Source organism: Cupressus sempervirens, chromosome 3, assembly GCF_028749045.1.
Source record: "Cupressus sempervirens isolate cs-2001-9-10 chromosome 3, ASM2874904v1, whole genome shotgun sequence".
Classification (NCBI taxonomy): Eukaryota; Viridiplantae; Streptophyta; class Pinopsida; order Cupressales; family Cupressaceae; genus Cupressus; species Cupressus sempervirens.
Window position 1 is genome coordinate 482,784,497 of NC_143120.1, and position 72,089 is coordinate 482,856,585.

Sequence of the window (72,089 nt, forward strand, 5' to 3'; positions counted from 1 at the left end):
TTGGGGGGGTTGGGGGGGCCAAATGAGCTTCCACCTTCACATGGTTGGCCCTGATTAGCAGAGAATATTAAACTATTCTCGAAACTAAGTGAAGCTCAATCTTAACCTATTTTACAATCCTAATAGAAAAAAAATATGGAATGTGTGACATTGGAGAGATTTCTTTTATAACAAATCTATTTCTAAAATTCAACTTTGGTTATGACCATTGTCAACAAATTGTAACGCTCTTACCCCTATAACTAGTTTTACTACTTTTTTTATCTTTTGGGAAAGACCGGATGATTCTTGTAGCTGTCAAAAGAATCATTCGATCTCTCCCAAAATATAAAAATAACAGAAAAACTAGTTATAGGGGTAAGAGAAATGTAGTCTCCTGATAATATTCATAACCAAAATTGAATTTTTGAAATATATTTGTTAGGAAAGCACTCTCTCCAACTTCGCACTTTCCATATTTTTTTCTATTACATTTTTGTCGCAACTTCGACACCTAGTCGTTAGTTCCACAGTGTTGTTTCCACATATTCATCTCTATTATGATGGATAGGTTCAACAACTAGTCGTCGAATCCACAAAATTTCCATTGCTTGGATGTCACACATGCAACGAGGTCTCTGATAGTGTCTTGCCTTGTTTGGCTTCAATTTACGACACCTTGAGGCATCGTAATTGCAACAAACGGCCTTGTCATCGCAACTTTTGACAAAAAAGTCTAACACCCATCTGACAGGAACCAATTCCTATTGGGGTCGCTTGGGCGATGGGTGTCCATCGCAATTGTGATGTCTTGTCATCACAATTCAGGCCCAAATGTAATAGTGGTAGAAGAAGAAGAAGAAGAAGAAGAAGAAAGGAGACAAGCTAGCCCCCCTTAATGTAGAATGCCCATTAATGCTAGCTGCTCTAGGATGGGTGTAGAGGTTGGTCCATGAATGTTGAACAACGTTCCTCCCTTATGAGGAAACAATGTCATAGTTGTATATGAGATACCTCCCCAATGTGTAGGAAGAAACCTCAAGATGAGTGGTGTCTCTTGAAACTCAACTATCCACATGTCTCTAAAAATAATTTAATTTAATGATGACTAAAATATAGTCAAATTTAAAATTATTTTTAATTATACTTGAACATTTTTACAACATATAAGATAGATAAAGATAATTTTAATTTAATTTTGTTTAAAGAGAAAATTTGTTGGCAAGTGCTAACACAATGGTGGGAACTTCTAAGACACATAATAATAATAATAAATCTTAGCTTTGACCTCTTACTCATAAAGAAAAAGAAATTGTATCTGCAACCATGAATGCTGCTAGTGGTGGTTATGAATCTACTATAGAAGAATCAACATCTCATCTACTTCTGCATAATCACCATAATCAACTGATGCTTCCTCTGCCACTGAGACTGATGTTGAGTCAGTTTCTCCTATGTAAATTGATTATGATATATATTTTTCCCATTCTTCATATAAGTTCAAATAAATGATTTGCATAAAAGAAAAAAAAATCCAGTGAATTAAACATAATTTATAAGTGTTCATACTAAATGCAATTTATTTTGCACTTATAATCATTGAAAAGGAGAATATAAGATTTTATATATATATATATATATATATATATATATATATATATATATATATATATATATATATATATATATATATATCAATCGCAACTATAATATATTAATCATAACATAATATTACAAGTTTTCAAAATACTACAAATAAATTCAATCTACTAATAGATCCCTAATGCCTTATATGGTACTATCCCCAAATAAGTGTCAGTATGTACCGCCTAAACCAACCTCAAGGAAAAAAGCATGAAAGTCTAACAAAATGCATGCCTGTTTATAACAAAATATGTTGAACTGTATAGGTTGAGTGGAGTTTCATATCATGAATGAGTGGTGTCATATTAGATATATGACATAATAACTAACTCCTAGTTATGTGAAGATGTGAAGGGTGATTAAAGGGTAATGGCTAAAACTTAAACTAAAACATAATCTTACAAGGAAATTTCCTTAAGATTTATGTTTTAGTTCAGGCTCTAGACATTGTGAAGATGCAACATCATTAAGCATAAGATTCTCAACACCCACACAATAGTTGGTTAGGTTGTTAGTTAAGCCATTATCCTCAGGATAAACATGATTGATCCACAAATCCCTTCAGCTTCCAATTGGGAATATTTCACGTTCTAACTGCATTAATGATAATGGTTGTCCCCTTCAATTTCCACCTTCTAAATGCATAATTGTTTGTAGAATAAGGGCCCTTCAATTAGGCCATTAAATTCTGCAAAAAATATTCATGGCTTTTTCTAGGCAAATTGATTCTAGCCTCCCCTAGCAATCTTGGATTCCCTCTTGAAGTTCCTATTAAATTCTAGGATCTTTGCAAATATAATAATAGTGTTGTTTTAACTGATATTTTCTAAATGCATATCTAAAACTCTTATAGATATAAGAGTAAGAAACATTTCTCGTGAAGAGACATGTCTTTATGATTAATCATTATTAGTTAATATATATTAACAATATAAATCACAATACAATATATGATTTGTGTGTGTGCATGTGTGAGTGAACATTGCATCTTAAGATTAAATCAATCTAAATGTAGCTATAATTTTAACACTCTCTCTTAGCTAGGGAGGATATGTTATGTAACATAATATGCTCTCAAATATATGGAGATAGATCATCTCAAAAAAATCCATCAACTCATACATATATTTACATATGGAATTTGCTTCAATTCACTATGAGGCTAAATTTCACAACACTCCCTCTTTAACAAAGAAAAAATTAAAGCAATTTGATTACAAGATTTGAACACCACCTTAAGTGTGGTCTATGATAGATTTAAGTGATGGTGCCTAGCAAGATCCAGCTTGAAGAACCATAACAACTTTCATGGTGTCTGGCATAATTCGGCCTGAAGAACCATGATAAGTTGGTTATCAAGGTGTCTGGCAAAATCCAACCTGAAGGACCATGATAACACTCGCTCCAACACATTTTGGTGTTAGGAGATAGGTCTACTATTGATAATATTTTCACCTTTCAATAGTTATGTTATGTTCATTGTCATAATTCCTAGCACTTTGGGACAACTTAATGTAGTCTGTTATGATAATAGGTCCATCTATTGATAAGATTGTCACCTTTCAATAGCTCCCCTCTAAATGTATAAATCAATGAAATCGTCACCTTTCGTGACATAATAACAATAGCATCATGTAGTAACTCACATGATATCCACTATGAAACAAGTCAGAGGGTGGACCCACCATAGTTTCTACTAGAGGGTGGAACAAGGGTTTTCACCTTAGACTTCTCTATCATAGAGGAGAGCGCATTGCAAAGAATTTCTCTTTGAACTAATCCTCATAGAGAAGATATCATCCACAAAGGATTGCATCTCAAAATTTCTCCCTCTAAACGTCAATCCTAGGATGTCAGGTCCTCTAGTTACTTCATCAGAAACTCTCTTCCCCAAGGATGCTTGTTGAACTCACTAAGAATCGGATATCTAATTTTCTGGTGATAAGTCATCACTTCCTCATGATATACATAGGAGTGGGCCCATAAAAATCATGTAGTTACACAAATGTATTTCTAGACTCCCTCTGAGTATCAATCTTCTAAGCTCCCATGTTGCTTTAGAAGAAGTGTCATATTGCCTCTTAATGTAAAACAATCTTAAAATCTCATTTTATCCATCTTGATCATCAAGGTCTTTGGGGCTACTATCATTAGATTGAGTCTGCACAATATTTAGTGGCATATGTAAAGTACCAACCTTCTTTTCCCATAAGAATATCCTCAACCATAAAGGAAAAGATCAAAGCAAATAACCCTTATAGTATGTATAGAAAAGTAAGAGAGAGACTACAAAGAGTAGATAAATGTAAAAGATAAAATTACTTATCTGCACATGATGATTTAAAAATTGTCCTTTTAGATTATTTGAGAATGAAACATCTCCCCTCTAAATAAGGTTCAAGTGGGAATGGAACATTGACTATTATTTCCCCTGACAATGTAAAATTTCCACTCATTCTTATATTGTTGAAAAATATTGTATTAAATATGACAAGTCCTTTCTAAGTTCCAACTTTCTCTTTTCATCCATTGAAGGCCCAAACATTTATTTTAGCTTAACACTAGAATTGAACATGTCCTTCCATTTTCACAAACTTGTCCACAATATACCAATATCTTGGTTGAGTATGATCGTGCCACATGAATGAATCTATTACCCATATGTTGAGTTTCTTTCATCAAAGAGAGACTCGCAGATGGTTCAAATGAATTCTTAAAGGCTTCATTAATGTCTCACAACAACTCAATTTTCCTTTGTTCATGCAAAGGTATTTGTTTGATCTTTTCGTTAAACCTTTATTACACACATCTTACAATCTGTGTTGCAAATTTATATCATTATTGAATCCATCACAATGTGGTTTACTCCCTTTGAATCAATGGGACCAAGATCGCTGAAGGTTTACATAATCATATTCTCTATCTGCTCCTTCAAGGTTGCTTCAAATGAAATGTCAGGTCCCTCTGAATCTCAATCTCCCTCTTCCTCCAATAATATTTTTGAAGGAAGAAGATCAAGGAAAACAATACTTTATAATTCAAATAGGAATTTTAGTAATTTAACTCATGTCTGTTACTAATAGTAGCATAAATATATTTTTCATGATTCACATTATAATATTAGATCCTTAAAATACATTATAGATTAAATGTATACTTTAAATATATAATATATATTTGATCTTCTATTTACATATTTCAATATATATCCCTCAAACATATTATTTCCTTATCAAATATTTAACTATGATTAAGAAATTCCTATGCAAATAGGGAGGAACCCGTATTTAGTAATCTATTCTTTATCAATAATCAATTCTGATCAATTCCCAATCTATATTTTCTTAAGTATCATATTCACATAGGAGTTTTAAAGAGATGTAAAAATACTTTCCTCCAACTTCCTTTTGACTTCTTCAGCTTGTATGTATGAAAAAATGTGGAGTGTCTAGTGTGGAATATTATGCCATGCAACATTCCCTTATTTAATATGTGAATTCGATCCCACTAGTAGAACATCAATGTAACAAAATATATTTGGATTTCATAGACCACCATAACACTGCCATCCAACTTAATCACTGTCTTCTCTTATTCAATCTTCTTGTTATCATATTTGATCTTCATATCTTGATAAAGATGTCTCTTAGCCAACATCGAGAATATATTTGTCTTCTATATATATATCCAATTCGATCAAAGCAATTGGATCATTATCTACTTGATGATCAATCAACTTCATAATCACCATGTTCTTTTTCATTGGACGTATATGACTGGTTTGTTTAATCAAAGTAATATTATCCATCTGTTATTACCAGCCTTTTAATTTTCTTCACAATTTGATCTTTATAGTAATATGTATTGGAATCTGACATGTTGCTTATAGACTTAATATTGTTTCTTGTCTCTGTTAGAAATCCCATATTTCATCAATGTAGTCATGTGGGTGAACTTTTAAACCCTATATCCTTGACTGTATGTTTCATCAGTGGGTGCCTCTTTTGAAGTAGCTTTAGATTTTATTGAAACATATTTCGTGTGTGTTAGATTTCAACACACAATATCACCTTTTAACAAGTCTATTCTATAAACATCCTATTAGTTCACATGTGGAAGTGATTCTTAATGATATTAACTGATTTGTTCATGTGTAACCATAAGTTTATGGTGTTGTATTTAGACAATCTCTCAGTGACTCTTGTAAGATACACTAGTTTTTGTATGACCAATAAGGCAATTTCATTTGGAAATAATGTTATCTCCACTATTGATATGGATCGGTAAGAGATAAGTTGTTCCTCCTTCCTTGACTTGGAAAACTTAGAGGATATCTTATGCCCTATTTTGATTCTCCAAGATATTATAAGGAATCTCGAGATCCTCTTTTTTAGTAGAATCAGATGTCCTCTGTTCTTACTCTTATCTATTGGAAATTGATAAAGGAATTGCCTACTCTGATTCTAATATTTCTTCTAACAATAGATAGGCTATAAATCGAAGTCTATGGTTCTGTGCAAAGGTTATATTCTAAAACATATTAATCTTGGTGTTTCTTCCCCTGTCTGTGTTCCTTTCTTCCCAACTTGTCGCCGGAGAATATTGTTTGTTTGGGGTTCTTGTGCTGTGTTGCTACTCTTATAATATAATGTTTACGTGCTAGCATAAGTTTATCTTTTCTAGCATACGTAATCTTAATACTTCCTCTCCTCTAATTCTCCCTTATCACAAGCCTCTCTGTTGAACTATACATTAACTCCTTGTCTTGTTCAAATGCCCGTCTATGTATCGATATTTGCTCGTAATATATTCCATAGTGCCTGAAATTTGTATTTGTATAATATTTCAACTCCTTGATGTTGACCATAAAGGTACACGAAAATGATCTAATGCAAAGAGAGGATGTTGTGCAAATTGGACTGAGATTACTATTTCTGATTTATGTGATACACAATTTCTCCATTCTCACAATAATCATCTTCCTCAAATTGATGTCGAGTAATCCTGTGTTTCTCTGAAGACTAGCTATATATTATTTTTCATGAACTATGTTGAGGAGTGCCCCACACACACACACACACACACATATCCTTGTTATTTATAGTAGGTTCTTATGTAATGTTGAGTCATAGAGTTCCATTTCATTTCCTTGCTCGAGGTCACTTTGTGTAATCTCCATATTTACTACAACACAGCCTAAGAATTCATATTCAAAAAAGAGTCGTGATAACATTTAAGGAACAAATTCCTTATTGATGTGTTGTTCTTCAAAGATTTTGTTTTACATTTGCAGTTGGCTCTGATACCATGTTAAATTCTATGATCTCTACAAATGTAACAATATTATTGTTTTACTTGATATTTTCTAAATGCAAATCCCAAACTCTTATAAATATAAGAGTAGGAGACATGTCTCATGAGCTTTATGATTAATCATTATTAGTTAATATATATTAACAATATAAATGTGTGTGTGTGTGTGTGTGTGTGTGTGTGTGTGTGTGTGTGTGAACATTGCATCTTAAGATTAAATCAATCCGACTGTTGCTATAATCTTAATAGTTCCATCCATCAAAGTGGAACTTTTATCGACCTTTCTAGTTCTTCCTCAAAAAATTAACAAACACCATAAATTTTTAATCTTTTATGACATACTTCATATTTCATATATATATATATATATATATATATATATATATATATATATATATATATATATCATTGCATGTTAAGATTAAATCAATCTGATTGTTACTATAATCTTAACAATTCCATCCATCAAAGTGAAACTTTTATCAACCTTTCTAGTTCTTCCTCAAAAGATTAACAGATTCCGTAATTTTTTTTTATCTTTTATGACATACTTTATAATTCATCTATTAATCACTTCCACTATGATAGGATTGAGAAGCCTCTCAATATCTAACTCTTTGGCTTTGAGTGGTCCCCTGTTCCTTTCCTTCCAGAGTTCCTTGATCAGGATTGAGGGGCTACTAATCCAAAGGGTTCTAAATAGACTTGTTTTTTAAGCGTTCGCCAACCAATAAACAATTGAAGAATATTCGAGGGTAGTGGAGTTCCCCAACCTAGCATGCTGATGAGCCAATTTCAACAACATTGAGCATACGAGAAAATATTAAATGGTGGAAAATTAAATTCTTTTGTAGCTTTCTTTAAAGAAGAGTATTAAATGCTTGAAATGATAGACAGTGAATATAGGTTGCATTATGGACTGAGGAGTAGAAAATGTGTTAACCCTAATGCAAGGCATTATAGAGCTATTAGTTTTTGAATTTTGTTGTTATCTGCTGAGGAATTTGTATGCGATTAAGTTTATGTGACTCCATGGTCCAGTAGATTAGGCACTAGTCTAGATGCTTGAAACAACATAATCGCAGGAGCAAAGTCTTAAATTGAACCAAGTATTCTATTTGTGTTCTAGTAGTTTAGTATTTGCCCCCAACAATGAGTTAATGATAATCGCCAAGAGATTAATAAAATGGAAGTATATTTGATGCCCTTAGTGTAATTTCAGTGGGATAATCTGCCTTGTTTCCAAATGCATCGCTAAGGAGTGTTGAATCTTTAAAACTAGAAGGTAAACTGCCTAAGTTTGGCAGATCGTAGAGTGCAGAAGGCTTTAATAGCCTTTTCTTGTTAACCACTAGGTCTAGAACAGCAGTTGGAGACACTATCGGTAGGTATGTTACCTAGAGTGCCATCTCAGCATCATACTCTAAGCATGATGCTGGATAAAGTTGGGGTGAGCTTCCCTGGGTATATTATTTCTTCTAGTTAAGAAAGCAGTTCCAAAAGTCAGACTGGAATGTTCATTAACTAGTGTTTCTAAGGTAGTCATGGCCTCCTTGAAAGGAAGGGCAAGAGTGCTTGCACCCAGCCCACTTATGTTCTCTCAAAATGTTGGCTTGATTGTGAGCAAAGTCAGGGGATATGCCTAATTTTATTTATGAAGTTCGAATTCCAAGTGAATATTTATTCTTTTTGAACTTCATTGAATTTTATGATAATTAGTAATTATGATTATTTTGTTATTTTGTTTGACTGTTTAGCAATGTCAAATTATTTTAACTATGAGTTAAATTTAATGTCAGGACAATTCAGTGTTGATTTTTTTCCAAATTTCTATCCTTGTGGAATTTCATGGAATTTTATGATCGATGATTTCGAAGTCGAATTTGAATTCGAACCTTATGACATAAGTTGTGAGGTAGATTCAATAAAGCAGGTTGATCAAGCATTAGGACATGAATCTTGTGGCATGTGTGATGTCCCCAGAGTGGGCCCCTAACGAAAGGTGACGTAGGTCTGTTCGTGCGGTTTGTCGCTAGCACGTGTCCAGGGTCCTCACCAACAAGGTTGTCCTGGGGTTGCCCCCTCAACGCGGGGAGGTGTCGTTTACTAATAGTCCGAGCTTTTGGTGCAACGGTTACTAACTTGGTATCAGAGCGGTTTCCTGCCAGCTTGATAGAGTTACCCGGCCACCGTTTAATTTAGTTTACAAAGGAACCAGCATAACTAAGAATATGGCTGAGAGACATTCTCCTAGCCCATCCAAAAGTGTGCGAGATGATGAGACTTTACAGCAATAGGAGAGGCTTCTACAGTCAATAGAGGCAAGTACACAGGCAATGATGGTTATGATGCAACATTTGATTGGGGAAAATAGGAGAAATAATCATGATCAGGATGATAGAAGCATAGCAGGATCACAACATAGGACATGGTCTGGAATAGCTGATAGACCCACACGTCCTACATTTAGAGAAGAAACTCCAGCACGCACACATGATGCTATGGTAACAGATATTGTAGATGAACTCCGACAACCGAGGAATGAGTGGGATTCATTACCAGAATATGTACAAGATGGATGGACATTTGACAGGTACCTGAACTATAGAGCTGCCAGGCAGAAGCAAGTAGATAAACACAGTGAGTTGCAATAGGTCACCAACAAGTTGGTATTACCCACATTTGATGCCAGTGGAAAAATGACTGCTCGTGCTTGGATTCATAAGGTGGATACTTTCCTATCTCTAAAGACTATGACAGAAATTGAAGCACTCAAGTATGTCACTTTACACTTAGATGGGGCAGCACATGATTGGTGGACACGTGGCATGATCACATTGCAACACAATCAGGTAACCACTTATCAGGAGTTTGTGGATAGATTGATAGAAAGGTTTGATAAAAAAAATCCTGAAGTTTATTTCCGGGAGTTAGCCCAGTTGAGACAATCAGGAGGCTTCGAACAATTTATCAATGACTTCCAGAAGCTTGTAGTGATGGTGCCTGACATTTCAAAAAGGAGGCTAGTCATTTTATTCACAAAGGGATTAACTGAACCACTAAAGGTGTGGGTAAAGGCCTTTGATCCTCCTACATTATAGGAAGCCATGAAGAAAGCCCATAGTATGGAACTTGTAGCTCCAGCAAACTGGTTTAGTTCAAAGGGTTCTTCATCATTTAGAGATAACAAAGGGGAATTCAGCAAGGGCAAAGAGAAGGTTAGTGACTCAAAAGACAAGCTAGCTGCACCTTGGGATAAGGAAACACTTAATGACTTGCGTAGGAAGAAGTTATGCTTCTTTTGCAAAGGTCCCTATGAGTTTGGTCATGATTGTCCTATGAAGCCTAAGGGGAAGGCTAACCGGGTGATGTGGGCTTATTATGAAGGTTCAGATTCAGACATCTCAGAGCACCATGATGAGGACCCTGATGAGGTAGAGGGTGAACAAGAAGTAGATAGTGCTGAGAAAAAAGAGGCTCCAGAGATACATTTACAGGAGGCACGTCTGTCTAGTATTCAAAGAGAGGGATCTTTCAGATTTCGAGGAGTCTTGGCAGGACAAAAGATTATTACTCTGTTGGATACAGGTGCCACGCATAATTTCATTGATGCACGATTTGTGGAGAGGCGTGGACTCATTACTGAGGAGTTCGAGGGACTAAGAATTAAGGTAGCTGATGGGTATACTCTTCGTTGTGATAAGATGGTGCAAGATCTACCTTTGTGCCTAAACAACTATGAGTTTAAGGCAGACTGTCATGTGGTCAACATGGGTGAAATGGACATAGTACTTGGGATGCAATGGCTACATTCTTTGAAGGAGGTTACCCTGAGATTGGAGGATATGGAGATACAATTCGTGGTGGATGGCAGGACTCATGTGCTGAAGGCTATCCGTAGTGGCGATGTTAGGACTATCTCATTTAGGCAGTTGGAGAGATTAGCCAGGCATAATAATATAGAATGGGCAGCAATATGTGCCTTGATGCCTACCCAGGGGGAGCAACATAAGACTGAATATCATCCAGATATTCAAAAATTGAGAATCAAGTATGGGAAGGTATTCAGTGAGATTCCACCAGGCAGGCCACCAGATAGAGGTATTGAGCACATTATCGAGTTGGAGGAAGGTGCTAAGCCTATCATGATCACACCATACCGGCACCCAAAACGACTCAAAGATGAGATTCAGATGACCATCAACGAGTTGCTAGCAATGGGACACATCAGACCAAGTAAGTCACCTTTTGCATCTTCTATTGTTTTGGTAAAAAAGAAGGATGGAACTCTACGAATGTGTATTGATTATAGGATGTTGAATAAGAGAACTATAAAGAATAAGTATCCCATCCCATGCATCGATGAGTTGATAGATGAATTGCATGGGGCTTGTTATTTCACAAAAATTGATTTGAGATCAGGCTATCACCAAATCAGAGTTCGAGAGCAAGATATTGAAAAAACTGCTTTTAGATGTCATTACGGTCATTTTGAGTTTGTAGTCATGCCTTTTGGTTTGACTAATGCACCTGCCACTTTTCAGTCCACTATGAACAAGGTCTTCCACCATCAGTTGAGGAAATTTGTGCTAGTGTTCTTTGATGATATTTTGATCTATAACAGGACATGGTAGGAACATTTAGAGCACTTGGAGACAGTATTAAGCATTTTACAGAGCGAGTCCTTGTATGCCAAGGAGTCCAAACGTGATTTGGGGATGACAGAATTGTTGTATCTCAGACACATCATTAGTGTGGAAGGAGTGCGAATGGATCCTGAAAAGATCCGTGCTATTGTTGATTGGCCACCACCAAAGAACCTTACACAGTTAAGAGGGTTCCTTGGTCTATGTGGATTCTATCACAGGTTTGTTAGTGGCTACTCACGACATGCAGTGCCCATGACAGATTTGCTGAAAAAAGGGGCATTTGTGTGGACTCGAGAGGCACAGGAGTGTTTTATGCAGTTCAAGGAAATAATGACTACATGCTCAATATTAGCATTGCCTGATTTCACGAAGCCATTTGAGCTTCAATGTGATGCTTCTGGAGAGGGAGTTGGCGTTGTACTCATGCAGGACAAGCATCCTATAGCTTATGAGAGTAGGAAACTCAAAGGGGCTGAGAGATCATTCAGCATATATGATAAGGAGATGCTGGCCATCATGCATGCCTTGGCCAAATTCAAATAGTATCTTGTGGGCAGCAAATTTTGTATTAAAACTGACCATAATAGTTTGAAGCACTTTTTGGGATAGCGGGACCTGAATGATCGTCAGCAAAAGTGGGTGAGTAAGTTACAAGCATATGATTTTGATATCACATATGTTAAGGGGACACAGAATATTGTTGCAGATGCTTTATCCCGTAAGCCACACCTCACTTCTATGATTCAGATATCAGAGGATTAGCGACACTTGATTGTAGCAAAATATGCCAAAGACACGTGGGCCTCTTCTATAGTGGAGGGGACAACAATCGACACCAAATACACTCTCATAGATGATTTGATCATTTACAAGAACATGATTTACTTAGTCCCAGGATCGAAAGTGAAGCAGTTGATTTTGAGAGCATTCCATAATTCACCTACAGCAGGCCATCTTGGGTATTTCAAGACTTACAAGTTAGTACGGGAACGATTCACTTGGAAGGGTCTTAAGGCTGATATTTTGCAGTATGTGCGTGAGTTTCATGTTTGCTAGCAGAACAAACAAGAGCACACTTATCCAGCAGGGCTCTTACAGCCACTTCCTATTCCTAACAGGAAGTGGGAGTGCATCTCTATGGATTTTATTACAGGCTTGCCTAGGGCCCAGGGGCGTGATTGTATCTATGTGGTGGTGGATAGGCTGACAAAATATGCTCACTTCTTCCCTATCGCTACTACATACTCAACAACTCAAGTGGCAGGGGTCTTCTTCAGGGAGATTTTTAGATTACACGGGTTACCTCGGAGCATTGTGAGTGACAGAGACAGTCGCTTCATGAATCATTTTTGGCAGGAGATATTTTGGTTGTCTGGTACTAAGCTTACACCTAGTACCAGTTATCACCCACAGACTGATGGTCAAACAGAGATTGTAAACAAATGGGTGGAAAGGTATTTGAGGAATTATGTGGCAGATCAACAGCGAGCTTGGGTCAGATGGATATATCTCTGTGAGTATTGTTACAATACTACATATCATATGACTATACAAATGACACCCTTCATGGCACTTTACGGTTATGAGGCACCTAGTTTCTTAGATTTTTTGTTGGGAGACAGTCGAGTACCCAGTGCAGGTGAACTATTACAGGAAAGTAAGGATATAGTTGCTACTCTCAAAAACAACATTGCTAGAGCTCAGAACCAGCAAAAACAGTATGCAAACAAGAAGAGGACTGAGCGTAGTTTTGAGGTAAATGATATGGTTTACCTCATGTTGCAGCCATATAAGCAGTCCACTCTCAAGAAGAGTGGTACAGAGAAACTCAAGCCACGCTATTATGGACCATTTAAGATCATCAAACGAGTTGGTGAGGTGTCTTATGAGTTGGAACTTCCCACAGATAGTCGAGTGCACAATGTGTTTCATGTATCACGCCTCAAAAAGGCGTTGGGTCAAAATGTGATGCCTTCTGCAGTATTACCTCCCTTGGATGATGAAGGGAAATTGATCTTAGTACCAGAATTCATTCTGGATAGTAGAGAGAAGCAGCTTCGCAGGAGAGTAATCAAAGAGTATCTAGTTAAGTGGAAAGATTTACCTATTGGAGATGCTACTTGGGAGGGAGAAGTGATTTTGCAGCATCCAACATTAAGATTTCTTGAGGCCAAGCAATTTTAGGAGGGGCGGACCTATAATGTCCCATTTTTTTGGAGGAATTAATTATAAAGTTATCAATTAAAAAATATTACAAGGTAACTTTATAAATTAAATAAAAAAAGCTTCTAGAGGTTGCTGGAAGAAGCAGAGAAAAAATTAAAAAGGGAGGCCGACCTATTAAGGAAAAAAGAATAAATAGGCATTGAGGGCTCATTGTCTATCATCGAAACTTATTATTGATTTTTTCTTATGTGAGTTGTGGAGCCTAGGGTTTCTACAAATAGTCATAATTGGCCATTGAGAACGAAAACTCTCAATTGGTACACAATTTTGAGGGTGTGAGAGATCACCTGAATTATTGCAGCTGTGGGAAGGATATTTCAATCCTTTCATTTGTGCTTAATTGCTGATTTGGAGTTTCAGTTGGAGTTGCACCTTCACCATATCATCTTCAATAGTCAGTCTCTAGTATTTGATCAATCTAGGTTCTTCTTTTCAATCTATAGTTGCAACAAGTTCTCAATTGTATACAGCCAGTTAGGGTTTCTCTATAATGTGCTATGTCATAATGTTTTGGTGCTGAAATTTGCCATATCATTTGTAAAAACATTTGGTTTTCATTGAATGAATACATTGGCACTATTATTTCTTTTATTTTAGCAATATATTTTAGCAGTGTGTTAAATCTAGGGTAAGTTTAGTGGCTTATTGGTACGGGTCATTAAAGTGGTATCAGAGCCGGAGGTCTCGAGGTCGAGACCCGCGGAGCGTGGTGGGCTGTAATGTCCCCAGAGTGGGCCCCTAACGGAAGGTGACATATGTCTGTCCGTGCGGTTTGTCGCTACCACGTGTCTAGGGTCCTCGCCAGCAAGGTTGTCCTGGGGTTGCCCCCTTAACTAGTTAGTAACCGTTGCACCAAAAGCTCGGACTGTTAGTAAACGGCACCTCCCCGCGTCAAGGGGGCAACCCCAGGACAGCCTTGCTGGCGAGGACCCTGGACACGTGGTAGCGACAAACCGCACGGACAGACCTACGTCACCTTCCGTTAAGGGCCCACTCTGGGGACATCACAGCCCACCACGCTCCGCAGGTCTCCACCTCGAGACCTCCGGCTCTGATACCAAGTTAGTAACCGTTGCACCAAAAGCCCGGACTGTTAGTAAACGGCACCTCCCCGCGTTAAGGGGGCAACCCCAGGACAGCCTTGCTGGCGAGGACCCTGGACACTTGGTAGCGACAAACCGCACGGACAGACCTACGTCACCTTCCGTTAGGGGCCCACTCTGGGGACATCACAGCATGTCTTTCTATTCTCTATGGATGGAGGATTTACTAGCAAGAAATAGGGGTTAAAAATTAGCCATTGTGGACCTACAATGCTGTGCTGACTATGCCAAATAATTTCCAGGTAAACTTAAAGTCAAAATCATAATGAAAAATACAATTTACTGAGTACATGATGTCTGTAATAGCAACCATAAATTACCATATTGATCGAAATTCTAGGATCATAAGAAAATGTGGATTCATGCAAAATTTGATTCGACTCCTAAGGACAAGGTTCTCTTGGTTTAACCACACAATCAAATAATGATCACTTAATGCTCCAAAAACTGCAACTCATCAAATAGTATTCTACATGCAAAGATTGGCCATGCCAAAAGATGTGATTTTGACAGTTGGGATATATAAACTGACAGTTCAACATGCGATTTCAATATTAACAATGAAGAGAGACTAACATTTCCCCAGAGATAATTCCTGCTTTGAATGGCATCTGTTATATTCTGAATCACCTCATGGAACTAATACAGCAGCACCCTCAAGCCTACCCTCTCTAAGAGCTGCAAGTGCTTCATTCGCTTCATCCAAGGAGAATACAGTAGTTTCCGTTTTGACATGAGCCTTAGGTGCAAGCTCAAGAAACTCAACTGCATCCTGTCTGGTCAAATTGGCAACTGATACAACCTGTCTCTCACCCCATAAAATGGAATATGGGAATGCAGGAATCTGAGACATGTGAATTCCACCAGCTACAACAATGCCGCCCTTCCTAACAGCTTTCAGAGCAGCTGGCACAAGGAGTCCCACTGGAGCAAACAAAATAGCTGCATCAAGTTCATAAGGTGGCATTGAATCAGAATCTCCAGCCCATGAAGCCCCTAATCTTAGTGCAAAATCTTGTGCTTGTTTATCCCCTGCTCTTGTAAATGCAAAAATTTCATGCCCTTCATAGATTGCAACCTAAGAAAACCCATAAAGGTATGGCGTTGTCTCATTACTTTATTCCATAGATCTTGTCAATAAAATCAGGCTGTCTGGAAATTCTACTTGAATTGAAAACTAAACGTTTAATTTTTTCTTATGCTCCAGAATGACATAAAGCATATAAAGTAACAAATAAAGATAAGCAAGAGTCTACAACACAACTATAAACTGTGAGTCTCTTATATGAGAGGTCTTGGGTTTAAGTCTACTCTAACTTAATATTAAATAATCTAGACTTTGGCCCATTGCCTGTAAAAAAAAAATTAAGTAATCTAAGACTTCGGCCCATTGCCTGTAAAAAAACAGATAAAAAAGTGAAACCTGTGTAATGATGTGAGCTGCTGCACCAAAACCATAAATGCCAATTCGCTTTTTCTTTTCAAGACCAGGTTTAAAACCTGTTTTTCTCAATGATCGATAACCAATAAGGCCAGCACATAGAAGGGGAGCAGCTTCAACATCAGAATAGACTTCCGGTAATGGAAAACAGTAAGCTGCATGTGCAACAGTATACTCTGCATACCCTCCATCAATCTGATAGCCTGCAAAATAGGAAAAGAATTAGTACATTGTGTTTCAACTCATTGCATGCACATGGTGGATTCTTCTGCTATTAGTAGGCACAACCTCATTCTCTACTAAGTCCAAATTTCCAAGAAATTTGTTGATGATAAAATCAACTTCACCTTCTTCCATTTCTACTCTGGCCTCACCTTGGCTCTGATATCAGTTGTAAATATAAAATGAGCAAAGAAATAGAATCAAAGAATTGCAAAGAAGATGAAATATACAAATACAGGTATTTATCATGGTTCGGCAAATCTTGCCTACAGTAGAGAATCACTTGTATTAACCAATAACAATTACATAGACTGCACAAATCATTTATAAAAATCTCTTCAAATATGAAGAGACGAGGGCAAATAAAAGGTCATGTGACCATTGAGCTTCATACCCCAACATGCAAACAGAGCTTCACAGTTGAGGTCAAACTGAATAACTTTCATTCTTGACTTGAGGAACCAAACTAAGTAACCTTTGAACCAAAAATCAAATGCCCTGTATGGTTATGTGCCAAAGTTTTCAAATTTAAAGTTCTTCATGACAATGTTTCAAAGCTTTTCTTCTATCTAACATAGTTAAGTTACTGTACCTGTGAAACCTGGATCATCACACAAATTTTCTGCTCCCTCTAAGCAATACATGCATTTACCACATGTTCGACCAAGCCACGGAATGCCCACTCTTTTCCCAATGCTGAAGAGATTAGAGTCTACACCTTCCCCCACCTTGTCAACTAGCCCAACAATTTCATGACCAGGAATGATTGGCAACTTGGGCTTATCCAAATCTCCATCAACCTGCCTAGTTCAAAAAGTTTGACATCAGAACACCACATCCATAGTTCACACTATCCTCTAGCTAGTTTAGAAAGATTGCACTATTCTGTAACTTGATCGGAAAGGTTCAACGTGAATACAGAAACAAATGTGAATTCCTACAGAGTGAAATCTTGGCAGGAATACTACCATAAGTGTGTTTTAGTCCTTGTTATACAAGAACACAATTTGCAGATACTAACATCAAATTTGAAAATTCACTGAGATTCAAAAGTCCAAACCTGAAAAGACCTCATTATGGTTTCTTGTTTCTTAACTTTAAATGAATGAGATAAGTTATCAAATTCATCTGATGCCAATTTATACTGTTGCCTGTCTCTGGAATTGTTCTATACAATAAGGAATTGGATGAGCTAACAGTAACTACTATAAAACAAATGTACAAAATTAAACAATTTAGGCTCATATCGGTTCTTGTTTATGTGTTCAAATTCATCTGATGCCAAAGCCTTTGTTGCTTTTGCCTCTGGAATAGTTATATTAAAAAAGGAACCGGATGGGCTAATAGAATCTCCTCTAATACAAATGTAAAAATTTAAAATATTTAGGCTCATATGGAAGACGAAAAAACATTTGATTTATTGATTGTTCCTTAAAGAGGGCTTCCCCTAGCCTTTTTGAGAAATTATCTTTGTTACATATCCCATATGAACATATTGATGTTCCAAAGTTAAAGCACATACACCTTTAATGATGATGGGTAGAAACAATCTGAAAAGGTAAACAACTTTCAATAGAGAAATTTTAGATGGAATGACCTCTTGTGTTGTAGGCTTGGTGTGGATAAGGGGAAAAAGTGCAATTTTTGCTAGAAGCAGCCTGCAAGAAAGATTAGGGATGAAGTTGATCTGCATATGTTAAGAAAGCCCTTTCACTTTGATTCTATGTGAGATGTTTGCTAGTTGCAGCCAGAAATGCAATTGACTCTGGAAATATCATGTCTATTATTGATTCTACACAGGTTTATATTGTTTCAGTTTCTTCAAATTTTTGGCCTATAATCATTCTTAGCAAATGGACCAATGGTTGAACTGTGTCATGCTTCAAGCCAACACATTTTGCCAATGCTTTAACTATGTAACGCTCAGAGCCAATACATTTTCCATCTTTTCAGAATATAGTAAACTTCAAAAAACGTGCACATAATTGAATACAAACAAAAATACTGCAGCTATAGTTGCAGCTTACTTTTAAAATTTCAACTCTAGCAGCAGAAAAACAATTTTGAAAATTTTAGGTCACTCAACAACGGAGAATAGAGTTAGGTTCAGGCTTACCTGGATCAAGGAATAGACGCTTCAAGTTTTAACCACAAAACAGACGGTAATCGATAATTCAATGCCAAATGTTCAATGATAAATCAAAGTGGTGCAGATTTATGGCAACAATCTAGAACATGTAGAGGTGTAGGAATAGCAAGATAACACCATTTGGACACTAATCAAAGTTGTAATCCTGAGAAATTGGTAGCAATGTAGTTTTGACTGTCTGAGGAACGAAAGATAAGAGAGTTGTTCTGTTTTGTGTTTAGTTTTTATGGTTGGGACAAATAATAATATAATTTTCTCTTTCTATCGTGTTGTTACAAAACTAACATTTTTTATTGAAAAATCCATGAACCAGCCCAGCAATGGGACCCAATGTGTACCCCATCTGGGTTCAGGACTATGGGCAACAGAACTTTGTAGAGGAATGGAAATCAGTTTGCATTAAATTCTGTTATATGATATGATCCATTGTGTTTCTGGGATGGGTACAGTGGGAGAACATGGGACATTTTTGGGGGCAGCAGTCTGTGGGCTAGTTTTTGTCATATATGTGTGAAGCAAATGAAGTTGTTAGATGTAATTTGTTGATAGTATGGTTGTAGTTGCAGTCTATTGGTTAACTATTGGTTGAAGTTGTGGTCTATCAGTTAAGTATTGGTATATGTCATGTAAAAGTTGCCCACAAGTAGTTGAAGCATTTATTACAAAGTTTGACTTTCTAAAGCTTCTAGATGTTGGTGCACAATTGAGGCTTTCATATTAGTTTTAGGTAGCTTGGACAGCTGTTTGTCCATATGTGATTAATTGGCAAATAATTGTTAGAGTTACAAAAAATAATTATTTGTTAATTAATTAACTCCTTCTAGAAGCCACTAGTAACCTATTGGTTAGGTTGTTTTAATCGAGAAGCAGCTAGAAATGTTTTGGTTAGGAAGCAGCTAGAAACTTCTTTGTTGAGTTGTCTTGATCAAGAAGCAACTAGAAACCTCTTGGTTAAGTAGTATAAAAGGGGGTCAAGGGAGGCATTTGGAAAATAGAATAGAACAGAGAATAAGCAGAGTTGTAGAAGCATTTGCAATGTTAGCAAATGAGTTTGCAATGATAGCAAAAAATCTTGCAGTATTAGCAAGGGCACAGTGATAGCGTTGAGGATAACGGCGAGGGAATCTCAGCAAGTGAAATCAGGAGGTTGTCTGAATTCTGCAAGTGAGAGGCAAAGAATTTTGTATCTCTTAATTTGTTGAAGTTAATATAATTCCTCATCTGTAGAACTGGTTTTCCCTTAGGGGTTTTTATAGGGATGATTTGTCCAAATATATTGTGTTCTCTATATTCTAAATTTCTTTCCATATATTATTGGTGAAGTTGCAGTTGTGTTATTTTTCGATATTAGCTGTAAATTTATTTTCGGCAGTTTAATAATCGTTTACGGTAGGAGATTAATAATCAATGACTATAATAGTGTTAATTTTCACAAATTTTCACATGGTATCAGAGCATTGTTGAGGGTAGAAGAGTTTTGCCCTAAGAAAGAAATTGTGATCTCTTTAGAATTATTATTGCTTGAGATGGCTTCAGCTGGTTTGAGAGATCAGGAGAGATTGGATGGTGCCTTGAATTTTGGTATCTGGAAGGCCAGAATTTCTTTATTGTTAGAAGAGAATGGTATCAAAGATTATGCTACCACTGGTATAGGTGTACTTACAGATGCTATATAGCTTGCAACATATAAGAAGAACGATGCCAAGGCAAGGAGGATTATCCTTGATGGTGTCAAGGATCATATTGTTCCACATATCATGGAACTAGATAGAAGAAGATGTGAGATGCCATTCTAAATCTGTACCAGAATGCTACCACCAAAAGGAAGATGATTCTCAGAGAGAAGCTAAAGAATACCCGGATGAACCAAGGAGAAGACGTTACAAGTTACCTCACCAAGCTTAGACTTGTCAAGGATGAGTTAGCAGTTGTTGGAGAGGGTCTCAGTGAATGACGAGCTAGTGAGAATAGCCCTAAATGGGTTTACTAAACAATGGAGTGTTTTTGTTCAAGTTGTTAGTGGACGAGTTACCTTACCAAGTTGGAATCGACTATGGACTGATTTCACTTGGGAGGAGTTTACAATAAGTCTTGTCAATGGGGCCAAAAAGAGTCAAAAAAGTGAGGTGGAACAGGAAAACGTTGCTCTAGCGGGGAAAGGGAAAACAAAGAAAGGATCTAGCTCACAAAGTGAGAAGAAGAAGAAGGACCTTTCTAAGGTCAGTGCTTTAGTTGTCACGGGTATGGTCAGTGTGTCAGTCATTGCCCAGAAAGGAAGAAGGCAAAGAAGCAGGTGGCAGCTTTAGCAAGTGCAAAAGAACTCTCCAATAGACTAGAAGATGAGTTTGCACTTATAGATTGTATGGTGAGCTCAAACCTCATAGACTATCTGGTATATAGATAGTGGGGCATCATTTCATATGACAAGAGTTAGAGAGTACTTCTCCAGTTATAAGGAGGAGAACACCAATATCCAGATTTATATGGGAAACTTGTCCAAACTCAACCCGGTTGTGAAAGGGACAGTTCAGTTTTAGAGGGAGAATGAAAAGATAATTCTAGTTCATGATGTGTTGCATGTGCCAAGCTTAGGTATGAATTTGATTTCCGTATTTGTTCTTTAGGATAGGGGGTATAATGTACTCTTTAGAGGGAGACATGTGTTGATTAAGCACAAGGATTGGAAATCACCCATAACTATTGGAGTTCGGAGTGGTCGCCTTTACAGGTTGCAGTTTGATACTCCTAAGGCACTCATGAGCATCACTAATCCTAGAGATCTTGGAGAGCTATGGCATAGGAGGATGGGCCATACTCATCATGGAGCACTCAAATTGCTTCGTGAGATGGTGACAGGTGTTCTAGAGGTGAGCATAGAGCATGATGATGTATGTAAGGGATGCGTGTTGGGGAAGTTTGTAAAAGCATCTTTTCCAAGGAGTGACACCAAATTTGAAGGTATTCTTGATTTAGTACATTCAGATGTACGTGAACCGATGTCAACAAAGTCTCTCAAAGGATATGAGTACTATGTTACTTTTATTGATGATTTCTCCAAAAAGACCCAGATATACTTCTTGAAGACCAAGGATGAGGTTTTCAGTCGGTTCCAAGAGTTCAAGGCTCTAGTGGAGAACTTGATAGGAAGGAAGATAAAGGTTCTTCAGTCAGACAATGGAAGCGAATACAAAGGAAATAACTTCTAGGATACCTGTACCAGGGAAGGAATCAAGAGAGAGTGGATTGTTCCTTACAATCCACAACACAATGGAGTTGTTGAGAGGAATAACCATTCTATATCGGAGGCGGAAAGAGCCATGCTAAATGACCAAGATATGCCCCGCTACTTATGGGCAGAGGCGTGTAGTACAGTAGTCTACATTCAAAATAGGGTTCCACACAAGGTACTAGGGAGGATGACAGCAAAGGAAGCTTTCACAGGTAAGAAGCCTAATGTTAGCCATTTCAGAATATTTGGAAGTTTGGCATATTATCATATTTTAGGTGATACACGTACCAAGTTAGATCAGATTGCAAAGAGGGGGTACTTTGTTGGGTCCAGTGAAACCTCAAAGGCATATAGGATTTTTATTCTCGGGACCAGAAGAATTATTGTCAAACGTGATGTCAAGTTCATGGAGGACAAGGCATTTAGAAGGTCCAAAGATTGTCAGCAAATGATCAGAGTGAGCAGCCAAAAAAAGCTTCAGGGCCTAGTCAAGGGTAGCAAAGCACAAGTACAGTTACTAGTACAAGTGTAGGCTCAAGTGGTGAAGTTTCACAGAGCATGGAGCAACAAGTGCAACAGGAAGTGCATCTAGAAGACTTAGAGGTTGATATTTCATCCTCTACAGTTGGCAGCAGGAACTGCAAGGTTCAAGAGATACAAAGGGATACTCAGGAGTTTGCGGGAGCTCCTAAGAAGAGTACTAGACAGCAGAGACAACCAGCCAAGTTCAATGACTGTGGCATTAGTTAGTTGGTAGATAGTGAACCTTCCAGCTATCAGGAGGCTATAGAGCATCAAGTATGGAAGGATGGTATGGTTGAGGAGTAACTCAATAATGCAGAATGATGTGTGGGAGGTAATTCCTAGACCAACAGATAGAGCAATAGTTGGATCACGTTGGATCTAATAAGATAAAGCATGGTGCAAATGGTAGCATCGAGGAATACAAGGCAAGGTTTGTGGCCAAGGGGTTCTCTCAAAAGGAGGGAATAGACTACAAGGAGACATTTGCTCCAGTGGCCAAGTATACTTCTATACAAGCTGTGATCTCGTTTGCAGCACAAATGGGATGGCAAATCCATCAAATAGATGTCAAGACAGCATTCCTTAATGGTGAGTTAAAGGAGGAAGTATACATAGAGCAACCAGAAGGCTTTGTAGCACATAGCAAAGAGACCAACGTGTGCAGATTGATCAAATATGTTCGAGGTAAAGGTATCAAGTGGATGGGCTATACTGATGCAGATTGGGCAGGAAGTACAACAGACAAAAGGAGCACTTCAGGGTGTTGTTTTAGTTTGGGATCAAGAGTTGTATCTTGGTTCAGCAAGAAGCAAAATTCTATGGCTTTGAGTTCAGCAGAAGCAGAATACATAGCAACTGGCATAGCAACATGTGAAGCTATATGGCTTCGGAAGTTGTTAGTAGCCTTGTTTGGTCAGAAGGTTGAAACTATTGTGATACACTGCAACAATCAAAGTTGCATCAAGTTGTTTTAGAATCCAATGTTTCATGATAGGTCTAAAGTTAAACATATAGACATCAGATACCACTTCATCAGAGATTGTGTACAACGGGGGGTTGTTCAACTACAATACATACCTACAAAGGAGTAGGTAGCAAACATTCTAACTAAGACATTGGGGAAGGTAAAATTCATCTCCTTCAGAGATAAGTTAGGCGTCATGCAAAACAGCTTCCTCGCTAAGAGGGAGTGTTAGTTTTAGGTAGCTTGGACATTTGTTCGTCCATATGTGATTAATTGGCAAATAATTGTTTACGAAATATAATTATTTATTAATTAATTGACTCCTTCTAGAAGCCACTAGTAACCTATTGGTTAGGTTGTTTTAATCGAGAAGCAACTAGAAACTTCTTGGTTAGGAAGCAACTAGAAACCTTTGGGTTAAGTAGTATAAAAAGGGGTCAAGAGAGGCATTTGGAGAATAGAACAAAACAGAGAACAACAAGAGTTGTAGAAGCATTTGTAGTGTTAGCAAATGAGTTTGCAGTGATAGCAAATAGTCTTGCAGTGTTAGCAAGGGCACAGTGATAGCGTTGGGGATAACAACGGGGGAATATCAACAGGAGAAATTAGGAGGTTGTCTGATTTCTACTAGTGAAAGGCAAGGAATTTTTTATCTCTTGATTTGTTGAAGTTAATATAATTCCTCATCTGTAGAATTGGTTTTCTCTTAGGGGTTTTTTCAGGGACGATTTGTCAAAAAATATTGTGTTCTCTGTGTTCTGAATTTCTTTCCGTATTTTATTGGTGAAGTTGCAGTTGTGTTATTTTGCGATATTCACTGTAAATTTATTTTCAGCAGTTTAATAATCGTTTACAATAGGAGATTAATAATCAGTGACTGCAATAGTGTTAATTTTCACATTTCAAAGTGGTCTTTGGCGTCCTGATTCTAGTACTCTTCTATTTTATACATTTATATATCATTTGTAAGTAAAGTAACACAGTGTAACGAGAGATTGCTGTAGAGTGTTGCTTGTGATTGATTAATAAAATATAACTAGTTTTTGAGTTTGTTTTGTTCATTCTGTAGATGGTTGCTGCTTATTCCTTATTGTTGCTATATATTATTGGTATGCTCTGTTTTTATCCCCTTTTCTCTGTTTCTTGCTCTGCTATTTTTCTAACAGTTTTCACAGATGGTTATTATCTACATATATAGAGAGAGGGAGCACTACAATTTAATAAACAACAATATAACATGCCAATGATTTCTGTAGAAGGCTGCAATTACATTTTAAACTTCTTACACAATACCAAACTGTATCACTGTGACAAATGCACCTTTAATCTCTTTTACAACTGACAGTAATAGTTGACTCTATGTTATGAAGCACTCTGTTTTTATTGGTATTGGAGTGAAACCAAAATGACGGAGACAAAATAGAAGGAAAGAATACAAGGCAGTGTTTCACTAGATATGCATCCCTAAACTAATTTTAGTATTTTATTCTTTCCGTCATCCTCGTTCTATCTGCAGTTTGCCACTTTGAGGTTTGATTTTCTCTTTGACTGGCTATCAACTCAGCACTTCAAAATTTGAAGGCATTCACTGTTAATAGTGCTCCCTTGGCTTCTTGATTAACCCATTCTCAATCCGATTTCAGTAGCAATTGCACATATTTTTAGTTTCAGAAGAAGGTTCATGGGTCTGAGAATTTCCCAACCACTAAGATCCACTAAGATAGGGTCTAAACTATGTTTGACGCGTACATCACATGTAATAGTTAGCTGTAACATTCTTTTGTTTACTTTCTATACAACTTAGGGAGTTCGTTTGTGCTTTTTTTCAATATGTTTTGACAAAAAATAACAGTTCTTATATTAGCAACCTGTGACTATAAATTTTTCTTTGGAGTCTGAGTCTTTAACAATAAAATTGAGTAATAGTGAGGACAAAAAGATGGATGGTGAAGAAGTGTAAAGGAAGTTGAAGAGATTGGTGGGAGTTTCTATTCTAAACCCAAGTGTTGTTGGAAAATCAACAAACCATTTTGCATGTCCTTCATCCACTTTTCAGAAGATTAGAAAAGGCCTTTTCAACTCCTACATCATTTCAGTAATAAAAAGGTTGAAAAAGAGAGGGCAGCAAGCAATAGTTGTGTCGCATTAGTAAAACTATTTTTTTATTGAATAAAATATACTATACAGTTACATCTGAGAGAATAGATTACAAACAAACATATCTACTGAAGAAGAAGTAAGCTCTAGTAAGGTTTAACATCATTTGTCTAGTGGGATTGGAAATGTGGTTAAATTTAGTCTAAATGTAACCGTTGAAATGGCAATGTTGGTTTGGGGAAAGCTAGCAACAAACTACTTCTAATAGACGGTCATCCACACCACATTGCTATCTACTAGCAAGTATTCCACTATATCAGTTAGAGATGGCTATCTATTAGCAAGTATTCCACTATATCAGCTAGAGATGGAGGCTAGAGATGGAGGGAAGAGAAATGTTATTTCTATTGTAAGTAGAAAAAATACAATTTTGGAGTTGATGAATTTGCAACCATATGAGCAAATTGGTGATTCAATGATCAAAATATTTTATGCTTATGTCATCCCATTTCATATGGCAATGTCTCTTTATTTCATTGTCACAATTCATACCTTCTTAAAGGTATTGACTGTTCTAGAAAATGTAAGGATAATAGTCCTCTTGTATTTTCTAGGTAGGTTGTGTTTCAATTTTTGCATCAACACAATAAAGACAAGATTATCTCTAATAAATTTTAATAAATTTTCATATACTTAATTCAGAGCGCACATACTTCAATTTTATCATACAAAAAGCACACCGTAACTCAGAATTCCTTCTAAAAATGGTTTGGACCGAGTTAGATCCCCAATGATCTCAATTGAACCCTAAATGGCTTTAATTAAACATACCAAGTAAAAATAAATGTTTAGCAACATTGAAAAATCGAAATTGTTATCTTCTGCAGAACACTTGAGCTTAAGTTTATCATAATCTAAGATCTAATTGTTTATGGTTGGCAAGAAAAGCGAAATAAATAAAAATTGTCAGTCTTCTACTTGTTTATTTAAGTATCACTAATTTTTTGGGCAACAGTGAGCAAAAGATTGTGTGATTTAGAGCAAAGGCTAACCACGTGTAAATCGGTGCGGCAAACAGCACAAGCTTTAACGCGAACGCGAATGTGAGCAGGCGGAGGTTGTGGGATGCGCATTTGTACTCTCTTCAATGGCGTTCTCGAAGCTTCCATCACCATTGCGCGCATGCTTGCTTCGCCTTCGCCTTCCTTTCCCTCTTCCATCCTCCTCTGCTTGTATTGCCCTGCAATTTTACCTTTCGTTTTAGCCCACTTTGAGTGCACACGGTAGTTAAATGTGGATGAACAAATGAATAGTTTCAATGCCTCTGTCATCTCAGGGATCAACAATGGCAGTCTCTACATAGCTAATAGTTTTGTCGTTCGTCTGAGCTTTTTTTAATAATAGATAAAAGTGTTAATTCAATTGGTTGACCACTAGTACAAGTGATTCACTTACAATTAAAATCTTATAGATGTGTTGGGATTAGGTAAGGAATTTTAAAATTTTCTCATGCGTTTTATTTTAATTCTAATTCGTGTATAGCAAGGAGAGGGCTGACTTTATTAAAAATATATTGAGAGCACATCGATAACGAGCAGTGTTAAAAGATTAGTAAGAACATAACTTAGGATTTACTTTTGTCAAAGACAAAGGTTTGAATGTGACTAAGCCACCAACCATAGACAACATTGTCAAAGATCTTTTTGGAACAAGCCCCACAAAAGCTGCAAGCTTTAACCAAAAACAACAACCAGGGACCAAAGTGAGCCCTTTAAAACTGACAGCAATCACTTGAACACATGGAGAAAAGAAACTAAGAGGGAGTGATACCATCATTACAACTATAATAGCCAACAACACTCAGGCATTCGCCCATAATAAGAAGCTCAAAAAAACCTTTGAAGAGGACAAGCCTACCAAAGATCTATTTGTTCATAACAACAACCCCCTGGCAATCATAATAAGCACCAACTGCAATCTCCCTTTTCACCTCAATAACAAAAGGGTCCACCTTAATAGGAACAACAAGCAAACAAAACAACACCAAGAAGAAGACCAACCTTCAACATGATCATAGTAGAGATCCCAGGAAATCTCCACAATAGTAGAGGGACTATTGACCATTCTCTAGAGCTTGGGAGAATTCGTCCAGAAAATGATTAGTACAATTGAAGAATCAACAACCTCTCAAATCACAACAATTGTCACCTACTCAATAGGGTACTTGTCCACCTCAATAGGAACTGTGAAAGGAGGATCCACCAAAACAACCCAAGACCACTCTCTGGAAGTAGACCAGAACATAACAAGCAACCAAACTGAAACTACAAGAAATCCATAGCAATAAAAACTAGGCCACAACTCCATACCTACACAGCCATCATAGGGACTGAGAAGCACACATGAGAGAGAGGGACCCTCATAAAAAACCATTGATTTGCACATCAAAGCAAAAGCTTTGCTATTTAAAGAAGAATCCACCCAAACAAGAGTTGCATCCTCCTCAGAAACACATCTTTACCAATGCTCATAGAAACCTTAGTTCCCCTTCTTTTGCATCTGGACGGCTTAAACATCACACACTAAGGCTTGATTCCTAAAGTAAAAGTGTTAAATGGTCAAAGTTTGACTTATTTTTCCAAGCTTAATTTCTTCCTTAGTGTGTGATGTTTAAGGCTAGTCTTTTGCATCTACCTTTGTTCATGCAATCCAGTGAAATAGTTTTAGAATGCAAATAGTCAAAGTAGACCCAACCAACACTACAGAGACACTTCCAACACAAAGTTATTGGAAGCACCAGAGCACGACACCGCCAAGCCTATGAGCAAGCAGGATTTCAAATTGGCAAATATGTACACAGCAAAGTCAACATCCATAACAAGGAAAACATGATCCAGAGGAACAAAATTCCCAAAACAAGTAGGGCTATGAAAAAATAGAGACCAAAGGGTAAGAAGCCTCATTCCAAATTTTCCAAAGTTGATACCAAACACAACACAAAGTCAAGCAACCGCAAACCGCCTTTGGTCACTTGGATCATCATCATCATCAGCGTTTTCACCTTCCTCCTGCGCAAGATTCAAATTTCCTTGCCCACTCCTCTTTCTGCTCACGTTGTTTGTCATTTTTTGCTTCATATCCCATATACAAAAGTATTGTTGGATTGCATCATCACATTCATTTGTTAGTTGTTACCTCTTGATAAATAACTTAGTCATCAAAGACACCAAAGAAAATTGACAAGATCTTTTTTTTTTATTGGTAAATTTACAAGATTTTTAATTCACGTATGTTATTCTAAAAATGATATAAAATTTATATATATATATATATATATATATATATATATATATATATATATATATATATATTTTAAATAACTAAAAATAAGTTTTTCAAAATTTATTATATTCTATTTTAACAAAATTCTAAGTTAATATATACGAATCATCAAAATAGAAACATATCTATGAAAAAATACAAAACATATATATATCTGTGTGTGTGTATTTACATACACGTATGTATACATATATGTATGTACATATATATACATACATGTATATATGTATATACATGTATGTATGTACATATATGTATATATATATACATCTATGTACATACATGTATACGTATATATATACATATATGTATGTACATACATGTATGTATATATCTGTATATGTATATATGTATGTATGTATATATATGTATATGTATGTATGTATGTATGTATGTATGTATGTGTATATGTATATGTATATATGCATGCATGCATTTATGTGTGTGTGTGTGTGTGTGTGTGTGTGTGTGTGTGTGTGTGTGTGTATACATTTATACATATATATCTATATCTATATGTATATGTATGTATATGTGTGTATGTATATAGATATTTATATCTATATATACATACATATACATATACATGCATTGATATACATATGTATGTATATGTATACATAGATATACATATACAGACATATACATATACACACATATGTATATCAATGTATACACATACATACATACATATATACATATATATATATATATATCTATGCATATATGCATACATATGTGTATATATACATTTATACACACACACACACACACACACACACATATATATATGTATGTATGTATGTATGTATATGTGTGTATGTATATAGATATTTATATCTATATATACATACATATACATATACATGCATTGATATACATATGTATGTATATGTATACACAGATATACATATACAGACATATACATATACACACATATGTATATCAATGTATATACATACATACATACATACATATCTATATATACATGTATTTGTATGTGTATATAGATACACATACATACACATACACATACATATAAATATACATATACATATATGTGTGTATATGTATATATGCATGCACCCACATATACATATACATATACATAAACACACACACATAAAAAAATTCTAACAATGATTGATAGTTCAGTCATAAATTTATTTGTCATATTGACAGTTCTCTAAAAAATTAGTCTACCAAATCATATGGTCTTACAACTTTTTAGTCATTCATTTATGGTTCAAAAGTGCAAAAATGGTCAATACAACCATCAAATTCTAGGCTTGGTTAGGACAAAGTTAGATTAGTGTGAACCATACTAATCCATTTACTTCTCTCATTCAAGATGATCTAACAATACAAGGACTGTTTAATTAAATAGTATTATTTTTCCTTTAATAACTTCCCTTGGATAGATTATTCTATTATGATTTCAAGTTGGGTTAAACTACTTAGCAGAATATGCTCTTTTTTCCACCTAATTACTTTATTCTCATGCCACATATCACATGCTGATTTTTCTATTGTATGCTTTATTTTAAGTTTTTGTGAGTGTTAGGATATTCGTGTAAATCCAACACAAAGTTATTGGAAGCACCAGAGCACGACACCACCAAACCTATGAGCAAGCAGGATTTCAAATTGGCAAATATGTACACAGCAAAGTCAACATCCATAACAAGGAAAACACGATCCAGAGGAACAAAATTCCCAAAACAAGTAGGGCTATGAAAAAATAGAGACCAAAGGGAAAGAAACCTCATTCCAAATTTTCCAAAACTGTTACCAAACATAGCACGAAGTCAAGCAACTGCAAACTGCCTTTGGTCACTTGGATCATCATCATCATCAGCATTTTCACCTTCCTCTTGCACAAGATTCAAATTTCCTTGCCCATTCCTCTTCTTGCTCACATTGTTTGTCATTTTTTGCTACATATCTCATATACAAAAGTATTGTTGGATTGCATCATTACATTCATTTGTTAGTTGTTACCTCTTGATAAATAACTTAGTCATCAAAGACACCAAAGAAAATTGACAAGATGTTTTTTTTTATTGGTAAATTTACAAGATTTTAATTCATGTATGTTATTCTAAAAATAAAATAAAATAAATATAATTATGTAATAAATATTTTAAATATATATATCTAATATTTTAAATAACTAAAAATAAGTTTTCAAAATTCATTATATTCTATTTCAACAAGATTCTAAGTATATATATATGAATCATCAAAATAGAAACATATCTATTAAAAAATACAAAACATATATGTGTGTGTGTGTGTGTGTGTTTACACACACACACACATGTATGTATACATGTATATATGTATATACATGTATTTATGTACATATATATACATACATGCATATGTATATATATGTATGTACATACATGTATGTGTATATGTATATGTATGTATGTATGCATGTATATACATACATACATACATACATACATACATACATACATACATATATATATATATATATATATATGTATGTATGTATGTATGTATGTATGTATGTATGTATATAGATACACATACATACACATACACATACATATATATGCATGTATATGTATACATATATATACATGCACACACATATACATATATATAAACACATGCACATAAAGTTTTTTCTAACAATAATTGACGGTTTAGTCATAAATTTATTTGTCATATTGACAATTCTCTAAAAAATTAGTCTACCAAATCATATGGTCTTACAACTTTTTAGTCTATCATATACGGTTCAAAAGTGCAAAAATAGTCAATGCAGCCATCAAATTCTAGGCTTGGTTAGGACAAAGTTAGATTAGTGTGAACCATACTAATCCATTTACTTCTCTCATTTAAGATGATCTAACGATACAATAATTGTTTAATTAAATAGTATTATTTTTCCTTTAATAACTTCCCTTGGATAGATTATTCTATTATGATTTCAATTTGGGTTAAACTACTTGGTAGAATATGCTTTTTTTTTTTACCTAATTACTTTATTCTCATGCCACATGTCACATGCTGATTTTTCTATTGTACGCTTTATTTTAAGTTTTGTGTGTGTGTTAGGATATTTGTCCAAATTAATATCTCACTCGCTTAACCAATTGGTGTTCTACTTTAACCAAGTTTTTTTAAGAAGCTAATTCCCTCTCTACAACTATTTTGAATCATGATAACTACTTATCTTTGCAACCTTTTTAAAATAATGCAACAATTAAGTTATTATTGATGTCTCTAATAAGAGATTTTGTATTAAGAATTTTTGTGATTAGATGATTTAAGGTAATTTCTAAATGATCTCCAACTAAAATTTGATATGCTACTATGCCTAAAACATTGTATACACAAATGACATTGTGGTATAAATATAAAGATTAGTGAGGGATGTTGAAAAATTGAGCAAGAATAGAGAAGCTAGAGGTAGAGAAAGAAAGAAAGTGGAATAAAATGGCAAAATATAATGGTGTGTAGAGATAAAGAGAGAACAAAAGAATGAAGATGTAGGGTCGTGGTGTGCCAAAAAGTGACGATATGAAAAAGATGTAATTTTTAAACCTCCAAAAGCATTTCAGAATTTGTTCTAACTTTTTTTCCACCCATCCTAATACCAAACCAAGAAAGTAATACCTTTCTGTATTGGGTGTTTAGTGGTAAAATGGAAGCACTTTAATAAGATGTAGGCCTCCACTTTACAAGGTCATTAAGCCATTCAAATATGTGTGTGAGAGAAAGAGGGGAATTTCTCAATATGATTCCTCTTCTAATTCAAATTAGATTAGCTAGGACCCAAAGGAAAAATGGTACTAATATTAAATTTGACTTACAAGAAGGATTACAATATAAGGAAATGTACTCTCTTAGAACCTTGATAGGATAATATAAATGTAGATCCTATGTGAGAATAATTAACCCAAATAAGATGAAAATCTAAGATAAATATATGGAAAGAAATAAAATATAAATGACTCACCTTGAATGGCATAGAGGAAGATGTATTTTTGCTCCAAAACTCGCAGATCTGTACTATATTAGAATATTCACCTACGAATCTCGGAATGAAACAATGAAAGGAATAGAACCCATAAATCTCCCCAAAATCTAAGAGTGGAGGACTAGGTCAACTTGGGAAGACGTCTTACAACTATGTTGACATAGTCTGATGATTTGCAACTGACAACTCCATAAATCTTGTGAATTGTAGGTTCTAGATTTGTAATCCTTTTTGCTCCCAACTTGCAAATCAACATAGAAAATAAAGGTTTATGATTGGGGTTTGATGAGGGTTTTCCTTGTTCAAGCCCTAGGTTAAGGAACAAACCATAATTAGGAAATGTAAATAATAAGGGAAATGCTTGCATGTAGTAGATCTAAATAATATCAAGTGAAAGATACAATTATCTTCAAAGATGCAATTGACACTGATATGTGATCAAGTATGTAAGTGTAATAGCCTTGATACAAAGAAACCATAAGGAAACCAAGGAAGCCAAAAAATCATGTATGGAAATGTATGTGACATTTCATGGATGAATAATACAATAACTTGAGTGGATTGGAATTATGGATCTTCTCCTAAGAGCCAAACTCCACTACCATGTTGAAGAAGAAGCTTGATACCAGAAGGAGATGCTTAGACTTGAATGCTTGAAGATGATTTCTTGAAGAAGAACACCTTGAACACTTTCTTTCTTGTGGGATAACTTGAGAATGCATAACATGAGATGTGAAATGGAGTCCCCAAGCCTCTTTTTACACTAGTTTTTTGGTGGGAATACAACTCAAGTCGACTGGGTCACCATCACAAACTAATTAAGCCCCTGAGGCCTTTCAAGCTCCGCACTCCAAAACTATTAGGCATGAGGTTGACCCAGGAGGACTAGGTTGACCTAGGTTGACCTAGGCCAGACTAGGTTGACTTGAACCAACTTGGTCCAGGAGGTCCAGTCCCATGCCATAGAAAGTGCTTAGGTGAAACTAGAAGATGGTGATCTGAACATGAGATATGGTCAAAAGGGTATCAATGCAACCCCTTGAAGACCATGTTAGAAAGGAAGAGATGAAAAAGAGGAGTGAAATGGAAGAGGAGAGGAGAAAAAGAGACCAAAACCACACTAAGGAGGGCTAAAAAGTCTCAAAATGAAGTGCGTCCATTTTAAGATAGTACATTTAGCCCCCACTTTAGCAGGAGTATGAGGCAAGTCATACTCTTAGTAAAGGAAGGAGAGAAAAGAGACAATGTCACATCAAGGTAGAACATCACTAAGCTTAAGGACATAAGCTTTCAAACCTAGGATCCTAACTCCATTCTCATGCATAAGAGCACACAAACAAAGTAAAAAGAAAGCCAAAAAGACACAAAAGGAGTTAGTACTAAAGCCCAAATCAACTAGTGAAAGAGACCTTAACTAAGAAAATGTCTTGTTCATTAATATCATATTTAGAAGGCTATTACAAAACATAAGAGATCATATAGGAAAGGAAAGAGCACCACAAAGGACTATGTCCCTCATGATTATGTCCCACCAACATGAAAGCATAAGGAGAAAATGATCATCTTGCCCATTAAGGTTTGCATTCCTTACTCTAAATCATAATGAAGGAGGGTTGAATGGTCTAATAGGTTTGTGTGGATGATAGTCAATCCTAAAAAACAAAAATACAGGTCAAATGGTCTAGCCACTGTGTGTACCCCATAGTCAATTTTGTGTGCCCATTAGTAGCTTATGCATATATGTGTATGTGTGTATGTGTCAACTTGTAGATCAATTTCCTGGTATCACCATAGAGTGTAAATGTGTGCGCATTACCCTAGGAGAGATTTAGAAAAAACAAAAACAAAAAAGATGTGTTCCTTCATGATGGATAGATTATACCTATAGAGGATTTAGCAAATGTCATGCATTACCCATATGTATGAGTTTTAGCATATGTGCTTGTGTGTGTAAAAGAGACATAGAGCCACCATGCATAGATTTAAAGATGATGTAGAAATTATACCAAGCACTTAAAGTTGAATTACTCCAATGCATACTCAAAATCCATATTTGTGCTTCATGAAAACTATATACAAAGAGGGTGTATATATGCCCCCCTCCTTAGGATGACTAAATAGCCATAGACATTGTGAGGAAAAGAATCAAGGATAGCTACATATATCAACAAGGAGATACCCTTTATGTGTATGCCATAAAATTAGCAAAGAGCTTGAACTCTTATAAGCTAAGGAAATAGGTAAATGATGAAGAATATGTTGAAAATGATAAGAGACCCTTGAAAGGAAGATATCTTTTATACAAGACATCTACCTTCAAGAGGAGTGTTGTGAACAAAGATGGAACTTCCAAGAAGAACAAAGATGCACCTATTTAGCCCTCAGTGTATAGGTAAAATAGGGATCCTTGGAAGAAGGATGAAAAGCTTTAGAGTACATAGTAAGAGAAAATGCTTATAATAAACCTAGTTTTTCAAATAAAGAAGAGGTGATGATCAAGGAAATGCACCTCTTGTAGAAGAGAGAGTCATGATTAAGACGTTATTTCTTATAAGAAAATAATGTCACATAATAAACAAATGTCATTGTATTAAGGAAAGTCAATTCTTAGACAAAGAGAGAGATAAATAATGTACAAAAAACCTTACCCCCCAAGATTGAGGCAACATAAGATAAACATATGGTAGGATTATATAAAAAATCTTGAAAGATTTAAAGATGAATGGTAAGAAACAACTAATAGTTGTGCACAAAATGTAAAAATGTCATATCCAATAAGAAGTATTACATAATAATGCAATACCATAGATGATTGAAGAAAGAAACATCATAGGATACCTAACTCTAAACAACATAAAATGTTAGAAAATATATCAGTGATGAAGCAAACTATAGAAGATTATTAAATAAGAAACATTACTACCCAAGGTATAAAAATATATTTGCTAGGAAATATACACACGATCTAGCATGTAACAAAGCTTTTCATAGCCAAAGATAAGAATGTATTATAAAATATCACAATCTAAAGAGAAGTGAAGGAGAAATATGAAAGGATGCCACATTATTCCCACTTAGTTATCATGAAATGAATAACGAAGGGGTAATAAACCCTTGAGTTAAAAGAAAAAGAAAAATTCAATATATGTCATAAATGAGAGATTCTATCATAATAAAGATGTACTCACAAGAATAAGATTGCAATTGGGATGTTAGTCTACATGTAGCACCTCTCATGTTTGCATTTTGTACCTTGTTATATTTTGATTCGAGAGATACTTGTACTCATGTTATTATTTCCTGCATTTGAGATGACCTAAGGGCCGAATGTTATACCCTGATTTTAGTATCATAGATGCTATACTACTATGCTGTACAATTGATCATATTTGCATGTTGATGCCATTTTGAGATGATAGTATGTTTTGTGATGATATATGGTTATCTTGTTGCACTTTTATGTTACATTGGGATGCATGTCACATTCATCCTCCCAAGTTTGTTTTCAGTTGAGTGTGATTTCTATTTGTGTTCTTATCTAGCCCTTTTGTTAGATCTTCATGATGGTGGTGTGCCACACAGGAGCACGTGTTTTTGAATTTTTTGAGTGTCTTGTGAGGCTTGAACTCCCATTTGTATTTTGGTGGAGTTATGCTCATTTGGGGTTGGGTTGGAAATATGCATGCCTATGGGCACTCATTGTGTGATGAGTATGGGTATGTAGGGTAAGGTTGGTAGAGGGGCTTCTCTCACAACTATGGTGTCCTAGTCCAAGTTGGCATTAAGGAGTTTCTAATAATTGGTAACTTAATTAATTGCTAGAAAATTAAATAAGATAAGAAATGTAAAGTTGGCTTTCTAAGGGTGGTGTTGAGGGGCATGGTCTGTGATTCTTAGTCCTTGCAGTTTAGTAGGGAACACAACATGTTAGCCTCCCAAGGGAGTATCGAGGGGAATGGTTTGTTAGCATGTTCACCAAATCTCCACTAGAGTCCCTACATAGTTACCCATAGAGTGTTTGACCAAGACCTATTGTACTTGCATTGTTGCATGATCTTGGTTTTAGTCATCATTATTGTCTGGCATGAATGTTAGCCATGGATGGTTTTTTTATGTGTGTTTGTGGTTAGATCATTATCTCCATCAAAACAATGGGAGTGGACCTACAACTTCTATGTGGTTGTGAGGTGTAGCTACCTTCACCATTGTTGGGGACCAATGTACAAAGATGATCTATTAACCCAGTGTGATCATTGCTTGTTGTTTCACTTGGTACTTCGGGTTTTGGGGTATGTTATCTTGTAATTTATGATTTCATTAGAATGCCTAGATATCATGTTTAGATAATGTTAGTTTATTTGATGCATTCTAGTATTATAATGTTTAGCATATGATTTGATGATGAGTTTGATTAGTTGGAATATCTAATGCTTACTTTTTAGCATGTTAGATTTCCTTATTCTTATGATGTAGTATGTTTTAGTAGTGATGTCCTCATAAGAAAACTCTGATGATCTGGTTGGTAGTTTGGGATGTTATGCATGGGTATGGCTAGGACTTTCAAGGTCTCATGATGTTATTATGGTTGGAAGGAATCGTACATGCATTTTTTTATTATGTACACTGTGATGTTGCTTTCAATATGTCCTTTTACTACTATGTTTCAAATGGTAAGATATAGTTTCTGTCTTGCAGTCATGGTATTTGAGTGTCTAATCCTTGATTTGTGGATCTGGTACTCCCCAGTATGGAGGAAATTCATTTCTTATCTTTTTACCTTAAGGTTTTTTGGCTTGCTAATTTGTATCCTCATGTGAAATTGTGTTTTCTTGTGCGAGAGTGCAAAAGTTCGCCTAGTGTACTGGGTTTTCTTGTGCAGTTCTTAGTACTTCCTCATGCAAAACTCCACACTAGTTATAGGTGTTGGGCTATTGGGCCAAGTACTTTCTCACATTTTTTAGTGCATTTCCTTGCACAAAAGGTAGATTCTCATGTGGCGTATTGTACTTCCTTGTGCAAAAAATAGGGGACATCTCCACTAGTTTTTGGGGAACACATTTTGGTGTTTTAAGTACCCTTTGGGTTTTCTTAATTTTCCATGCTTTGATATATATGATATTCTTTGTCTTGTTGTCATCATTGGTCTTCATTTCTCTTTTTGAGTGTGCCAGTTTGGTAGTGGTGTTTGGATATTCATTGGTTGTCAGGATTGTGGTTAGTCTTTTGTTGTGATCTTTGTGATCCTTGTATGTTGAGTGTCATGTACATCCATACTTGTTTAAAAAAAATATATCTTGGCTTGTATTGGATCCGTGTTCCAAGAATCTCCAAGTGGGGCATTACACTACAAGTAATCACAATAAATGAATACAAGAAAACTTGTCATCATATAAGAGGAAAACAAATAAACCAAGGGAGAAAAATGAATCCAAGGAGATATATAGAAATAGGAAATAGAACCTTGCCCCCCAAGTGAGGAGACAAGGGGAATGACTATTATGTTACTTGCAAAGTAGGAAAATAAGCCTCCAAAAGATAAAGTGACAATATCACATAGCTCAGAGCAACATAATAGGGATGTGGATGATTCAAGTAAAATTATCATGAAAAAGAAACCATTCAACATTGCAATTCATATGAAACTTAACACAAGGAATGAATTGAAAAGAAGAATGAAGAATAAATAAAGAAGATCTCTTAGTTTTAATTAGATGGAAATGTAAAGTGAAGCACTCAATTTGCATATACTCATCAAATAAAAGTGTTGGATGTATAAAGTCAAAAATAGAAAATGTGGGTATGAAATCTAGGGTTTCCCAATCTTTAAGAGTTGAAAAACTACTCATAGTGTCAATGTAAGTAGGACCCTTAGGATTTTGTTATAGATTTGTGAAAATAAGACCATTAGAATCATATTTTTTAACACAACCTAGATTTAAGTAAGATATGTCATGAGAAGGAGAATCAAATGTGTGGTCTTCTATTTCTAAGGCTCTTATAGTATTAGGATAAACAAAACTGATAAAGCCCTCATGTATAGAAGTATATCAATTAAATGCGTAGAAAGAGGTTGATCTTTTAAATGTGTCTCATGAGGATGGGAATAATCCATGTCCTTTTCTAAGGGTTCATCCAAAATAGGAGAGTCATCCAAGGAGGGAGGAAAACACACATTAGAGGAGGAATTTTCATGAGGAAGAGAGTAGTCAATATTCCTTTTCAAGGGCTCATCTCAAATGGCAGCACTATCAAGGTTAGGAACATTATGAATCACTAAAGGTTGAACATCATCTTTATGAAGATGAGCCTCAATGGAAGAACATGTCAAAGCATCATCATATGCAAAAGATGGAATGTCATGAATATCATGAATGAATCTTGAAAAGAAATGTAACAACCCCATTGAAAGGAAATGCGACCTAAAAATGAACTAGATGCAATTTGTTATTTATTTTCAAAATACAAATATATGAAAATGCAAGCAATATGAAAATAATGTAAATGCAAAAGGAGATCCAAATACCACTAATGCAAACGATAGTAGATCTAGATACACCCATAAAATACCTAATGAAAAGAAGGAACTAAGGGAGATAAAAAAAGATCTAACTCCAAAATCCACAAGAACAGGGGAAAAATACTGTGCTTATGAAAAGAAGGTAAACGCCTAATGCAGGGAGATCTAACTCCAAAGATTAAAAAATGAGGAAAGAAGTCAGGTTCACCAAAAGGAGGTAAACACCCAAAAAAACCGTCTAACTCCAAAACTAAAGGGGCATAAGTCGGGTTTACCAAAATGTTTAGTGGTAAAATAGAAGAACTTTAATAAGATGTAGGCCTCCACTTTACAGGGTCAATAAGTCCTTAAAATATGTGTGAGGGAAAGGGATGAATTTCCAAGTATGGTTCCACTTATGATCCAAATTATATTAGCTAGGACCCAAAAGAAGAAGGGTACTAATACTAAATTCTGATTACAAGGAAATGTACTCTCTTAGAACCTTGATAGGATAATGTGAATGTGAGATTGAACTAATTGCCTAAATTATGTAAATCTAGATGTTATGTGAGGACAAATAACCCAATTAAGATGTAAATCTAGGTTAAAGATATGAAAGGAAATAAAATATAAATGACTTACCTTGAAATACATAGAGGAAGATGCATTTTTGCTCCAAAAATTTGAGATTTCAATTGTACTTGAATATATGTCTACGAATCTCACAATGAAATGATGAAAGGAACAAAGCCTAGAAATCTCTCTAGACTCTGATACTAAAGGACTAGGTCAATTTGGAAAGGCATATTACAACCAGGTTGATGCATTTTGATGATTTTCAATTGATGACTCCAAAAATCTTGCAAACTATAGGTTTTAGGTCTATGATCATTTTTACTCCCAACATGAAAATCAACATAGAAAACAAAGGTTTTTGGTTGGGGTTTGATGAGGGTTTACCTTGGTCAAGCCCTAAGTTAAGGAATTTTTACTTTTTATTTTTTAAAGAGGGGTAAACTCTTTGACCTGGAGCTATGAACCAGTGAGGCCACAAATGAGGGACCTCATCCCCATTGAAATTGAACCTTGATGGAAAGGATAACAACTTAACAACATAACCATCACAACATGCCACTATTGGCCCTAGGTTAAGGAATTAACCATAATTGATAAATTTAAATAATAAGGGAAATACTTACATGTTTTAGATCTAAAAATTATCAAGTGAAAGATACAATTACCTTTGAAGATGCTATATAAGTGTAATAGCCTTGACTAAAAGAAACCTTAAGGAAAGAAAAGAAGTGAAAAAATCATGTATAAAAATTTATGTGACATGTCATGGATGAATAATATAAGAACTTGAATGGATTGGAATGATGGATCTTCTCCTAAGAGCCAAACCCCACTACCACCTTGAAGGAAGAAGCTTGATGCCAAAAGGAGATGCTTAGACTTGAATTCTTGAAGATGTTTGCTTGAAGAAGAATGCCTTCAATACTTTCTTTCTTATGAGATAAATTGAGAATGCATGATATGATATGTGAAAATGAAGCTCCCAAGCCTTCTTTTATACTAGTTTTTGAGTGGGAGAAAAAATTAGGCCAACTAGGTAATGATCACAAACTAATTAAAACCCCTAAGGCCTTTCGGGCCCTGAGCTCCAAAACTATTGAGGACTAGGTCGACTTGGGAGGGCTAGGTTGACCTAGTCCTTATTAGGTCAACTTGATTCAACCTAGTCTTGAAGGTCCAATCCCAAGTGCCACAAAAAGTACTAGAAGCTTATGCAAGTGAAACTAGAAGATGGTGATATGAACATAAGGTATGGTCAATAGGGTATCAATACAACACCTAGACGACCATGTTGGAAAGAAAGAGATGAAAAAGAGGAGTGAAATGGAAGAGGAGAAGAGAAAAAGACACCAAAACCACACTAAAGAGGGCTAAAATGTCTCAAAATGAAGTGTGTCCATTTTAAGGTGGTACATCAGGTATTGATACCTATGGATATAATTTAAAATAAAATAAAATTGAACCTTATCTTTCATTTTAAATTTTCATCTTTGTTGATATTCGATTTGACTGTGTGATAATGACTAGATACAAAATCTCTTTCCCCCATCAAATTGCAAAATTTTACCAAAGGTAACTTTACTTTTATCATTTTTGGTTTCTTTTTTGTTAATTTTTTTTAAAAATTAGGTTTTATAATGTAAATATATGGTTTTTTTGAGTTATATTATAATTTGTGAATTAAAATTGTGTTTTTTATTCATTTTCCATCTAAGCAAGCATGGTTGACCCCAACAAACTTCAAAACATTGACCCACAAAACAATGTTCCTGAAAATAATCCTCAATCATTGCAAAATGATCCATAACCCCCTCAAAACCCTCCTTGAATTGAAGATTTGATTTTTTTAAAAAAATTACCAAATTGAGGGGTTTACAAAACTCATATTAGAATATACCTACAATGGATCCCATGCTATCCACACAAAACACTATTGTGGATAATAAATAGACACTTTTTGAGTAGTATAATGCTACTCTTCATTGGCGTGGGGAGATGCATGTGCCTAGTTTGATGACAAGTTGGATTATGATGGCATTGCTATTAGGATTAAACCATAGACATAAATAACAATTACATGCAAATATAACCAATAACAAAAAATAATAGATCAAACAAAACAGAACACAAGACACCAAGATTTAACATGGTTCACCCAATCCTTGGGCTACATCCACCAAACAACAAGTCTGATATTATTACGATCAAGTGATTATTACTTGATTACAATATATAACCCCTTATAGCTCAATACCACCACAATAAACAATTTTGCATCAAAACTATATAACAATCCCTAACCCTAAGCTCTTTTATACAAATACTTTTACTACTTTAGGGTTATAATTATGATGGGGACAATAATTACATGTCAGCCCAAAATCCTGATAAAATAGGGCTTAAATTTATTTATTTTTGGGGTGATGCCTCGAGCCCCAAATAATTTATGAGGTATGTACAATACTTTCTTGATCAGTCACCACAATCTAACAATCTCACACTTGGGGACTGATTAGGCTCCACACACTAAACAACAATCTCCCACTACATGTGCAATATCTAGCCTAGTACATACCATAACATACATCAAGCTTCCTACAACTGAAGCATAGGGTACCTTAGACATCTTATCCTCCTCTTCTTATGTCTTAGGAAACATCTCCTTAGTCAACTTCAAATGACCAGGTAAAGGTGTGCTGACAGCATTAGCATTCTCCATAGAGAAAGGTTGCAACACCTTCTCCACATAATCAGCTTGAGATATCATCAATGTTCTATTCTTCCTATCTTTGCAAACCTTCATACCAAGGATTTTTTTTGTTGCCCCCAAATCCTTCATAGCAAATGCATGTGCTAATTGGCATTTTAACCCCTTAATGTAATCCATGTTAGACCTAGCTACAAGCATATCATCAACATATAAACATAAAATAATGTAGCTGTCATCATCCAACCTCTTAAAATAAACACAATGATCTGAATGACACCTATTGTATCCATGCTCATGCATAAAACTATCAAATTTCAGATACCATTGCTAAGGTGCTTGCTTCAAGCCATATAATTTTTTCTTCAATTTGCACACTAAGTTCTTCTTACCTTTGATTACAAATCCTTATGGCCGAGCCATATATATCTCTTCATTCAAATCACCATGAAGGAAGGTTGTTTTAACATCAAGCTGCTCTAAATACAAATCTTTAGTAGCCACAAGACTTAAAACAATATAGATAGAAGTCATCTTAATAACAGAAGAAAATATCTCATCAAAATCAATGCCTTTTTTCTGTGCAAATCCTTTCACAAATAACCTAGCTTTAAATATTTTCTTATCTCCTTCCTCTTCTTTCAATTTATAAAACCACTTATTCTATAAAGCTCTTTGACCTACAGGCAACTTGCATAAATCCCATGTCTTGTTCTTCAACAAAGAGTCCATTTCATCTTTCATTGCAGGCTCCCACTGAATCTTAGTATCCACTTGCACAACTTCATCATAACATTCAGGTTCACCAGTATCAGTAAGTAAAATTGAATACAAAGAGGACAAGAATCTTTTTGGAGGTCTAATTTTCCTTGTTGACCATCTAACATTCATCGGTGTGTGTGGTATTTTTTGTTGCAGTTGTTGTACATCATGAGAAATGGCTAAAATATCAACTTATGGAGTATCATCCAACACTGCATAATCATCTTCTTTCTTCTCATGTTGCTACAATAGATCTTTATACAACACTTTCTAATTGAATATGACATCCTTGCTTTTAAAAATTTTATGATTTTTGAAATCCCAAAGCCTATAACGAAATTCATTAATGCCATGTCTAACAAATACACATTTCTTTGACTTAGCTTCCAGCTTAGTTCTATTTTTAAAATCTATGTGAGAAAATGCTTCACAGCTAAAGGTTTTGAGAAAAGAATAACTCACCTTCTTACCAGTCCATGCTTCCTCTAGAATGCCATAGCCCAAAGGAGTAGAGGGACCTCTATTAATCAAATATACAACAATATTGACAACCTCTGCCCACATGTATAAGGGCAACCCAACATGCAACCTCATGCTCCTTGCACGCTCCATTATAGTCCTATTCATGTGTTCAACCACTCCATTTTCCTATAGAGTCCTTGGAATAGTTTTCTATCTACAAATACCATTAGTGGAGCAATAATCTTCAAATTCACAACTATAATACTCAACACCATTATTGGATCTAAGACATTTTAATTTCTTACTAGTCTCATTTTCAACCAAGCATTTCCATTTCTTAAAAGTTTGAAATACATCAGATTTTTGTCTAAGGAAATAAACTCATACTTTTCTAGTTGCATCATCAATAAATGTAACATATTAATGAGATCCACCAAGGGAAGATACTTGAGCTGGTCCCCATACATATGTGTGCACAAGCTCTAATTTCTCCTTTTTTTTTTCCTTCCCAATCTTTACAAAACTCACTCTCTTTTGTTTTCCATACACTCAACTTTCATAGGAATCCATATTAACACATTTTAGACTTGGTAAAACTTGCTTTGAATGAAGTACTTTCATACCTTTCTCACTCATGTGCCCAAGTCTGTTGTGTCACAGTGCTATATTAGAATCTATAGCAACTATTTGTTCTCCCTGCTCAACTGCTTCAGTTGTTCCTGAACATTCATTTTTCTCTGAAACAATTAAAGTAGAAGGAACAATATGATCTATAAAAAAATATAAGGTGCCTAATTTCACACCTTTTTCTACTACAAGGGAACCTTTTGAAACCTTCCAATTTTTATTATTAAAAATAACTACACAACCCTCATCACTGAGTTGCCCTACTGAAATCAAATTCCTACTTAGCCTTGGAACATGTCTTACCTCATGTAGTAGCCAATGATTCCCATTCTACAACTTAATCTTAATTTTTCCCTTTCCAACAATTTGACAGGGTTCATTATCCCCCAAATAAACAAGCTCAAAATCCCCTTGGACATAATCAATGAAATAACCTCTATGAGGTGTAGCATGAAATGAAGCACTAGAATCTAAAACCCATGAATCATCAACAATTTCTAAAGACAAAAGTAAAGCATCCTCTTTGGATTCGTTACTTACCACATTTGCCTACTTGTCTCCATCTAATTTATCTCCTTCATTTTTCTTTTGATTCCAACAATCTTTCTTTTTATGAACTAGTTTCCCATAGTACCAGCAGTTGTTCAGTCCTCTCAATTGAGACCTCCTTCCCTTTGACTTTCCTCTTGATTTCCCATGATTTTTTGAATTACTTCCTCTCTTAGTCGCTCTGCCCCTGCTTTGTGCATTCAAAGCACTTCCTGATGTAGATCCACCTAAGGATTTCCTATGATTTTCCTCACTCAAAATAACACTAATCACATCATCATATTTTAGGGTATTATATCTAGGAACAAAATTACTCACAACCATTATCAAGCCATTCCAGCTTTCAGGCAAACAATAGAAAATCAAGAGAGCCCTAATTTCCTCCTCAAAATTGTTACCCATAGAAGATAACTAACTAGTAATAGTATTAAACTCATTTAAATGATCTGCAACAGATCCATCTTCTACCATTTTCATATTAAATAAACACTTCATGAGAAATACCTTGTTTGATGCGAAGGGCTTTTCATATAGTGTCACTAGGGTTTTCATCAACTCTTCTATTGTCTTCACTTTTGCAATATTAAATACCACCGATGGTGCCAGGCATAATCGAATGCTTCCAAGTGTCTTTCTGTCCAAAAGATCCCATTCATCATTTGACATAGATCCCTAATTCTTGGCTTTGCCTTCCAATGGCTTCCATAAATCCTTTTGATAAAGATAGTCTTCCATTTCCATCTTCCATAACTGGATGTTTTTCCCATTAAACTTGTCAACCCTCAGTTTACCCTCGACTGCCATCACTCCCACTCAATCATGAGACTCCCACTTAACTGTGAGACTTTCCTACAGAGGATAACTAAAATAACTTGGCTTTGATACCACTTGTTAGGATTAAACCACGAATAGAAATGATAATTACATACAAATATAACCAATTACAAAAAATAATAGATCAAATAGAAAAGAACACAAGACACCAAGATTTAACATGGTTCACCCAATCCCTGGGCTACGTCCACCAAACAACAAGTCGAATATTATTGCGATCCAGTGATTATACCTTGATTACAATTTATAAAGCCTTATAGCTCAATACCACTGCAAGAATCAATTTTGCATCACAACTATATAACAATCCCTAACCCTAAGCTCTTTTATACAAATATTTTTATCGCTTTAGGGTTATAATTAATAATTACATGTCAGCCCAAAATATCGATAAAATAGGGCCCAAAAAATTTATGTACAGTACTTTCTTGATCAGTCACCACAATCTAACAATTGTGACCCTTAACATAAGAAAATCCAACATAGGTATCCTATTTGTGAACTTGAAAACTAGTAAAAAAATAGATCCCAAAAAACTCAAATTGTCATTTAAATGGTGCATGAATGAGGCAATGCATGCAAACTTTTAGGATTGTTGGTCAATGGTTTTTGACAAACCATAACACAAAAATCTGGAGGTACCATTTTATTTCCTCAAAAAAATGTATGTTGAATTTGTGAAGGGGTAGAAATTAATGTACTGGAGTGAGACCAAACATGGTTGTAGAAGGAGGGTCTCCTCAGGATAGACCTTTTTTCCAACAAAAGAAAGGTGACACTTATGTCCCCTCCTCTAAATTCCCCCCTCCACTCTAGTGAATCATCCTAATGTTATTAAAAAAGGCTAGCTCTTAGACTATTACAACCATCCATAGATTGAGTAGCCTATTGATCTCTTAGACTAGGTCAGTGTTGTCTCCCCATGTTGATGATGTTGTTGCAAGTTCATAGGTAATAAGATCACATGTTTATGTTCCCCATACTTGCAATATGTGCAAGAATTTATGTCTGAGTCCCTTGGGTGATTTTGATTATCAATTTGTATTTGGGGATGAGGATACACCACATGTGCCTACAAAGACTATAGACCTTGATGTGAGAGAGGAGGAGGGCCATGTCGAGCCATGGACTTTTCTGTGTCATTAAGTGGATACAACTTTTTTGTTACCATGCATATGATTTAAAATAAATCTTTTTATTAAAGAGTAATTTTACAAATACACATTTACATAGATATATGTGACTCATTTATATTCAACTAATGATTGAGGAGGAGCTCAATTAGGTGGATGATACCACACTCTTGGTTATTTTATTTGGCCTTGAAACATCTGTGATATGTTATGCTTTATTTTCAATGTGTTTTTATTTGATACTACAATATACGTGGTTTATCATCTTTCTTTTCTCATGTGTTTCACCTATTAGTGGGGGGAAGTGGGGGCTAATCCATGCCACATCGACAAGGGAAAGGCATTTAGGTGTTTTAACATGATTAAATGTAGATGCGTACTTTTAACTTGCATATGCTAATGAAATGTTATTACATTCTTTATTGTACATAGCGTGGTCAATAATCATGACTCCAACCTAAACCCTGAGGAATTTCTATTCAAAGCCAGAGCCCCATTGTATGTATAGTTATCTCTTTTTTGGTCCTTTTTTTCATGAATTTATACAAAATTTATTTTCATGATAGTAACGACTATTTTTTGACTCTTGTAGGAAATGCCCACTACAATGGAGGTAGAACATTAGAGTTTGACATCTTTATTGATGCAACCAATGCTTCTTAAGGATGGATTAGCATAGCTAAGTTTTAATTTAACTTCTTGATTATGTTATACTAATAATGTTATAGCTTAATTCATAGATCCATCTCACAACCATACAAACATATACATGCCAAAGCTGGTGAGGTTCTTGCATTTCCTAGGACATGTGAGAGGACTCTTGACTGTCATAGGAAATTGTAGAGAGAGGTACATGATGAGATTTTGAAACTAAAAATCTTCATGAAATTATTGATCATTATGCATTTGAATAAATTTTTGTTAAATATATACAATCATATAAATTCAAAAGTCTACCTTTGGGTTTTTCTTTTTTGTTCATGTAGAAGTTTTCTATTATGATCATGTATAGAGTCGAAACATGTACAAAATGTCAAAATGTACAAATAAAACTTTTAATTACTGCAACTTATCCTTATGCATGCATTGACCATTCAATATATTAAACATATGCATATTATTGTCCTATGTCAAAATAACATTGCTGAAATGTAAACATGCAAAACCATAAAATCAATCACACATTTTGACACAAGGATTTTACATGGAAACTCAATTTGGGAAAAATCACCAATAACATACTACCAATTTTCACTCTTCTGAAGTGAGCTTTGTGAGGAGCCAACCCTATTAAAGGTTACAATGCACACTATTAAATGTGACCTAGATAAAGGATTTCAATCACCCTATTAGGAGTGAGCCTTGTTATAGGTCTTTAGAACATTCCATTAGAATGTCACCCTATTAAAGGATTTGTAAATGACTGTTAGCCCTTAATCAAAAGGATTTATTTAGACTAATATAATGATTAAAAAGTAGCAGTAGGACTTGATCTGATGAAAAACACAACTCACTTGTAGATTACAGATCTCTCGTTCAGCCCTCCATTTTGCTTGGTATTCATACCCTTCATCTTTGATTTCTTGTTCACTCTTCAAGCCTTTAATTCCTTAAGCCTTCTTTCTTAGTATGCTAATTGTAGATTCTTCTATTTGACCACCATATAAAGCAACACCCTAGACTTCTTGTCTTCCTTAGGTTCTTGCACATAAAGATTGTTGCTTTTGGCTTGTTATGTCCATAAATAATGAGTTTAGGTATTCTTTTTCTTAACCATAATTTTTTATTCTAGGGTTAGATAAGATTCAATAAATCTAGCCACTTTTTCATTTTAGTCCCTTCTAGAAGCTTCTTCTACAATCCTCTTTGATTTTACATCAAAATGATTTATCTTGGATTTTGTGCCACCATCTCATCATAGAAATTTTCCACATACTTCACACAATTCAAGAAATTAACTTTTTTTAGCTCAAATTCATTAAATCTTTGGTCTGTCACATTTTTTTAGCACTTAGCAATAACACTCTGTTTTCTCGACAAACACCATGTTCTAATGCTCATCCAACACTGGGTTTATTGGCATCCATTGGGTCTTTTACCAGTGCTTGACAAATACTATGTGTCTTCACTCAAGACCAACTATATTTCTCTATCTCGACTCATACTAACTTTCTTCACTCGACACATACTAAACTTTGTTGCTTGGGTTCAACTATTTTCTGCTCAGCTCGCACTAACTTTTCTTGACTTGCATTGTTTGCATGGTTAGGCTTGGCAGACACTTTTCTTTACTCAGCCTCCTTCTAGTCTTTTCTCAAGTATAATTTCATTATAGACTTAAGTATATAAATAATACACTATTTCATCAATGTCTTGCTTGGTCTTAGTGCTCCTTTTATACGCCAAATAACTCAAGTTTTCTCTAGGTTCTCTTGTTATCCTTTCTTTTCGAATCCTCTTCATCAATCAAAAAATGATAGCATTTAGACCAAAGTAAGAAATTGTCTCACCAACAAGTAGTAGGTTTGACATCAACAACAAAATAATGATTGTTCCATGATAGTTGCATCAATCTTTTTGACTTCAACAATCTCATTTTTGTTGGAATACATTTATAATAACTAAGAGGCGTGGGGGGGAGGAGGGGGGGGGGGGTTCTAGATGTATAAACAAAACTTTTCATAGCTTAGTAAACCCATAAAATATTTATCTTCATCATGCATGCAGCCCTAAGATTATGCAATCACTTAAAACTTGTAGGTTACTATCAAATCTACTTGCAACAGTATAAACATGAAACATAAAAAATTCATCAACACACTTGACACAATGATTTACGTGGAAACCTAATTTGGAAAAAATCACCAGTAACATGCTACTCTTTTTCACTCTTCTGAAGTGATGTCCTATGAAAGGCCAACCCTATTAAAGGTTACAATACACACTATTAAATGTGACCTTTTTAAAGGATTTCAATCACCCTGTTAGGAGTGAGATGGCCCTTGTTAGAGGACTTTAGACCATTCACTTGGAATGTCACCCGGTTAAAGGATTTGCAAATGACTGTTAGGTCAACCTTAATGCAAAGGATTTTAAATAGAGTGATACAATTGTTAGAGAGTCACAGTAAGGCTTGATCTGATAACAACTTACAACTTCATTTGTAGATTACAGATCACTCTTTTAGTCCTCCATTCTACTTGGCCTTCTTACTTTTCAACATTGACAACTTGTTCACCCTTCAAACATTCATATCCTTAAGCCTTGTTGCTCAACATGCCAATGCAGTCTCTTTTCTCAGGTCACTTGATGAAGCAAAAAACCTTTACTCCTTGTCTTCCTTAAGTTCTCACACTTAACCCTCTTTACTTCTGACCAATCATTCCTAGAAATAGGAAATTAAGATCTTTTCCCACTCATTTTCCATTGTCCAAATTAGGGTTAGGATGGAATAGGTAGGGTACAATGAATCTATTCGACATTCCATATCTCTTCTAGAGACTTCTACTTGAATCCTTTTTTTATCTCTCCTAAAAATGATTTACCTTGAACTTTGTGCCACTAGCTCATCAACCTTATCTTCCATATCGTTCACAAATTCCAAGAAAAAAACTTGTTAGCTTAGATCCATTGAATTTACAATCTTTTGATCAATGCAACCACTCAACATTATTTGGCTTCTAATGCTTGGCACACACTTTGTTGTTCAACATCATCTTTGAATTTACTCGGCATGAACTAAAGTTTACTAGTGCTCGACATCAACTAAACTTTACTCGACATCCACTGTTCTGCTCGGCATACACTAGAATGAACTTTTACTCGACTCCAAATGATTTTCTATTCAGCTTGTACTAACTTTGCTCAGCACCTACTCTTCACTTGGTCAAGCTTAGAAGACAACCTTTGTGTGATTTGTTCTTCTAAACTTTCTTAGTGTAACCAACCTTTGTAACCTTAAGTAGATTATCAACACATCATGTTACCACTATCTTAACTGATTCTTGTACTTATTTACATAATCATAACTCAACCTTTCCTTTAGGTTTTATTGTTACATCTTTTGATCAAATCCTCTTCATCAATCAACTAAGTAATAGTACTTAAATCATATAAGCAATTGTCTTACCAATAAGTAGCAAGTCTAACATTAGTGACAAAACAATGATTGGAACATATTGATCATAATTGTATGTTCTCAACAATCTCCCTCATTGATAATATTCTTCAATCTGATCTCAACAATCTCCCACTTTTATTATTTTCAATCTATTCTCAACAATCTTCGTCTTTGACATTGATGACAAACCAAACTAATCAACCAAATGGCAAACATCTTGTTCAACCAAACTGACTAGGTTAAAATAGTAAGACAATACCAAAAAGAAAAAGAAAAAAATTCCTTGTAATGAAATCTCTCCTTCTATCAACAACTTCCATCTTTTGAATAGGTTACAAAATTCTTTCTTATAACTCCCTTTGAATTTCTTCTTATATCTCCCTCTTACTAGGTAGATTAGGATTTCTCCCTCTTGTATAGATCCTGATCAACAATTTTCTTTCTTGATTAGTAATCTCTCCCTTACTTTGATTAGTAAATCTCTCCATCAGTAATTATATGGGCTTGATCATCAATGTTTTTGATTAGCAATCTCTCCCTTAGCAATTTTTTTCTTTTGATCATTCTCTTGATCAATAATCTCTCCCTCTTTGAAAATAATGCCAAAGATTTGTCATCTTAACATGCTAATATAAGATTTTTAGAGTCTTCAGTTTCTCCCTCTATCACCTTGCTTGCGACTGATTTGAAGTTTTAGCTCTTTGATTACTTTAGGTAGCTCCTAAAGTAAGATCCTTTGCATTAATTTTTAGTTTTGAAAAGCATCTTTGTTTGATGCAGGGAACTCCTTTTATTACTTAGATAGCTTTTGATAGGGGCATCATCCCTAGTTTACCACTTGGATACTCATAAGCATCCTTAGGTAATGCTTTTGTGAAGATGTTAGCAATTTTCTCTTTTGTGTTAACATATTCCATCTTCACTTCTTTATCTTGAACTAATTCTCTCAAGTAATGATACTTGATTGCAATGTGCTTAGTCTTTGTGTGCATCACATGATTCTTTGATATATTGATAGCACTTGCATTATCACAATAAAGTATCACTAGTTCTGTGATCTCTTTCTTCATACCTTTGAGTAGCTATTCGATCCATACAACATTTGTCCAATCTACAATAGTAGCAACATATTCAGCTTTAATAGTAGATTGTGAGGTGCAATTTTATTTCTTGCTAGTCCATGTAACTAGTCTCTTGCCTAAGAAAAATGGTCCTCTACTAGATATTTTTTTGTTATTAATGTTTCTAGCCCAATCAACATTAGTGTAGGATCTTAATTCAAATTTCTCATTTTTCTTATAGTATAGACCATACTCCTTTGTTCCTTTCAGGTATCTCACTATTCTCTTACCAACCATCAAATGATTCTCCCTAGAGTTTGCAAAGAATCTTGCAGCTATCCATATAGATAATGCAATGTCAAGTTTGCTATGTACCACATATTGTAATTTGCTAATCATAGACCTGTAGAATGTTTGATTCACTTCAGTTGAATCATCATTCTTTAACAACTTGAATCTTGTCACCATAGGTGTACTAACTAGTTTTGAATCCTCCAATCCAAAAGTTTTCAGTATTTCTTTTGACATATTTTGATTGAGTGATGCATATACCATATTTCATCTAATATACTTGCAAACCCACAAAGAAGTTTATCTCTCCAAACATAGACATTTCAAATTATTCCTTCATTTCATTTGCAAAAGCTTTACATAAGGCACTTTGACCTCTAGATATGATCTATCATCAACAAAAGTTTTAAATAAAAAGATACCTTTGCCTTTCTCTATCTTTATGTAAAAATTGTTGTTATCATCAATCCTTTCAAATCCAATCCTCACAAGATACCTTATGAAGTCTCTCATGCCATGATATTTAGTTTTGTGTAATTTGTGTACCATGTTCTTATTGTCAACATCAATAAAAATTTCTAGCTATTCTATGTAAACTTCTTCTAATATGCCATTCAAAAATGTAGATTTAACATCCATTTGATAAACTTTGAAACCTTTATATGTAGAATAAGAAAGTAAAGTTCTTACTCCTTCCAATCTAGCAATAGGGGAAATGTCTCTCCATAGTCAATTCATTCTTCTTGGGCATATCCTTTGCAAACTAATCTTGCCTTATTCCTTGTTACTTCACCATTTTCATCTAGCTTGTTTTTGAATACCCACTTGGTGCTAACCACATTTTTGTCTTCTAGTCTTGGAACTAGAGTCCATGTCTTGTTTTTCTTAATTTTGTCTACATCTTCTTCCATGGCCTTACTCTAGTCTTCATATTCTAATGCATCTTTTACTATTTTGGGTTCCTTCATGCTCAACAAACATGTATTGTTTCTCAATGTGTTTCTTGGCATTGGTTTGACATCTTTATCTCCAATAATTTGTGTAGTAGGATGATGTCTTTTGACATATTTAGACAATCTTATGTTAGCTCTTATTTCTTCATTTGATCTTTTAGTTTTAGAATCATTTTGTACATCTCTATCAGGTAACTCAACATCTCTACTAATCTCAAAATCTAAATGTGCTTCAACTTCATTTTGTAACATGACTTTTGAATGTAGCCGAGTTCCTAAATGTAACTCCACATTCATGGTCTGTGACTCGACAGTTATTGACACTTGTTGTTGGTTTGTAGCTTGATTTGCAACGTCTTCTTCAGCAGGGATACCTTCATAAGAGTATAAAAATAATTTGTATTATTTTGGTTCTTTGATAGGTTCAACCTTGTATACTTTTGTATATTCATCAAAGTTCACATTTTCACTTTCCACAACTTTGTTAGTGTTAGTATTTAAACACTTGTAAGCTTTACTTCTAGCAGAATATCCCAGGAATATGCTTTTTGTACTTTTTGCATCAAGTTTACCATTCGTAAAATCTTTAAGAATGTAACATTTGCTTCCAAATACGTTAAAGTATTTTACATTGGGTGAGTATCCATACCACAGTTCAAAAGGTGTTGAATGAGTACCTTTCTTGACTTGTACATGGTTCAAGGTATAGACTTCTATACTTAAAACTTCTCTCTAGTATTTCAAAAAATTATTCTTCTCTATCATGAGTGTTCTAGCACAGTCCATTATAGATATGTTCCTTCTTTCAATAATTCCATTTTGTGGAGGGGTTCTAGGAGCAGATGCCTGTCTTTTGATTCCTCTATCATTGAAGAAAATTTCAAACTCATTTGATGTAAATTCTCCGTCTTTGTCATATCTCAAACACTTTAGACTTTTTCCCATTTCCTTCTCAACTCTTGTCAAGTACCACTTAAACATTTGGAAGGCATCATATTTCTTTTTTAGAAACATAGTTGTCATCATTCTAGAGTAATCATCAACAAACAACATAATATACTTATCTCCTTTGTAGCATTGCACTTCAATTGGTCCATACAAGTTAGTATAAATAATCTCTAGTATTTCTTTAGAGATATAAGTTTTACTCTTAAAACTTGACTTTGTCATCTTGCCCATTGACATTGTTTGCATATTACATTATCAGGCTTCTTCAACTTAGGAAATTCTCTAACATTTCTCATATTATTGATACTTACCAAGTTGTCAAAATTGACATGACATAACCTTTTGTGCCACAACCATACATCATTAGATTTTACAATTAGACAAGTAGCATCATCTATATCAAGATAGAATAAATTACTTCTAGTTTGATCACCTTTTCCAATCAATCTTCCATTTATCTCATGTATCTTAGCAACCTTGTTTTCAAATTCAACCTTACATCCCAAATTATTCAATTGTGTTACACTCAAGAGATTATAGTTAAGTCCTTCAACATAGTAAGAATTGTCACATAAAATATTATCTGTGAGGTTGATAAAACCTTTTCCTTTTATCAAACATGGTGCATCATTACCAAATCTTACACTATTTCCATCATAACAATTCAAGAAAATGAACTTACTTTTGTTTCTAGTCATGTGATGTGAACACCCACTATCAATGATCTTCCTATCATTCTTGTTTACATAGGTTACAAGTGTAGTTGCCTCATCTTCATTAGATTTTTCCTTCATTGCAACATACACCACTTCGTCAAATGTGAAAATTGAAATGGGGGATTTTAGCTCCAACCTAGATGGGAGTAAAGGGGTGTTTATTAGCAAAGATAATGTCAAGGGAAGTCATGACATAAATATGGGGTTGGAGACCCACAGGGAGGAGGAGGATAAAATAGTGATCACCCATCACATAATGCTAGCGAGGAGAAATTGGAGGAGGAAAAGGGTAAGGAGAATGAAGAAAAAGACCCAATTTGTGAGGATAATAGCTAGAGTAAAAGGGTGAATGAGGAAAGGACAGAGAATATGGACATAAATACTGATACCTTGATTAATACTATTACTTCCTCCGAGCCTAGGAATGTGGATGAAGGGAAGAATGATGCTAAGCTCTCCTTTCTTCACACTGCTAAGCTCAAAGTGGACATTTGTCTTTAAGGTGACTCATGGATGTATAATGATGTTATGACTCTCAAAAATAAAATGGGGATTATGTAGAGAGATTTGAATGTCGAACGGGTTAAGATTACCTAGTTGGAAGTACATATCGGCAACATTCCTAAAAAGCTAAAAGAGTATGAACAACAGCTTTGTCACCTAATTAAGGAGAGTGGCCAAAATGGAATAGGTTACTTCTAGCCTTTGTGCGATAGTGGCTAGTTTGAGAAAGAAAAGTAACAAAGAAATCATGTCACCTGGAAATGCTAGAGTAGGAAGTCTTAGTGGGCCAAGCAAGAGAACAAGGCAAAGCACAAGGAAAAAGGTGGCTTAGGCTCTTGGGGTCGCTATTCCTTCATCTGTTGACATCATCTAGAGTACTACAGAAGTAGGTAAAGAGGTGGAGAACATAATCAAGGAGCTTCTATAGGTGTGGGCTATGGATTAAGCGTGCTAGTTTCTATTTGGGGTGGTTTTGCTATTTTTTCCTTTATGCTTTCCCATTTGTTTAAAACTATAGGTTTTAGGTCCTTGTAAAACTTGGTTGTTAAGTTTGATTTAAACTCTTGGTTTCAGGTCCCTATAAAATTGGTTTGAATGTTTTTTAACTTTAGGTTTTAGGTCCTTGTAAAACTTGGTAGTGTTTAAATGGTTTATCTTTAGTCTTTTTGTAAAGGGTTTTAGGTTCCTTCAGAACTTTCTTTTACTGTAATCTAAAACATACACCACTTCATCATCATGTTCAACAAATTTTTCCTCTTCAACAATGTAGATACACCACTTCATCATCATGTTCAACAAATTTTTCCTCTTCAACAATGTAGCATGACTTTTTTCCTTTTTCTTTGTAGTCCTTGCTATCTTCATCTCTCCTACTCTTGTACTTGTCACCACCTTTGTATTTTTTCTTCTCTGGACATCTAGCAACAATATGACTAGCTATATTGCAATTGAAACAAATGATAGGTAATTTACCTTTGAACTTACCTTTACCTTTGTAGAATCTTTTTTCTATTAGTGCTTCAAGTTGTTCAACATCTTCCTCATATGTATCACTACCACTGGATACATATTTTATATTTTTCTTCATCTTCTTCTCATCAGGTTCCTTCAATGACATTTTGGCTTTAGAAAGATATTCAATACTCTTAGGTTTGTAATTATCAAAGTTAGATAGCTCAAAAGCATTATGTCTACCTACTAATTCTTCAAGTGAAAGATCATTACCTGGTATACATCTTAGTTCTTGAATTTTAGAGATTATAATAGCATATATAGGTAGTAGTGTTCATAAAACTTTTCTTAACACAGTATCATCATCTAATTTTCCATTAGCTCCTCTTATTACATTAACTACTTCTTTTATCCTTGCAACATATTGAGCAATATTTTCACCTTCTTCCATTATCATATCATCAAACTTACCTCCGAGACTTTCAACTTTGGCTTTAATAACATTGGTGTCTCCTCCATAGATAGTGGCTAGGGCAACCCATATTTTCTTTACACTGTCAAGACCTTTGATATCATCAAATTCAACATAGCTTAGGGTAGAGGCAATCTCCAATATTGCCTAGTTATGTTCTTTCTTCTTTCTCATATCCTGAGTAGTTGGGGCTCTAGTAAGGTCAACATGTTCAATGGTAATGGTAGATTGTGCATGATCTCCAAGTCCTTCAAGGTGTAGCTTCATCAAAATTTTCCATGTAGGAAACTTATCTTTTTTGAGCTTTGGTACTTCTCTTTTTGACATCTTGACCTTTGTGCTTCTAGTACCTTCAACTAGTCCTTTTAAGCAGATGGTTCTGATACCAATTGTTGGAATACTTTTTGAATAACCATGGTGGGGGGGGGGGGGTGTGAATCAGTTATCCAAGGTCTAGATGTATAAACAAAACTTTTCACAACATAGTGAACCCATAAAACATTTATCTTCATCATGCATGCATCCATAAGATTATGCAATCACTTAAAACTTGTAGGTTACTGTCAAATCTACTTGCAACAATGTAAACATGAAACATAATAGATTCATCAAAACACTTGACACAATGATTTATGTGGAAACCCAAATTTGGGAAAAACCACTAGTAACATGCTACTTTTTTTCACTCTTTTGAAGTGATTCCCTGTGAAAGGCCAACCTTGTTAAAGGTTACAATACACACTGTTAAATGTGACCCTATTAAGATTTCAATCACCCTATTAGGAGTGAGCCTTGTTACAGGATTTTAGACCATTCACTTGGAATTTCACTCAGTTAAAGGATTTGCAAATGACTGTTAGGTCAACCTTAATCCAAAGGATTTTAGCCTAGACTGATACAATTGTTAGAGAGTAACAGTAAGGCTTGATCTGATAATAACTTATAACTTCATTTGTAGACTACAAATCACTATTTCAATCCTCCATTCTACTTGGCCTTCTTACTTTCTAGCTTTGACAACTTTTTTACCCTTCAAGCATTCATATCCTCAAGCCTTCTTGTTCAACATGCCAATGTGATCTGTTTTCTCAGTTCACTTGATGAAGCAAAAAAAACTTTACTCCTTCTCTTCCTTAAGTTCTCACACTTAACCCTCTTTTCTTCTGACTAGTCATTCCTATAAATAGGAAATTAAGATCTTTTCCCACTCATTTTTCATTGCCCAAATTAGGGTTAGGATGGATGAGATAGGATACAATGAATCTATCCCACATTCCATATCCCTTCTAGAGACTTCTACTTGAATCCTCTTTAATTTCACCTAAAAATGGTTTACCTTGAATTTTGTGCTACTAGCTCATCAACCTTATCTTTCATTTGGTTCAAAAATTCAAAGAAAACAAACTTGTTAGCTTAGATCTATCAAATTCATGATCTTTTGAATAATATTGCCACTCGACATTATTTGGCCTTTGATGCTCGACACACATTGTGTTGCTTGACATCCTCTGTGAATTTACTTGGCATGAACTAAAGTTTATTGGTGCTTGACATCAACTGAACTTTATTTGACATCCACTATTCTAGTCGACATACACTAGAATGAAATTTTACTCTGCTCCAAGTAATTTTTTGGTTGACTTGTATTGAATTTTATCGGCATCTACTCTTCACTTGATCAAGCTTGGTAGACAACCTTTTTGTAATTTTTTCTTCTAAACTTTCTTAGTGTAACCAACCTTTTGTAACCTTAAGTAGATTATCAAAACATCATGTTATCACTATCTTAACTAACTCTTGTACTTATTTACATAATTATAACACAACTTTCCTCTAAGTGCTATTGTTACATCTTTTTATTAAATCATCTTCATCAATTAACTAAGTGATAGTACTTAAATCATATAAGCAATTGTCTTACCAGCAAGTAGCAAGTTTGACATCAGTGAAAGAAAAATGATTAAAACATATTGATCATACTTGTATGTTCTCAAAAATCTCCCTCATTGATAGTCTTCTTCAATTTGATCTCAACAATCTCCCTCTTTTATTGTTTTCAATCTATTCTCAATAATTTCAACAATCTCCCTCTTTGGAATTGATGACAAAAAAATACTGACAACAATACCAAAAAGAACTTTATACCTTGTATTGAAATCTCTCCCTTTATCAATAGGCGTGCCTTCATCTAATCTCTCCCTTCCTTTGATTTCTCCCTCATCTAATCTCTAATCTCTTTGATATCTCTATCAACATATTCTTAGTTAGATCTCCCTCTTCCTCTTATACCCCCCCTTAGCTTTATATCTTATATATCCCTCTTTCTTATATCTCCATCTTTGACAAAAATGTCAAAGACTTGTCATCTATACATGAATATATAATCAATTCATGTTCTCCCTTTTTCACCTTGCCTGTTATTGTAAATCTTCTATTTTAGTTACTTCCTTACTTTAGGCAAGGCCTAAAGTAAGATCCACTACATCAAGTTGTAAAACATGTCATTCAGCTTAGTTGGTGTAGGGAACTACTCTTTCTTCTTAAGTAGTTTTGGATAGGGGTATCACCCCTAGATTACCTCTAAGATATTCGTGTGCATCATTAGGTAAAGCTTTTGTGAATATATTAGCTATCTATTCTTTTGTATTCACCTATTCTATTATCACTTCTTTGTCTTGAAACAACTGTCTCAAGTAATGCTACTTGATTTCAATGTGCTTTGTCTTTATGTGCATCATAGGGTTATTTGATATGTTTATAGCATTTATATTGTCATAATAAAGTACCACAAGTTTAGTAATTTCTTTCTTCATTCCTTTGAGCAATTGTTTGATCCATACCATATTTGTGCAATTCACTGCCATAGCCACATATTCAAATTCAATAGTAGATTATGATATACAATTGTGTTTCTTACTAGTCTAGGTGACCAATCTCTTTCCTAAGAAAAAATGCTTCTCCACTTTTACTCTTTTTTTCATCAATTTTTCCAGCCCAATCAACATTAGTATAGTCTCCCAATTCAAACTTGTCATTTTTATTGTTGTATAGACCATAGTCTTCTATTCCTTTCAAGTATCTCATGATCCTTTGAACATCCATTAAATGACTCACCTTAGGATTTGTAGAAAACCTTGCAACTTTTGGAGTTCTTATTGGTAAGGAACATATCAGGTGGGTTTAAACCTATTACCAAGAAGCATAAGACAAGGAGAAGCCTAAGGATCAGCTAAATCCTATATTTAATAGGGTAAATCTTAGTTTTGGGCCAACATTTATAGAGTCATTAGGACTCACTTCACTTTATGTTCTACAAGGCCAAGGTAGGCAAACCTTAGGGATTGAGCTTACTAATTTGATGGTCTTCTCTTCAAAAAACTATCCCCTATAGTAGAAATGGTCAATGTTCTTATATGATTTTCTTATAAACTTCTTGATTACATTAGCTAACTATAATCAAAAGGAAAGGAAAAGAAAATAAGTAATGACCAACACTTCTAGTTCATCATTACATAAAAACGGTAAATTGATTTGTTTGTTTGTTATGTATATTCTACAATTAGATGAATCATCAACTTGTTCTTGACCAATGTCTTATCCATCGATATATAGAGTCAAAACTAACAAACTTGGACCTATTTAATCAACTTGTAATTAAATTTGTAAAAAATGAGCTCTCAATTTCATTCTTACCGTATCCTTCTTATAAACCCTCAACCCTATCAATTACAAAAAGTTATTATCTAATTCTTTGAATCAACAACAATCAGTAAGAGATATACAATTTATATGAATTGCATTAAACTAAATGAAACTTGTTAATTTCAATCTCAAGATTATAGATATATAAGATAGGAGACAAAACTTAAAGACACAAATATATAGAGAATCTTCTTCTTGTATTGATTTCCTTTGAAAATGCTTACAATATTGACAAAGACTCTATAATAACTCTAAACTTGACCATTGATACTTGGTGTTCAATGTATATATTCAAGTATACAAAAAGTGATTATATTCATATAGCTACAAAAAAATAGATGGACTGTAAAAAAGACATAAGAAAATAGGAAAATTCTATAGATATCTGATAGATGACCTCTACTCCACATCCTGGAAATCCTTATATAGGATTGCAACAAGCTATAGAGGGGAGGAGGACACATGTCAAAATTTAGATGGATACAAAAAATGGAAAGACAAACAAAAATATATGTAAGACATTCCTCAATGTTCAATCCAAAAGAGGAAGTAGTTGAAAAAGTCAACACGTGAAAATTTATGTCATGCTCTTTTGAATTTACTCCCCTTTGTCTTTTACTATCTTTAGCAAAATTATCTCATCTACCTCTTGTCGGCAGGGCTTTGATCTCTCCCATTGCTTCCCAAACATAGATCTCCCTTTTGGATGGCCACTTTGTAGTTTTAACCTCTTCTAGGTCCTTTGTGGCTTTAGTCCACCTGACATTTGTAATGGCTTTAGACTCAACATAAAATTTGTTCAATTTGTTCAAGTCTATTTCTTCTCTGAATAGGGAGTCAATTAACTAATTATAAGGGGTATTAGAGCTATCTTCAAAAATTGCTATAATGGCCTCCTGAGTCAAAATGGCACCAAAGAAATTAGACCATTCCTACCAATCCCTCACTATATTAGTGGCATCCAAAATTGGTGGTATGCAGGGTTAAATTCCATGAGATAAAACTTTTAGCTTCCCCTTTATGAATTGCAATTTTCCAGTGAAGAAGCCAATTAGTTCTTTGACTACCTTTAAGCCCTCCTTCACTATGATTATCTTATCAGGCAAATTTGGCTTTTTATCATTCAATACAATATGCCTCTCTAAGAATTGAATATATGGCCCCCACAGATTGAATGTGGCTGATAGCCATGAAAGTGCCTCATTGTAGAATTATTCAACACTTTGTAAAGCAACATAAAAATTATGAGCTTGTTGTGATACACTCTTCAGAGTTTCAACCCTATGGCTCATCAAACTCTTAAGTACAATTGTCCCTACCTCATCTCCTTGTTGAGCAGGTGGAGCACCAGTGCTCATTCTTCTTGGTTTTGCTTTATCATTTTCCTCCAACCTATTTGTTTGTGTTGGGGCCTTAGTTGTTTCCTTAGATGGTTTCTCTTGCTTGTTCTATTCTTGGCTCTACTCTACAGTAACCACTTGCTTTGCATTTTCAAGTTGCTCTCTAAGAGATGCAACCTCAGCCTGTAGTGCTTGGACCTTAGCCTCAAGCTCCTCAAATTTTTCCTTGTAGACATGGATTTTTCTAAGCTTGTCCTTATAGAGCTTCCTCGCATCAATATAGTCATGCACAAACTTGGCAAGCCTTGTCTCTATCTCTTCTGCCTTGGCCTCATTCATGAAGAATTTTTTTTCATGGCCTTTCAAATTTTTGTGCCTAAAGTCCCTTGCAACATAAATATGACCATGTTACCCTATTTTGTGCTCTACACATCCATTAACTTGGGCTTATTTGACACAAGAGCCATGGTCCAAATTGCCAAAGACTTGGTGTCAATGTTGAAACTTGTTCCTCTTTGTAATGCATCAACACCATATGCCTCATATGAAATGGCATTCTCATGTCTTCTAATCTGATCAAGCATAAATGCTTGCTCCAAATCCCACTTAGGTACTAGCAACATCCCACTTCTTTGTACAAGGTCTCTTGCCTCATCTAGAGTCATGACTTCACTCTCTAGATCATATGCTTGCAACTTCTCTACCAGTTCTAGCTTTTGTTTATCTGATTCTCTTGGTTTCATCTTGGGCATTAACTCACTATGTTTTACCTTATACAAAAGCTTTTGAACTTTTCCAATTTGATGAATTCATTATCTTCTATAAATTGTTGGGCCTGGATGATCCTATCATCCAGCCTTGTTGCAACTAGTTACAAATTTGTGAGTATTCTTTTAGCTGCACTAATTATATTTTGGAGATAGCTTTTTTTTAAATCAGCAAAATATTGACTCTTGTTTGGTAAAAGTTGCAGAGTCCTCTATTTTACCTCTACAGGGATATGAACAACTTTTTGTCTCTTGTTCCCTTTTGTGACCAATGATGCCTTAGCATGCTCATCTTTCTCTTCTTCATCATCTGGAGTCACATCAGGTTTAGCGTTGTCAGGACATACCCTCTCTTCTTCTCCCATGGGTCTCTCTGACATTTGGGCTATGATTTCAGCATGGTTAGTAATCATCTTCCTAATCCTGTGAGGAGAGGGGACATCCATATAGAATCCCATAAAATTGGGATCTATTCTCTTCATTTCCCTTTCTACCTTTAACACATTATCAAGCTTGGCCAATTTATCTGCTACCTCCCCCTCTACAACAATTTTAGGAATAACATCCTCATGGGGTAGCTCCTTGGTGTTAGGCAACACATAATTCCTTATCTCTTTAAGGGTGTTCTTCATCAAATTATTAGGATCATACATCCTGTAGGGACCAGTTGATAGGTTTCAGTGGTAGAGGAAAGAGTGAATTTTCTCTAGGGCCTCTTTTCCAATTGAAAATTCCCCAACCCTCAAACATCTACACAAAAATGTGCCTCTATGAGCCTTAGGGGTTAAGTATTCCCTATTAACCATAAATAAATGCCACATGAATTTAATGATAGCCAATCTTGGAGGGATGAATTTTGGCAATATGTGGGGTGGTTGGGGACAACCATACACTCTCATCAAATAAAAGGTTGGAAACAAGAAAACATCTCGCCAATTATGGTCTAATCTCTTACTCTCTAGAAGCAGGGAAAGCCTCAAGAAACTCTTTAATATTTTAGGTGCTCTAAGGTATCCCAGGGAGCATAACCATTATTATCCAACAATTGTATCATACTCAAATCTCATTGGTTGAGAAGTCCGTTGTCACTTCCATCTTAGAAAAGTGAATAGCACACTTCATGTCAACCTAGGGTTTATGATCTTATGATCATAATAGAAGTTAAACCCTTCATAACATCTTAGATGAGGATTAAAGGCCCTATGTTCTTACGATCACCACTTGAAAAAGGAGATCTCTCATATTATCTTACGATTGAAAGAGAGACTCTATGATCTTACAATACCTTGAAAACAAACCTTTGTCACATAGTTGTAAATCATGGGAAAAACCCTTACGATCTCATGATACACTTGTTAACATGACCATTAAATCCTTTACAATCTCACGACAAGTAGTTTACAGTGAACAACATAGCATCTTACTTCAAATTGTCTTGGCTTATGATCTTACGATCATGGTTTATCTATGCACTTTGTAACTTTGGCAATTACCTTTCAAACCTTTACAATAATATTAGAAAATGTTACCTTCCTTTATCACTATTTACCTTACAATATTATGATCATAAGTCAATCATAGCATCATAAGCCAAAAATATCTTCCTTATGACCTTATGATACACATTGCTTTGTAGCATTGTAGCACCTTCAATCCCACTTTTTGATCTTATGAATGCCTATAGATTGAATGCCACATGTCCTTCTGCCAAGTGGTAGCTTCTTGCTTTGTTGCATTGTTTCAACATTACACAATTTCCTTTTGCAAGAAAGTGACATCTATTGATGAATGGTATTAATGAGACCATAAAAACTTTATCCACTCTAATAGATTCAACCAATTAGAAACCTTTTAGTATGATGACAAATTCTAACTTTGTGTCCCAAGGTTGACCCATATGATCTTACAATTGTCCCTTTAATGTGTCATCAAAAACTTCAAATTTTTCATCCATAACCTTACAACCAGGGCTTAGCATAACATCTTAAATCTTTACAAAGACCTTCCCAATTTCTTGATCACCTCCTTGTTGTAGGATTAGATAACCCAAAATACTCCCTTGTGTTTCTCACTTATATGATCCTACATCAAACTTCTTATCACATGGTCGTAACCCTTCCCAACTATCTTTACAATCCCTCAATCACCTATTTGTCGTAACATCACACATTGAGCTTAGAACCTCTTCAAAATGACTTATGATCATATGATACAAAGGGAATCTTGAGATTGGGCACTTTATCTTTTTCATTTGCAATACTATGACATATGCATATCTTAAGATCGGGGAACTAAAAACACCACTCTACAATTCTCTGCTAAACCTTATGTCATAACATTGTAAGAGATTATTTAAAAGACAAAAAAACTCCTACTCAGATATAAAACCTAGGGTAAGGGTAAAACTTTGATTTTTTATGAAAATTCTCATGGGATAGGATGAAAACACAACCCTAGGGCATCATTTTTCATAGTAGGACAAGGGAAATTATAACTAGATTAGGGAAAAATATTATGTTAGGGCCATCCTCTAAAAATGAAAACAAATAAAACATGAACCCTAACATGAAAACACTCTTTTCTGAAACATTTTCACCACAAAATTTGCAAATTTAGTCCAGTGAAAATAAGGGCTATCAACAACAATCCTAACAACTAAGATAATTTCAGGTTTATTATGAACTACATGTTGCAATTTTCTAGTCATAGACCTATACAATGTTTGATTTACTTCAGTAGTATCATTAGTTTTGGATAGTTTGTGTCCTATCACCATAGGAGTACTAACATGTTGTCAATCCTCCATACTAAAATTTTTCAATATTTCTTTCACGTACTTGGACTAAGTGATGTAAATACCATACTTCATGTAATATACTTGCAATCCAATAAAGAAATTAAACTCTCCAAACATAGACATCTCAAACTCTTTCTTTATTTAATTTGTAAATGTCTTACACAATGCATTTTGTCCTCCAAATATGATATCATCAACAAATATTTCAACTATTAAAATCCCTTTACCTCCTTCTATCTTCAAGTACTGATTGTTGTTATCATTAGTCTTCTCAAAACCAATCTTCACAAGATAGTTGTACAGCCTCTCATACCATGCTCTTGGAGCTTGATTCAAACCATATAAAGGTTTGTGCAATATGCATACCATGTTCTTGTTGTTTGGGTCAACAAATCCTTTTGGCTGTTCTATATAAACCTTCTCTTCTAGTATACCATTCATAAACATTGACTTCACATCCATTTGATAAACTTTAAAACCTTTGTATACATAGTAAGAAAGTAGAGTTCTTACTCCTTCCAATCTTGCAACTAGGAAAATGTCTCTCCATAGTCAAATCCTTCTTCTTGTGCATATCACTTGCAAACTAACCTTGCCTTATTTCGTGTGACTTTACCATTTTCATCTAGTTTTCTTTTGTACACCCACTTGGTTCCAATCACATTCTTGTTCTCTAGTCTAGGTACTAGAGTCCATGTTTCATTCTTCTCAATTTGATCAATCTCTTTTTTCATGGATTTGCTTTAGTCTTCATTCTCTAATGCATCCTTTACTGACTTAGGCTCATGCATTCTTAACAAACATGTATCATTTCTCAACCTATTCCTTGTCATTGGTCTATCTTCTTTATCTCCAATAATTTTTCCTATAGGGTAATGTCTTCTGACATACTTTGACAATCTTGGTCTTGCTTTTCTTTCTACAATGGGTTTGTCAATTTTAGAATCACTATACACTCTCTATTAGGTAACTTGACATTCCTTTCATGTATATTGATCTCAACATCAAAATGTATCTTAGCTTTTGACTACAACTTGGTTCCTAAATGTTACTTGGCTTCTGACTGTAACTCAACATCCATTGTATGTGACTCAACAATGACTGATTCTTGTTGATTAGAAACTTGGTATGAAGAATTAACATCATCAACATGTTAGACATTTGTTCAACACTCCCCTTGGGATTCATGACAAGGGCTTAACCACCTCCTATGTACTATAAGTTGAGTGGTTGTATCGAGTATTAACATATCAGTCTTTTCATGTAACGAAAACTCCACTCTAACAAGTGGTGTATTTCTATTAAATTTTCTAAAGGCCTCTACTAATAGGGTGATTAAATCCTCTAACAGGGTCACACCTAACAGTGTGCTTTATAACCTTTAACAAAGTTGGCTCCTAACAGGGCTCACTTCAGAAGAGTGAAAATCAGTAACTAGTTGCAATTGGCAATTTTTTCCGAATTGGGTTTCCACATTAAAATCTTGTGTTCATGCTATTTCTCTTATGTTTTTGCAACTAAGTTAAAGTAATATCAATTATAGATTATATATTAGGATTTTCATGTTAAGCATTTGCCAAGCTATTTCAGTGTTTATTGAGTTACAATATTTTTCTTGTATGTCTACCAAGTTACAATAGAGTTCAATTTTGATTTATATTTACTTCTAAGGGATCTAGGATTTATTTTTTTGGTAATCGATTCACCACTCCCCTCTTAGTTACTCCTCTTATATTTCCAACAATTGGTATTAGAGCTTGGTCACAAGTTTGAATCCTCAGACCCTCTAGTAACACTGAGGGGGAGATTATTAGACATTTATTCAGTGCTCCCCTTAGGATTTGTGACAAGGGCTTAACCACCTCTTGTGTACTATAAGTTTAGTGATTGTATTGGGTATTAACAAATCAATCTTTTGGTGCAACAGAAACCCCACTCTAATACAACAAACATGTCTTCATAGTACTACATTAAAGTTTTGTAGTTTTTAGGTTCCTTCTTTCATGACTTGTACTCAATTCAAGGTATAGACAATTTTACTGACAACTCTCTAATATTTCAAAGCAAAATTCTTCTCCATCATCAGTGTTCTAGTACAATCCATTATAGATATGTTCCTCCTTTCAGCAGTCCCATTTTGTGGAGGGGTCCTAGCTGCAGAAGTTTGTCTCTTGATTCCTCTATCATTACAAAAGTTTTCAAACTCATTCGATGTAAAGTCTTCCCCTCTATCCACAGATCTTAGACATTTTAAGCTCTTTCTAGTTTCATTTTCAACTCTTTCCAAATACCACTTAAACATTTTAAATGCATCATAGTTTTCTTTAAGAACATTATTGTCATCATTCTTGAGTAATCATCAACAAATAGGATAATTTACTTATCACCTTTTTATCTTTGCACATCAATTGGTCCACATAATTATATATGAACTAATTGAAGAATTCCTTTTGAAGGATGAGTCTTATTTTCAAAACTAGACTTTGTCATGTTGCCTAACTGACATTGTTTGCAAATTACATTATCAAGTTTCTTTAGTTTTGGCAAGCCTCTAACTCTTTTCATCTTACTGATACTAACCAAATTATCAAAATTTACATGACATAACCTCTTGTGTCATAGCCATACATCATCAAATTGCACAACAAGACAAGTAGCATAATTCATATCAAGATAAAATAGATTTCCTCTAGTTTGATTTGCACTTCAAATTAGTTTTCCTTCAGTGACATAGATCTTAGCTTTTCTGTTATCAAATTCAAATTTACAACTTGAACTATTCAATTGTGACACACTTAACATATTATACTTAAGTCCTTCCACATAGTAAGCATTGTCACACATGATCTTATTTTTCAATCTTATTAATCCTTTTCCTTTAATCAAATAGTGTGCATCATTACCAAATCTAACACTATTTCCATTTTAATACTCAAGGGTAATGAACTTACTTTTGTCTCTAGTCCTGTGATGTGAACATTCACTATCAATGATCCATCTATCACTTTTATTCACATAATATATCAATGCAGTTGCCTCATCTTCATCAGAATCATCCTTCATAGCAACATAGACAACTTCATCATCATGATCTTTGGATTCATCATTTGATTCTTCTTTAGTAATGTAACAAGCCTTCTTTCCCTTGTCCTTGTGGTCTTTGTTACTGTCATCTTTTCTACATCTAAATTTGTCTTCATTCTTTCTATTTGACTTATTAGGACATCTTTTTGAAATATGACCAACCTCATGATAACTAAAGAAAATGATAGGTAACTTACCTTTGTATCTTCATTTGCCTCTACGAAACTTCCTAGCTAGCAATTCTTCTAGTTCTCCTATCTCTTCATCATCTGTATCACTTTCAATAGCAACAAGATTAGCCTTTTTCTTTTTCTTATCTTTAGGCTCTTTTAGTGTTAGCTTATCTTTAAAGGAATATTCAACATTTTCAGATTTGGAATTATCAAATTTTGAAAGTTCAAAAGCAATGAGTCTACCAACTAGTCCTTCAAGGGTCAGATTGCTACTAGGGTTACACCTCAATTCTTGTATAGCAGAGACTCTAATAACATAGATAGGCAAAAGGGTTCTCAATATTTTTCTGATCATAGTCTCATCTTCAAGCTTTCCATCAGATCCTTGAATAGCATTAATAATATCTTTGATCCTTGCAGAATACTAGACTATACTCTCACCCTCTTGCATTCTCATTTCATCAAATTTTCCTCTAAAGCTTTTAGCTTTGGCTTTCATCACATTTTTTTCTTCTCCATAGATCACTTGTAGGGCATCCCACATCTTCTTAGTATTATCACATCCTTTGATGTCATCAAACTCTAAGTAGCTTAGGGAAGATGCAATCTCTAACATTGTACAATTGTGTTCTTTCTTTTATTTCAATTTATCAATAGTTGAGCCTCCAGCTAGGTCAACATGCTTAGTGGTGATAGCTGACTATTCATAATCTCCAAGACCTCCTAGCTAAAGCTTTTCCATGTATGAAAATTTTCCTTTTCTAACTTGGGCACCTTCTTTATGTACATATTGATCTTTAGCTTTGAGTTCCTTCAAACTTTCTCTTCACAAGCACTTGGTGCTCAGATACCAATTATTGGAATACTTTAGAATAAGTGAGAGGGGGAGGGGTGGGGGGGGTGGGGTGCATTAGTTATCCAAGGTCCAAATGTGCAAATAAAATATTTTAGTATTGCAACTTATCCTTATGCATGCATTGAACATTCAATATATTAAACATATACACATTGTTGTCTTATGTCAAAATAACTTTTCAAAAGTGTAAACATGCAAAACCACAAAATCAATCACACATTTTGACACATTTTGACACAAGGATTTTATGTATCCAAATCCAATTCGGGAAAAACCACCAGTAACATGCTACCAATTTTCACTCTTTTGAAGTGAGCTCTTTGACGAGTTGACCTTGTTAAAGGTTACAATGCACATAGTTAAATGTGACCTATTTAAAGGATTTCAATCACCCTATTAGGAGGGAGCCTTGTTAGAGGACTTCAAACATTCCATTAAAACGTCACCTTGTTAAAGGATTTACAAATGACTATTAGGTTAACCTTAATCCAAATGATTTATCCAGGCTAATACAATGATTAGAAAGTAGCAATAGGACTTGATCTAATAATAAAACACAACTCACTTGCACATTACCAATTTCTAGTTTAGTCCTCCATTCTACTTGGCATTCATACCCTTCATCTTTGATTTCTTGTTCACACTCCAAGCCTTCAATTTCTTAAGCCTTCTTGCTCAGTATGCCAATTGTAGATTCTTCTATTTAGATACCATATGAAGCCACATCCTAGACTTATTATCTTCCTTAGTTTCTTCCACATGAAAACTATTTATTCATTCTCACTATATCTATAAATAAAGGATTTAGGTCTTTTGTCACTCAACTACAATCATCCATTCTAGGGTTAGGTAAGATTCAATGAATCTACCTACTTTTTCATTTTAGTCCCTTCTAGAAACTTCTTCTACAATCCTTTTAAAATTCACCTCAAAATGGTTTATGTTGAATTTTGTGTCACCAACTCATCATAGAAATCTTGCACACACTTCACACAATTCAAGAAATCATCTTTGTTAGATCAGTTTCATTAAATCTTTGATCTTTACCACATTTTATTAGCACTAGAAAATAACACTTTGTTTTCTTGGAGTGACAAACACTATGTTCTGACACTCAGCCAACACTGGGTTGCTTGTCACCCACTGAGACTTTTACTGGTGCTTGACACATACTAACTATCTTCACTCGACACCAACTAGATTTCTCTTGCTTGACTCATACTAACTTTCATCTCTTAGCACATATTGAACTTTTTTGCTTGACTTCAAGTATTTTTTTCTCTATTTGCACTAACTTTTCTTGGCTTGCACTATTTTCTCAATCATTCTCGGTAGACACTTTTCTTTACTTAGCCTCCTCTTATTCTTTTCTTAGTATACTTTCATTATATATTTAAGTAGATAAACAATACATTATATCATCAATGTCTTTCTTGGTCTTAGTGCTCTTTTTACACACCAAATAACTCAACCTTTCTCTAGGTTCTCTTGTTATCCTTTCTTTTTAAATACTTTTCATCAATCAAACAAATGATAGCATTCAAACCAAAGTAAGAAATTGTCTCACCAAAAAGTAGTAGGTTTGACACCAATGATAAAATAATGATTGTTCCATGATAGTTACATCAATATTCTTCTCCAACAATCTCATTTCAATAGGTGCTTGATAAGAACACAATGAATCTTGGTGAATATTGTATGCACCTAAAAATGGTCGCCTAGACTATGGGCCCCCATTATTCAATTTATCAATTTATCAAATTTTTTGAATCAATGGTTTGTAATATTTTATTAAATCAATTTGATCAAATTCGATTTATTTCATTTCTAAGATTGATCATTTTATTCCAAGTCTTATTTAATTAAAAGAAAATCTTTTCTTTTAATTAAATAAAATAAAATCCCCATTTAATTAAAAGGAAATCTCTCTTTTAATTAAACAGTTCATCCACATTTAATTAATTAAGAAAAAAACCTCTCTTTTAATTTAATTAAATATCTTTTATTTAATTAAAAAGAACTTGCTCCCTTTTAATTAAATAAAAATCTCACTTAAATATCTCTTTTGATGAAAAAAGGAAATAAAATAAATTCTTTTTATTTAATTTTTATACACTTAAAAATGTGATCTAAGTAGGATTTATCTTTCCACTTTCTCCTCAACCACTCCTCTTTTCTAATTGGTGGAATCTTGTCTCACATGGATCACCACTTTCTTCTCAACCACTCCTCTTTTCTCATTGGTGGAATTTTGTCTTACATGGATCAAGCTCTATTATCCCATATTGTTTGTGAGAAGCCTCT

The 72,089-nt window shown here is 34.7% G+C and overlaps 1 protein-coding gene across 1 annotated transcript; it reads right to left on the reverse strand.

The window, feature by feature from the left end:
* Positions 1–15,350: 15,350 nt before the first annotated feature.
* On the reverse strand, positions 15,351–26,995 carry LOC149567271 (uncharacterized). Its single transcript, XM_089820439.1, has 4 exons — positions 26,594–26,995; positions 17,170–17,377; positions 16,338–16,558; positions 15,351–15,992 (listed from the first exon to the last, which is right to left on the reverse strand). Exons 1-4 carry the CDS (start codon positions 26,870–26,872, stop codon positions 15,546–15,548), a joined length of 1,155 nt encoding a protein of 384 aa, XP_089676565.1. The 5' UTR covers positions 26,873–26,995; the 3' UTR covers positions 15,351–15,545.
* Positions 26,996–72,089: the final 45,094 nt, after the last annotated feature.

What these genes read in the sequence shown, in the direction of transcription:
- LOC149567271 (XM_089820439.1), bottom strand. Translation starts at nt 26,872, where the DNA reads ATGACAGAGGCATTGAAACTATTCATTTGTTCATCCACATTTAACTAC. An exon ending in GCCGCACCGATTTACACGTG is followed by an intron (nt 17,378 to 26,593) that starts GTTAGCCTTTGC and finishes TGAACTAGGCAG; the next exon opens with GTTGATGGAGATTTGGATAA. An exon ending in TGATGATCCAGGTTTCACAG is followed by an intron (nt 16,559 to 17,169) that starts GTACAGTAACTT and finishes CCTATTTTGCAG; the next exon opens with GCTATCAGATTGATGGAGGG.